This window comes from Myxine glutinosa, chromosome 2 (genome assembly GCF_964187855.1).
Source record: "Myxine glutinosa chromosome 2, kmMyxGlut1.1, whole genome shotgun sequence".
Classification (NCBI taxonomy): Eukaryota; Metazoa; Chordata; class Myxini; order Myxiniformes; family Myxinidae; genus Myxine; species Myxine glutinosa.
The window spans coordinates 22,119,394-22,191,482 of record NC_136262.1 but is presented as its reverse complement, the minus strand read 5'-3'; the positions used below and the strand labels follow the sequence as shown (position 1 = coordinate 22,191,482).

At 47.9% G+C, this 72,089-nt stretch overlaps 1 protein-coding gene across 1 annotated transcript; it reads left to right on the top strand.

The window, feature by feature from the left end:
- Window positions 1-21,105: 21,105 nt before the first annotated feature.
- On the top strand, window positions 21,106-54,654 carry LOC144891011 (zinc finger protein 474-like). Its single transcript, XM_078773022.1, has 7 exons — window positions 21,106-21,217; window positions 29,978-30,534; window positions 41,837-42,098; window positions 53,382-53,455; window positions 53,637-53,817; window positions 53,936-54,488; window positions 54,610-54,654. The coding sequence occupies exons 2-6, from the start codon at window positions 30,052-30,054 to the stop codon at window positions 54,079-54,081; spliced, it is 1,146 nt and encodes a 381-aa protein (XP_078629148.1). The 5' UTR covers window positions 21,106-21,217; window positions 29,978-30,051; the 3' UTR covers window positions 54,082-54,488; window positions 54,610-54,654.
- The last annotated feature ends 17,435 nt before the right edge of the window (window positions 54,655-72,089 follow it).

Below are 72,089 nucleotides of genomic sequence, written 5' to 3'. Positions count from 1 at the left end.
CCCAACCCTTGGACAATTTCATATCTCAAATATCCCAACCCTTGGATCATTTCATATCTCAAATATCCGAACCCTTGGACAATTTCATATCTCAAATATCCCAACCCTTGGATCATTTCATATCTCAAATATCCCAACCCTTGGACAATTTAATATCTCAAATATCCCAACCCTTGGACAATTTCATATCTCAAATATCCTAACCCTTGGATCATTTCATATCTCAAATATCCCAACCCTTGGACAATTTCATATCTCAAATATCCTAACCCTTGGATCATTTCATATCTCAAATATCCCAACCCTTGGACAATTTCATATCTCAAATATCCCAACCCTTGGACAATTTCATCTCTCAAATATCCCAACCCTTGGATCATTTCATATCTCAAATATCCCAACCCTTGGACCATTTCATATCTCAAATATCCCAACCCTTGGATCATTTCATATCTCAAATATCCCAACCCTTGGATCATTTCATATCTCAAATATCCCAACCCTTGGACCATTTCATATCTCAAATATCCTAACCCTTGGACCATTTCATATCTCAAATATCCCAACCCTAGGACCATTTCATATCTCAAATATCCCAACCCTTGGATCATTTCATATCTCAAATATCCCAACCCTTGGATCATTTCATATCTCAAATATCCCAACCCTTGGACAATTTCATATCTCAAATATCCCAACCCTTGGACCATTTCATATCTCAAATATCCCAACCCTTGGACAATTTCATATCTCAAATATCCTAACCCTTGGATCATTTCATATCTCAAATATTCCAACCCTTGGATCATTTCATATCTCAAATATCCCAACCCTTGGACCATTTCATATCTCAAATATCCCAACCCCCGAACCATTTCATATCTCAAATATCCCAACCCCCGGACCATTTCATATCTCAAATATCCCAACCCTTGGACAATTTCATATCTCAAATATCCCAACCCTTGGACAATTTCATATCTCAAATATCCCAACCCTTGGATCATTTCATATCTCAAATATCCCAACCCTTGGACAATTTCATATCTCAAATATCCCAACCCTTGGATCATTTCATATCTCAAATATCCCAACCCTTGGACCATTTCATATCTCAAATATCCCAACCCCCGAACCATTTCATATCTCAAATATCCCAACCCCCGGACCATTTCATATCTCAAATATCCCAACCCTTGGACAATTTCATATCTCAAATATCCCAACCCTTGGACCATTTCATATCTCAAATATCCCAACCCTTGGATCATTTCATATCTCAAATATTCCAACCCTTGGATCATTTCATATCTCAAATATCCCAACCCTTGGACCATTTCATATCTCAAATATCCCAACCCCCGAACCATTTCATATCTCAAATATCCCAACCCGCGGACCATTTCATATCTCAAATATCCCAACCCTTGGACAATTTCATATCTCAAATATCCCAACCCTTGGATCATTTCATATCTCAAATATCCCAACCCTTGGATCATTTCATATCTCAAATATCCCAACCCTTGGATCATTTCATATCTCAAATATCCCAACCCTTGGACAATTTCATATCTCAAATATCCCAACCCCCGAACCATTTCATATCTCAAATATCCCAACCCCCGGACCATTTCATATCTCAAATATCCCAACCCTTGGACAATTTCATATCTCAAATATCCCAACCCTTGGATCATTTCATATCTCAAATATCCCAACCCTTGGACAATTTCATATCTCAAATATCCTAACCCTTGGATCATTTCATATCTCAAATATCCCAACCCTTGGACAATTTCATATCTCAAATATCCCAACCCTTGGACAATTTCATTTCTCAAATATCCCAACCCTTGGATCATTTCATATCTCAAATATCCCAACCCTTGGACAATTTCATATCTCAAATATCCCAACCCTTGGATCATTTCATATCTGAAATATCCCAACCCTTGGATCATTTAATATCTCAAATATCCCAACTCCCGGACCATTTCATATCTCAAATATCCCAACCCCCGGACCATTTCATATCTCAAATATCCCAACCCTTGGATCATTTCATATCTCAAATATCCCAACCCTTGGACCATTTCATATCTCAAATATCCCAACCCTTGGATCATTTCATATCTCAAATATCCCAACCCTTGGACAATTTCATATCTCAAATATCCCAACCCTTGGACAATTTCATTTCTCAAATATCCCAACCCTTGGACCATTTCATATCTCAAATATCCCAACCCTTGGACAATTTCATATCTCAAATATCCCAACCCTTGGATCATTTCATATCTGAAATATCCCAACCCTTGGATCATTTAATATCTCAAATATCCCAACTCCCGGACCATTTCATATCTCAAATATCCCAACCCCCGGACCATTTCATATCTCAAATATCCCAACCCTTGGATCATTTCATATCTCAAATATCCCAACCCTTGGACCATTTCATATCTCAAATATCCCAACCCTTGGATCATTTCATATCTCAAATATCCCAACCCCCGAACCATTTCATATCTCAAATATCCCAACCCTTGGATCATTTCATTTCTGAAATATCCCAACCCTTGGATCATTTCATATCTCAAATATCCCAACCCCCGGACCATTTCATATCTCAAATATCCCAACCCTTGGATCATTTCATATCTCAAATATCCCAACCCTTGGATCATTTCATATCTCAAATATCCCAACCCTTGGACAATTTCATATCTCAAATATCCCAACCCCCGAACCATTTCATATCTCAAATATCCCAACCCCCGGACCATTTCATATCTCAAATATCCCAACCCTTGGACAATTTCATATCTCAAATATCCCAACCCTTGGATCATTTCATATCTCAAATATCCCAACCCTTGGACAATTTCATATCTCAAATATCCTAACCCTTGGATCATTTCATATCTCAAATATCCCAACCCTTGGACAATTTCATATCTCAAATATCCCAACCCTTGGACAATTTCATTTCTCAAATATCCCAACCCTTGGATCATTTCATATCTCAAATATCCCAACCCTTGGACAATTTCATATCTCAAATATCCCAACCCTTGGATCATTTCATATCTGAAATATCCCAACCCTTGGATCATTTAATATCTCAAATATCCCAACTCCCGGACCATTTCATATCTCAAATATCCCAACCCCCGGACCATTTCATATCTCAAATATCCCAACCCTTGGATCATTTCATATCTCAAATATCCCAACCCTTGGACCATTTCATATCTCAAATATCCCAACCCTTGGATCATTTCATATCTCAAATATCCCAACCCTTGGACAATTTCATATCTCAAATATCCCAACCCTTGGACAATTTCATTTCTCAAATATCCCAACCCTTGGACCATTTCATATCTCAAATATCCCAACCCTTGGACAATTTCATATCTCAAATATCCCAACCCTTGGATCATTTCATATCTGAAATATCCCAACCCTTGGATCATTTAATATCTCAAATATCCCAACTCCCGGACCATTTCATATCTCAAATATCCCAACCCCCGGACCATTTCATATCTCAAATATCCCAACCCTTGGATCATTTCATATCTCAAATATCCCAACCCTTGGACCATTTCATATCTCAAATATCCCAACCCTTGGATCATTTCATATCTCAAATATCCCAACCCCCGAACCATTTCATATCTCAAATATCCCAACCCTTGGATCATTTCATTTCTGAAATATCCCAACCCTTGGATCATTTCATATCTCAAATATCCCAACCCCCGGACCATTTCATATCTCAAATATCCCAACCCTTGGATCATTTCATATCTCAAATATCCCAACCCTTGGACCATTTCATATCTCAAATATCCCAACCCTTGGACCATTTCATATCTCAAATATCCCAACCCCCGAACCATTTCATATCTCAAATATCCCAACCCTTGGATCATTTCATATCTCAAATATCCCAACCCCCGAACCATTTCATATCTCAAATATCCCAACCCTTGGACCATTTCATATCTCAAATATCCCAACCCTTGGACAATTTCATATCTCAAATATCCCAACCCTTGAACAATTTCATATCTCAAATATCCCAACCCTTGGATCATTTCATATCTCAAATATCCCAACCCTTGGATCATTTCATATCTCAAATATCCCAACCCTTGGACAATTTCATATCTCAAATATCCCAACCCTTGGATCATTTCATATCTCAAATATCCCAACCCTTGGATCATTTCATATCTCAAATATCCCAACCCTTGGACCATTTCATATCTCAAATATCCCAACTCTTGGACAATTTCATATCTCAAATATCCCAACCCTTGGACAATTTCATATCTCAAATATCCCAACCCTTGGACAATTTCATATCTCAAATATCCTAACCCTTGGATCATTTCATATCTCAAATATCCCAACCCTTGGACAATTTCATATCTCAAATATCCTAACCCTTGGATCATTTCATATCTCAAATATCCCAACCCTTGGACAATTTCATATCTCAAATATCCCAACCCTTGGACAATTTCATATCTCAAATATCCCAACCCTTGGATCATTTCATATCTCAAATATCCCAACCCTTGGACCATTTCATATCTCAAATATCCCAACCCTTGGATCATTTCATATCTCAAATATCCCAACCCTTGGACCATTTCATATCTCAAATATCCTAACCCTTGGACCATTTCATATCTCAAATATCCCAACCCTAGGACCATTTCATATCTCAAATATCCCAACCCTTGGATCATTTCATATCTCAAATATCCCAACCCTTGGATCATTTCATATCTCAAATATCCCAACCCTTGGACAATTTCATATCTCAAATATCCCAACCCTTGGACCATTTCATATCTCAAATATCCCAACCCTTGGACAATTTCATATCTCAAATATCCTAACCCTTGGATCATTTCATATCTCAAATATCCCAACCCTTGGACAATTTCATATCTCAAATATCCCAACCCTTGGATCATTTCATATCTGAAATATCCCAACCCTTGGATCATTTAATATCTCAAATATCCCAACTCCCGGACCATTTCATATCTCAAATATCCCAACCCCCGGACCATTTCATATCTCAAATATCCCAACCCTTGGATCATTTCATATCTCAAATATCCCAACCCCCGAACCATTTCATATCTCAAATATCCCAACCCTTGGATCATTTCATTTCTGAAATATCCCAACCCTTGGATCATTTCATATCTCAAATATCCCAACCCCCGGACCATTTCATATCTCAAATATCCCAACCCTTGGATCATTTCATATCTCAAATATCCCAACCCTTGGACCATTTCATATCTCAAATATCCCAACCCTTGGACCATTTCATATCTCAAATATCCCAACCCCCGAACCATTTCATATCTCAAATATCCCAACCCTTGGATCATTTCATATCTCAAATATCCCAACCCCCGAACCATTTCATATCTCAAATATCCCAACCCTTGGACCATTTCATATCTCAAATATCCCAACCCTTGGACAATTTCATATCTCAAATATCCCAACCCTTGAACAATTTCATATCTCAAATATCCCAACCCTTGGATCATTTCATATCTCAAATATCCCAACCCTTGGATCATTTCATATCTCAAATATCCCAACCCTTGGACAATTTCATATCTCAAATATCCCAACCCTTGGATCATTTCATATCTCAAATATCCCAACCCTTGGATCATTTCATATCTCAAATATCCCAACCCTTGGACCATTTCATATCTCAAATATCCCAACTCTTGGACAATTTCATATCTCAAATATCCCAACCCTTGGACAATTTCATATCTCAAATATCCCAACCCTTGGACAATTTCATATCTCAAATATCCTAACCCTTGGATCATTTCATATCTCAAATATCCCAACCCTTGGACAATTTCATATCTCAAATATCCTAACCCTTGGATCATTTCATATCTCAAATATCCCAACCCTTGGACAATTTCATATCTCAAATATCCCAACCCTTGGACAATTTCATATCTCAAATATCCCAACCCTTGGATCATTTCATATCTCAAATATCCCAACCCTTGGACCATTTCATATCTCAAATATCCCAACCCTTGGATCATTTCATATCTCAAATATCCCAACCCTTGGACCATTTCATATCTCAAATATCCTAACCCTTGGACCATTTCATATCTCAAATATCCCAACCCTAGGACCATTTCATATCTCAAATATCCCAACCCTTGGATCATTTCATATCTCAAATATCCCAACCCTTGGATCATTTCATATCTCAAATATCCCAACCCTTGGACAATTTCATATCTCAAATATCCCAACCCTTGGACCATTTCATATCTCAAATATCCCAACCCTTGGACAATTTCATATCTCAAATATCCTAACCCTTGGATCATTTCATATCTCAAATATCCCAACCCTTGGATCATTTCATATCTCAAATATCCCAACCCTTGGACCATTTCATATCTCAAATATCCCAACCCCCGAACCATTTCATATCTCAAATATCCCAACCCCCGGACCATTTCATATCTCAAATATCCCAACCCTTGGATAATTTCATATCTCAAATATCCCAACCCTTGGATCATTTCATATCTCAAATATCCCAACCCTTGGACAATTTCATATCTCAAATATCCTAACCCTTGGATCATTTCATATCTCAAATATCCCAACCCTTGGATCATTTCATATCTCAAATATCCCAACCCTTGGACAATTTCATATCTCAAATATCCCAACCCTTGGATCATTTCATATCTCAAATATCCCAACCCTTGGACAATTTCATATCTCAAATATCCTAACCCTTGGACAATTTCATATCTCAAATATCCTAACCCTTGGATCATTTCATATCTCAAATATCCCAACCCTTGGACAATTTCATTTCTCAAATATCCTAACCCTTGGATCATTTCATATCTCAAATATCCCAACCCTTGGACAATTTCATTTCTCAAATATCCTAACCCTTGGATCATTTCATATCTCAAATATCCCAACCCCCGGACCATTTCATATCTCAAATATCCCAACCCTTGGATCATTTCATATCTCAAATATCCCAACCCCCGGACAATTTCATATCTCAAATATCCCAACCCTTGGATCATTTCATATCTCAAATATCCCAACCCTTGGACAATTTCATATCTCAAATATCCCAACCCTTGGACAATTTCATTTCTCAAATATCCCAACCCTTGGACAATTTCATATCTCAAATATCCCAACCCTTGGACAATTTCATATCTCAAATATCCCAACCCTTGGATCATTTCATATCTCAAATATCCCAACCCTTGGACAATTTCATATCTCAAATATCCCAACCCTTGGATCATTTCAAGACGTGGACAAAATCACAGACTGGTCAAACAAGTGGAACATGTCTTTCAATCCTGCCAAATCTCACTCTCTTACTATGTCTCTCCGAAAAGATCGACTGGACAACCCTCCCATCTACTTTCTCAACAATCCTCTCCAAGAAGTTCTGTCACTCAAGCTTTTGGGTCTCACTATCTGCCATGATCTTTCTTGGGAAAACCACATTTCCAAGCTGGCCTCCAAAGCCAGTCGCCGACTGGGCATCCTCCGTCGTGCGAAGTCCTTCCTCGGCACACCTGAGCTCCTCACCACATACAAGGCTTTCATCCGCAGCTCAATGGAATACTGTTCTCCCCTATGGGCTGGTGCTCCTGCCTCACACCTGGCTCGGCTTCACGCTGTTGAATCCAAAGCTTTCAAAATCATTGGAATCTCCCGCGATGAAGCTATCTCTGAGGGCCTTTCACTCACTCACCGCAGGCAGGTAGGTGGTCTTTCTGTCTTCTACCGACTCCTCTCCGGCCTTGCTCCCCCAGCTCTCTCTGTGCTCTGTCCCCCAAATATTCCTACAGGTCGCACAAGATCTGCCAGCAACCCTCTGATGGTTAAACTGCCGAAATCTCGGCTCTCTGCTCACCTTCACTCTTTCATTCCTCTTTTCTCCCGCCTGTGGAACAAACTCCCACACTCCCTTCAATCCCTCTCCTCCCTCCAGGTCTTTAAAACAGCTGTTCACCACCATCTCTTATCTTCCCCCATCCATAACCTTGATCTTTTCTACCCCCACTAATTCACCCCAGATCCACCTTGTTTGAAATTCCAACTTATTTCCTGGAAATCCTGGCAGTGTCCATATGTTTATACCTCTCCCACCCCCCCCCCCTTCACATGCCTCCCCCCCTTCACATGCCTCCCCCCCTTCACATGCCTCCCCCCCCTTCACATGCCTCCCCCCCCAAAGCCCTCTCCCTCCCACAGATCTCTCGATGTCTCCATGTCTCTCGGTCCCTGCTCTCAAATGTTGTGTTTGTGTCCTTCCCCCTCTCTCCCCATCTTGTCTACCGCTCCCGATGTTATTTGTTTTATGTGTCTGTTTGTCTTTCTGTGTGATAAATGTTCGCTCTTTCACGAGCCTCGATCTTGTATACAAAAAAAAAAAAAAAAAAAAAAAAAAAAAAAATTTCATATCTCAAATATCCCAACCCTTGGATCATTTCATATCTCAAATACCCCAACCCTTGGACAATTTCATATCTCAAATATCCTAACCCTTGGATCATTTCATATCTCAAATATCCTAACCCTTGGATCATTTCATATCTCAAATATCCCAACCCTTGGATCATTTCATATCTCAAATATCCCAACCCTTGGACCATTTCATATCTCAAATATCCCAACCCCCGAACCATTTCATATCTCAAATATCCCAACCCCCGGACCATTTCATATCTCAAATATCCCAACCCTTGGACAATTTCATATCTCAAATATCCCAACCCTTGGACAATTTCATATCTCAAATATCCTAACCCTTGGATCATTTCATATCTCAAATATCCCAACCCTTGGACAATTTCATATCTCAAATATCCCAACCCTTGGACAATTTCATTTCTCAAATATCCCAACCCTTGGACAATTTCATATCTCAAATATCCCAACCCTTGGACCATTTCATATCTCAAATATCCCAACCCTTGGACCATTTCATATCTCAAATATCCCAACCCTTGGACCATTTCATATCTCAAATATCCCAACCCTTGGACCATTTCATATCTCAAATATCCCAACCCTTGGACAATTTCATATCTCAAATATCCCAACCCTTGGACAATTTCATATCTCAAATATCCCAACCTTTGGACCATTTCATATCTCAAATATCCCAACCCTTGGACAATTTCATATCTCAAATATCCCAACCCTTGGACAATTTCATATCTCAAATATCCCAACCCTTGGATCATTTCATATCTCAAATATCCTAACCCTTGGACAATTTCATATCTCAAATATCCTAACCCTTGGATCATTTTATCTATCTATAATTCCAGTAATCTCTGTGTGTCTGTGTGTCTGTGTGTGTGTCTGTGTGTTTGTCTGTGACCGCTGTTTCGCGACAACTACCGGTCCGATATACTTGCAACTTGCCAGGTATATTGCTGGGGACCCGAGGATGTGCCTTTTCAACGTTTCATATTAATCGGACAAGTAGTTAGCGAGCTATGTCCAAAAAACGATTCAACCAATCAGAGAGCAGCGAGCTATCACGTGTGCCGAACGTGGCGAACAGACTCTGCCTCGGACGGCACATTTGAGAGCGTATTCATTTATTTCACGTTGGCAAACTATGTTGCCGCTATGTTGGCGTTAAACTATGTTTTAAAACTAATTAAAACTAATTTGCGATTCTTTCGCTTTCCTGCGCGTTTGTGCACGCTATGGCGATTTCTTTACCAAACTCCGCAAGCCGTTCGCTTTGGACCAAACCATTTCATGTAAATAGAGGGGGGGGATTGTCACCGTACTCGCAAGCCGTTCGCTTTGGACCAAACCATTTCATGTAAATAGAGGGGGGGGATATAATTTTAGATATAGATATAGTACGGGCATGCCCTAGTATCTCAAATATCCCAACCCTTGGATCATTTTATATCTCAAATATCCCAACCCTTGGATCATTTTATATCTCAAATATCCCAACCCTTGGATCATTTCATATCTCAAATATCCCAACCCTTGGACCATTTCATATCTCAAATATCCCAACCCTTGGACCATTTCATATCTCAAATATCCCAACCCTTGGACCATTTCATATCTCAAATATCCCAACCCCCGAACCATTTCATATCTCAAATATCGCAACCCCCGGACCATTTCATATCTCAAATATCCCAACCCTTGGACCATTTCATATCTCAAATATCCCAACCCTTGGACCATTTCATATCTCAAATATCCCAACCCTTGGACAATTTCATATCTCAAATATCCCAACCCTTGGATCATTTCATATCTCAAATATCCCAACCCTTGGACCATTTCATATCTCAAATATCCCAACCCCCGGACCATTTCATATCTCAAATATCCCAACCCTTAGACAATTTCATATCTCAAATATCCCAACCCTTGGATCATTTCATATCTCAAATATCCCAACCCTTGGACCATTTCATATCTCAAATATCCCAACCCCCGGACCATTTCATATCTCAAATATCCCAACCCTTAGACAATTTCATATCTCAAATATCCCAACCCTTGGACAATTTCATATCTCAAATATCCCAACCCTTGGACCATGTCATATCTCAAATATCCCAACCCTTGGACAATTTCATATCTCAAATATCCCAACCCTTGGACAATTTCATATCTCAAATATCCCAACCCTTGGACAATTTCATATCTCAAATATCCCAACCCTTGGACAATTTCATATCTCAAATATCCCAACCCTTGGATCATTTAATATCTCAAATATCCCAACCCTTGGATCATTTCATATCTCAAATATCCCAACCCTTGGATCATTTAATATCTCAAATATCCCAACCCTTGGATCATTTTATATCTCAAATATCCCAACCCTTGGATCATTTTATATCTCAAATATCCCAACCCTTGGATCATTTCATATCTCAAATATCCCAACCCTTGGACCATTTCATATCTCAAATATCCCAACCCTTGGACCATTTCATATCTCAAATATCCCAACCCTTGGACCATTTCATATCTCAAATATCCCAACCCCCGAACCATTTCATATCTCAAATATCGCAACCCCCGGACCATTTCATATCTCAAATATCCCAACCCTTGGATCATTTGCGGATAATGTACGGCCATTATCCATTGCACGCTGAGACATTCGTTCCCTCGATTACGTCACGCAGATGACGTTATGACCATCGTGGGTTTTCTGGGAAGTTTTAGGGGCGGTACTTTTCACCCCTCAGCCCAAATTGGGATAAGGGGTATTGTCGTCACGGGTGTCGTCCTGTCATCCGGGCATCCGTCAACTTTTGGTTTCCGTCAATTTCAAGGAGAACGGCTTGTCCGATTAAATCCATTTTTGCAGTGTGTGTTGGGGTTGAGTAGAGGAAGGTTCCTTTCGAAAATGGGTGCGCTGCCATTTTTAATATGGCTGCCACGGCAGCCATCCGGGCGTCCGTCAACTTTTGGTTTACGTCAATTTTTAGCAGAACGGCTTGTCCGATTAAATCCATTTTTGCAGTGTGTGTTGGGGGTTGAGTAGAGGAAGGTTCCTTTCGAAAATGGGTGCGCTGCGATTTTTAATATGGCCGCCACGGCAGCCATCCGGGTGTCCGTCAACTTTTGGTTTCCGTCAATTTTTAGCAAAACGGCTTGTCCGATTAAATCCATTTTTGCAGTGTGTGTTGGCGTTGAGTAAAGGAAGGTTCCTTTCGAAAATGGGCGCGCTGCGATTTTCAATATGGCCGCCACGGTAGCCATCTTGAAATTGGTTTCCATCAATTTCAAGCAGAACTGCTTATCCGATTAAATTCATTTTTGCAGTGTTTGTTGTGGTTGAGTAGAGGAAGGTTTCTTTCGAAAATGGGTACGCTGCAATTTTCAATGTGGCCGCCACGGTAGCCATCTTGAAATTGGTTTCCGTCAATTTCGAGCAGAACGGCTTGTCCGATTAAATCCATGTTTGCAGTGTGTGTTGGAGTTGAGTAGAGGAAGGTTCCTTTCGAAAATGGGCACGCTGCGATTTTCAATATGGCCGCCATGGCGGCCATCGTGCGTCCGTCAACTTTTGGTTTCCGTCAATTTCAAGGAAAACGGCTTGTCCGATTAAATCCATTTTTGCAGTGTGTGTTGGGGTTGAGTAGAGGAAGGTTCCTTTCGAAAATGGGCACGCTGCGATTTTCAATATGGCCGCCACGGCGGCCATCCGTGCGTCCGTCAACTTTTGGTTTCCATCAATTTTTAGCAGAACGGCTTGTCCGATTAAATCCATTTTTGCAGTGTGTGTTGGGGTTGAGTAGAGGAAGGTTCCTTTCGAAAATGGGTGCGCTGCGATTTTTAATATGGCCGCCACGGCAGCCATCCGGGCGTCCGTCAACTTTTGGTTTCCGTCAATTTTGAGCAGAACGGCTTGTCCGATTAAATCCATTTTTGCAGTGTGTGTTGGCGTTGAGTAAAGGAAGGTTCCTTTCGAAAATGGGCGCGCTGCGATTTTCAATATGGCCGCCACGGTAGCCATCTTGAAATTGGTTTCCATCAATTTCAAGCAGAACTGCTTGTCCAATTAAATTCATTTTTGCAGTGTTTGTTGTGGTTGAGTAGAGGAAGGTTCCTTTCGAAAATGGACACGCTGCGATTTTCAATATGGCCGCCACGGTAGCCATCTTGAAATTGGTTTCCGTCAATTTCGAGCAGAACGGCTTGTCCGATTAAATCCATGTTTGCAATGTGTGTTGGAGTTGAGTCGAGGAAGGTTCCTTTCGAAAATGGGCCAGCTGCGATTTTCAATATGGCCGCCACGGCTTCCTTTCACCATGCATGGGCTGAGGGGTTACGCCCGCTTTGCGGTGCTATTTATTTTAACTGTAACACCCCAAATAATTATTAGAATTAAAAACCACGTTCAGTTTTTTGTTTATTACTTAAAAATCAATATAATCACAAAAATAAAATTGTTAAATTAAGAAAGTTGATTGGAGCATTTGTAAAGTCAATGGGGATTAATCAGTACGACCTGCTTTTTAATCCATTGTTTTCACTGACGTCACAGTTACCCATCTCGCATTGCGCGGCGGCCATTTTGATACCCAAGCTAATCTGTCCGTGTGCGCTGATATTGATTTGTTGCGTTGGTTTATGGTGAATGCGGATCGCAAAAAGTCTGTTTTATAAAGTAATTTTGTTTGTTTTGTCACGTTCATGTGGAGTGTGGTGCCATCTAGTTTATATTACGTATTGTTGCCCAACAAACACAGAACATTCGGTTTAAGTTTGCCGTGGACCAGTGAACTGGTGAACACCTGGGCAGTGGGTCAACCTGCAACCAACTACCTGTAGAACAGACTTGGAGTGTACCTAAGGATACGGTAGATCCAGGCTTGAGTATGGCTACCAGTGCGAGTGCCAACCTTGGCTACCAAGAGACGCTCCCCCCGGACGTTCTTGTTCGTTACAAAGAGAAGATTTCTGTCATTGGGTGTGACCCTTATGGTCTATCAAATGATCAATTTGAGAAGAATGGGAGCAAGTGGCCTCAGGTGACCCACATCGACGTGATCAACTACCTGTTGTTCAGCAAATCGGCCTATACCAAAGATGAGTTGAAGAAGTATAAATCCCTCGAGGCATACAGGTTGTACCAAGATGGATGGGTGCGACAAATCCTACACAAAGAACTGAATGACGTCCACTTGATTCGATCCAAGGTATTAATATATTAAACAAACATGTATTTTTTAAAGCTGCTTGTGTTAATGTTATGGACCTGATTGATTAAGTGCCCTCCATTTGTTCAAATGTATGTATTGTATTCAATATCTATCTATAATTCCACTAATCTCTGTGTGTATGTTTGTTTGTTTGTCTGTGACCGCTGTTTCTCGACAACCACGGGTCCGATATACTTTAAACTTGCCAGGTATATTGCTGGGGACCCGAGGATGTGCCTTTTCAAGGTTTCATATTAATCGGACAAGTAGTTACCGAGCTATGTCCAAAAAACGATTCAACCAATCAGAGAGCAGCGAGCTATCACGTGTGCCGAACGTGCCGAACAGACTCTGCCTCGGACGGCACATTTGAGAGCGTATTCATTTATTTCACGTTGGCAAACTATGTTGGCGTTAAACTATGTTTTAAAACTAATTAAAACTAATTTGCGATTCTTTCGCTTTCCTGCGCGTTTGTGCACGCTATGGCGATTTCTTTACCAAACTCCGCAAGCCGTTCGCTTTGGACCAAACCATTTCATGTAAATAGAGGGGGGGGATTGTCACCGTACTCGCAAGCCGTTCGCTTTGGACCAAACCATTTCATGTAAATAGAGGGGGGGGGGGGATATAATTTTAGATATATATATAGTACGGGCATGCCCTAGTCATTAATGATTATAGTAATTGTATGGTTATACAATGAAACATGTTCTTACTTACTGTTAACAAAATGCTCGGAGCAGACAGGTGTGCGATCCCACTGTGATTCTGTTTGGATGTCACTGCGATTGATGGCAGCCTTCCACAAACGCCGCCTCTCTTCACTTAAATTTCTTGTTTCCTCACCCTGATTCAGTAGAAGTTTGGGCGTTTTGTAAAACTTAACTCCTGGCCTAACGCCTGGCCTGTTTGAACAACGAAATACGCCGCAAATTGGCATGACTGGTCGTGAACAAAAACTATTTAATGTGAATCCGCTGACGACGTTGTTCGAGAGGGTATCAAAATGGCCGAGGTGTCCCAGGGTGCCCTGCGCGCGTGCTCCGATGACGTCACAAGAAAACAAGCATATTGCGAGCATATTGCAATATAACATTAACACAAGCATATTGAGAAATATACCTGTGTGGTGATTGCAATACCTGTGGGTGATGACCTCAGGTTTGGCTTAAAGTGCAAAAAGTAAAATCAAACGAACTTGGGTCCATCATGGTAATTTGAATGTTATAAAGAGACGTGTGCAAACAAGCTGTTAAAACACAGGACGCGCAATAGTGACGTCATATCGAACCGGTTACACGGCACCAAGTAATCAATTTAGATTTAAAACAACGTAATTGATTGCAGCAGGTTGGCAGGATGGCACAGCCCGTGGAGGTATGCATGCCCACTCACCTGTAAGCTGCCTGGCTTGGGTTCGAATCTCGAACCAGGTATAAACTTTCAGATTGGTGTTTCTCATAGACAGGTGAACATAAACCCTGCATGAGAAACACCAGGGTGGCAGCTTATAGCTGGGTTGGAATTCGAACCCAGGCCAGGCAGCTTAGAGGTGAGTGTGCATGAAGATTATGAAGAAGAAGAGGGATAGACGGAAGAGAAACACAGGGAACAAAACAAAATTTTTAACAGTTTAATAATATAAACTGTAATAATCAAAAGCTCGTGCATCATAATTTTCCTCTATAAACGCGACATTTTCCGAATGCTCCTTGTAAGACGAACTTTCTCGAATGGAAAACCCCAAGTTCGAACCGTTGGACACGTGACGTCGTTAAAAAGGTGTTTCCTTGCACGTTAGCGTCCTCACGTGGCCGGCAGCTTTCTCGAGTGTTCGACATAAACTGATAATGTCACAGGTTGGTCCCGCAAAGGCGAAATGTCGGTCTCTTGGTCCATTTGCAACTTTACACTCTCACTTTATTCATGAATGAGTGATTGATCCTTTAATCGTGGTGACACGTGACCGAGTGAACCAAGTAATGTACATTTAAGGTTCTAGTGAGGTACCCGTACCTGTGCTACGCACGGGTGGGATGCCAGAAGCAAACAGGCAATGCAGAAACGGCGAATGCTAAAGCATGAAACCAATAAATTCCGCATTCCTGTAGCACTTTCAGTCGCACGTCAGACATGGACAGCAAGTTCGTGAAGGACTTCCATGAAAAACGTACCCGTTCACAAACGGGTACGTTCACGTATAGAAACATCGATCGTGGGTCCGTGGTGAATCTGCATATGGCGATCCACGAAGTTCACGTTTAGAAAGTAGAAACCATCACGGCATGTCATCATTCACTTGAACTCGACATCTGTTTTTTCATTCCAAACAACATAACTCCAATCACAAATTAATCACAAAATAAAGTTTTAACAACATTGTTAATGTTTCCCTCATTGTAAAAACTACCAGGTCAACAGTTAAAAGGATTTTGAGCCGATAGGTGTTACGGCCTCGGCAAGATCGATGGAGACAGCGATCTGTTGGCTTATACACCGCCCAAATAGCTATGTGGAATTCTCTCATGTAGAGATTAAACTCACGTCGTTTGAACTTTGGCCGAGGTCATTATTTACTTTTAACGATGTTTATATACGAATCAAAAAGAAGATAATTGGTTTTGGGTCGTCCTTTCCTCATATCTCGTGGGATTGTGAGTTGGAGAGATGACCGTGATGGCGGGGAGGGAGTTGGCATTCTCTCAAGCAGGTTATACAACCCATGTCCTCATAAAAGGTCTTTGTCTGAGGTCACCAAGTCCGATCGGTGCAGCCGATCAGCGCATCTGTGCAGCGATAGGTGCAGCCGTTTGTGCAGCACTCTGGAAAATAATGTTATGCGGGAGTCCAAACCTGAGAATGCTGGAGACCAAAGCTGAAATTGGGAAAACTAAATAGCCTATTTTACTCCAGGAGCTCCCAGGATTACCCACCCAAAATATCGTTGCGATCGGTTCAGCCGTTTTTGCGGTACCTTCGAACGAAGGGACAGACAGACAGACGGACGGACATTTGATGAATTATAGTAAGATTCAATCGTAACGTTTTCCTTTGGACTCTTTTACACCGAATGAGCGTGCCTGGAGGCTGAACACCATGCATCCTACCTGGTCGGAAGGTGACACGTACCGTTTCCATCCTGGTATTGTTGCTCAATTTGAAACTCGCACCCCCTTCCTTATTATTCCCCTACACGGAGGGGACTAGAGGTTGTCAGTCCCTCCGTCCGTCCTACCTGTGGTTTTCTTCACTTTTTCCCCTTACCCTTTGACATATTCACCTGATACTTGGTACATGGGTTTATTTGTACATAATTTACAGAACAAGTTTAAGTTTCAGGGCATATCCCCATTTTTTCCACTGAGTTGTTTTGTCCTTTTGAACTTTTTGAACATATCCTTTTGAACTTGAAAATATCACATTATCCAGGGGTCCGTTTCTAGCTGCCCTGGTTTCTCCCCACTGCTTTATGCCCATTGGCTGGACTGCTGATCTGACTCCTCCCCAATTAAAATCATGCGCCGTCATTCCATGAAGCAGCACAGATCGGCAGGCCTCAGGCCTCAGGCCAGGGTTAGTCAATTGGAATAATCCCAGGTGTATAACCACACTGTTTTTATTATATACTAGCCGAAACCCATGGAACATCCACGGAAGGGAGGATGTGGTGTATGGATAGAGTGTACCATTATGGATGGCATAGGGGATTTGCTTGTCCGAGTAAGAGTTCGGAAGAAAGATGAGAATGAAGAGTGCGTATATGAACAACGATCGCCGACACCGGCACAAATGCATGCTCTGGATTGTCCACTCAGTGGACGGCTTGCTTTCGCCTTCGCCTGTCCAATCAGCGGACGGCTTGCTTCGCCTTCGCCCAGCAGACGCCAATACGATGGCGTCATAAGATGGTGTCGTATCGGCAGTTAATCGGATGCTTTTGGGCCCCAACGTCGGCTAATTCAGATTTTTCGAGTATGGCTGTACGTGATAAACAAAGAGTGCGGTTCGTAGATCGTAAATCCATTAGTGCCGTGGGCATCAGGTCACTGGGTGCGGCGTAAAAGGGATAACAAAGTCGAGTCCTTACGCTATTATTATATAGATACACATAATCAGTACGCATGTTTTTACCTCCACCACCGAAGGTGGATGGAGGTTAGGTTTTCACCCCTGTCCGCCTGCTTGTCTCAGCCTGACCAGGTGGCCCATATTTTACGAGATTGTCCTGTTTTTTACTCAAATATCCCGCGTCCCGTTTCAAACTTTTCCAGGACGCCATTTGTCCCGTATTTTTCGTCCTCATCGAAATATTTGAAAATATTTGAAAAGGGAAAGGAAAGACGGCATGCAGCGCTGGCACGTACGCTTCCATCATGGCCACAATATGCCGTCAATAAGGCCAAGCAGCAGCCGGAAATGAAACACTGTCATGGCGTCATGGGACTTGTCATACGGGACTGGGAGCGATGAAATTTTGAAGGGCTAAAGTTCACTGAAAAAGAAGACGACGACCACAAAAAGGATGTGTGTCTTTCTTGATGAATGGCTGCTTTCTACCAGTTATGATTGGTTGATGAAGGACACTGAAAATTGTCACGGTACTGTACAGTTACAGTATGCTCGTGGAGTTTCCCCATTTCCCGGGGCGGATTATCTGATGTGAAGCAGCAGGAAGCACGCACAAGTCTAAATTGATGGTTACCGCATATGAAGCAGCAAGCAGCAGGAAGCACACACAAGTCTACATTGATGGTTACCGCATATGAAGCAGCAAGTTGTAGGAAGCACACACAAGGTTCTAAGGGGTAATTGTAATGGGTTATAAAGGGTAATTCTAAAGGAATCTAAAGGGTAATTGTAATGGGTTCTAAGGGGTAATTCTAGAGGGATCTAAAGGGTTATTGTAATGGGTTCTAAAGGGTCATTCTAAAGGAATCTAAAGGGTAATTGTAATGGGTTCTAAAGGGTAATTCTAAAGGAATCTAAGGGGTAATTTTAATGGGTTCTAAAGGGTAATTGGAATGGGTTCTAAAGGGTCATTCTAATGGCATCGAAACGGTAATTGTAATGGATTATAAAGGGTAATTGTAATGGGTTCTATTGGGTAATTCTAAAGGAATCTAAAGCGCAATTGTAATGGGTTATCTATCTATAATTCCAGTAATCTCTGTTTGTACGTTTGTACGTTTGTCTGTGACCGCTGTTTCTCGACAACCACGGGTCCGATATACTTGAAACTTGCCAGGTATATTGCTGGGGACCCGAGGATGTGCCTTTTCAAGGTTTTAAATTAATCGGAGAAGTACTTACCGAGCTATGTCCAAAAAACGATTCAACCAATCAGAGAGCAGCGAGCTATCACGTGTGCCGAACGTGGCGATCAGACTCTGCCTCGGACGGCACATTTGACAGCGTATTCATTTATTTCACGTTGGAAAACTATGTTGCCGTTAAACTATGTTTTAAAACGAATTCAAACTGCGATTAAATTAAAACGATTCATCGTAACTGCGATTTGCGAACTTCCGGACAGTGAAGACTTCATTTCCGGCAGCCAATCACAGAACGCTTTGTTGCGTAGGCGTGGCCGATGTGAGAGCGAGCGGAGCTGAGCGCGTTACGAGCTGACCGCCATTACGGTTCGTAATTCGATTTCTTATGCGCATTATTTCTCCCAATTCAGTCAGAGCGAAGGGCGGAAGCGAAGAGCGTTGTTTTTTTTGTTTACGGGCGTACGGGCGTACGGGCGGGGTAGAGCGTACGGGTAGCGTTTTTTTTTTTTTTTGGCAAGGAACGGGCACCCACGTACGGGCAATGCCCTAGTAAAGGATAATTCTAAAGGAATCTAAGGGGTAATTTTAATGGGTTCTAAAGTGTAATTGTAATGGGTTCTAAAGGGTCATTCTAATGGAATCTAAACGGTAATTGTAATGGGTTCTAAAGTGTAATTGTAATGAGTTCTAAACGGTAATTCTAATGGAATCTAAAGGGTTATTGTAATGGGTTTTAAAGGGTCATTCTAAAGGAATCTAAGCGGTAATTTTAATGGGTTCGAAAGGGTAATTCTAAAGATTTCTAAAGGGTAATTGTAATGGGTTCTAAAGGGTAATTCTAATGGAATCTAAAGGGTTATTGTAATGGGTTATAAAGGGTAATTCTAAAGGAATCTAAGGGGTAATTGTAATGGGTTCTAAAGGGTCATTCTAATGGAATCTAAACGGTAATTGTAATGGGTTCTAAAGTGTAATTGTAATGAGTTCTAAACGGTAATTCTAATGGAATCTAAAGGGTTATTGTAATGGGTTTTAAAGGGTCATTCTAAAGGAATCTAAGCGGTAATTTTAATGGGTTCGAAAGGGTAATTCTAAAGATTTCTAAAGGGTAATTGTAATGGGTTCTAAAGGGTCATTCTAATGGAATCTAAAGCGTAATTGTAATGGGTTCTAAAGGGTAATTCTAATGGAATCTAAAGGGTTATTGTAATGGGTTATAAAGGGTAATTCTAAAGGAATCTAAGGGGTAATTTTAATGGGTTCGAAGGGGTAATTCTAAAGATTTCTAAAGAGTAATTGTAATGGGTTCTAAAGGGACATTCTAAGGGAATCTAAAGGGTAATTGTAATGGGTTCTAAAGGGTAATTCTAAAGGGTAATTGTAATGGGTTCTGAGGGGTAATTGTAATGGGTTATAAAGGGTAATTCTAATGGAATCTAAAGGGTAATTGTAATGGGTTATAAAGGGTAATTGTAATGGGTTATAAAGGGGAATTCTATAGGGGAATTCTAGTGGAATCTAATGGGTAATTGTAAAGGGTTCTAAGTGGTAATTGTCTAGGTGTCCTGTATTTAATTTCGCGGAACTGGGCACCCTGGTTTGTCTGTCTGTTTTTTTGTCTGTACGTCTGTGAACAAAATATCTCAAAAAGTTGTGGACGGATTTCTACGAAATTTTGCAGAGATGTAGCGTATGTGACAAGGACTAAATGATTCGATTTTGGTGAAGATTCGGATCCGGCTACTAAAAATTTTTAAGTGATTCTTCACCATTGGGAGACAGGGCCAAAAACGATACATAGCAGGATATCTCAAAAATTGTGGACGGATTTGGACGAAACTTGGCGGACCGGTTGGGTGTGAGACAAGGAAGAGCTGAAGTGTGTCTTCAGTTTATAGCTGAAGCTGTATGAAGGTGATCATTTCATGGTGTTCGGAGTGAAATGTGACGCGAACTGAGTGTGACGTCAGCTCCGGGTTTCCTTGTGTTCTGAGCCAGTTCTTTTGTTTGCCGCGAGGTCGCCTTGGCAACGCAGGACGCGCGAGCACAACACGCGATCTCAACAAGCACCGCTTCTCACTCCGGGAGGACCACGAGGTCGGTGGTGGTACATTTAGTGGTGGTACGACAAGCACGGTACCGCTGGTAGGTGAACAAGTCTCTGACATCATTGTTGTATGACGTAAGCTTGGAATTTGTATTCCCGAAATAGTTTGTTGCGAACGATGGCAGCGTTGACTGTAGCGTGGATAACACCTGCTGTAACACCGCCATGATGCTTTCAACACATGCTGGGCACTGTTCACAGCGATCACAATATCGCAGCGTGTTGTCGAATTTCCCTGGGCCAGGTTTTCATCCCATAAGGAATCGGATATGATGGATGCTGCAACAAGCATTCGTGCAGTTAGGGTGCAGCATCATGGAGCATCCCCGTGTTGTCTGTCCCATCCACTTTTGCCGATGATATCGATTCGGTGAACAATGTCGACTTGTTCATTTTCGATCTGAGAACACCTCTAAAAACTACAACATAAGATAGGGTTTGGCAAAGCAAAACTGCTTTGGTGTGGCATATGATATACGGTATATCGAATCCTACCTGAGTTCGAATCCCGACCCAGATATGAAATGGCATCCTTGTGTTTCACAGGTAGGATGATTCATCAATGTATCGGATGGACGTTAAGCCGGGTGTCCCATCTGCTGGCATTAGATTGTGGATGTTAAATGTCCTTCACGAAGAGTAGGCGAGCTATCTCCAGCACTCAGATCAAATTACAAATGTCTGCCCTAACTTCTGCTGGGAGAGGGATGGCAACCCCACCCAGCCGGACCCCCGGCCAAAACCCTGTTACAGCAGATGAACATTCTGTAACACAGAGCATGATGGTGCGTCAGATCGGACATAGAATCCATTGGCACAACTCGACTGAATGAGTGAAATTTCAATATTTTGCACCTGTTGATATCCAGAAAAATTGTGACAAGTCAGAGGTCGAGGCTCGTGATTGGAAGAGAATTCTCAGCATGCCTCGTTAACCCAGTAAGGTAGTCTTCTTCTTCTTTTGACATGTGTAGCATGTGGCTGATGGTAAGTATAACCCAGTGAGATAGTCTTCTTCTTCTTTTTTTACATAGTGTTACGTGCTCCTCCCCAAACCCCCTGGCCACGGTGTACCTCCGAGCCCCGAGAGGTCACGGCAGAAAGATGTGTTATTCTGTGTCAAAGATCAATGGTGAAACCACACCAATTGTTATCAACAAACAAATATTGTATTAAGGTCACACAAGAATAACAACACAAAAACAATAATAATCAATTGTACAACCAATATATATTTCCTATGATGGTACCATCAGGTTCGTACAATATAACTCACTGTGCTCCAAGTGAGCGAAAAGAAGAACCTTCCCCAATTCCGGCATCAAGCCAAAGTCGATCCGCTCCAGCGATCGTCAGAACGATGTCTAATCGAGACCAGAATCCCGTTCGGATGACAGTCACAGTCCCGCTGCCAAAGCTGCATAAAGGCGCCCTCAAGGCGACTGGGAATATCACACCCTCAGGTATGGACGTTCCACGGCTCCCACTCGGCGAACCGCAGATTTCCAACTCAAAAGCCACGTTGCACACACACATACCAGATTAACGTCTGAATGCGGTGAAAATGGTTTGAAGCGAAGTGAAAATCCTTGAGCGACGCGCAAAGCGCATGAGTCAAAATGGCCGACGGCCCGTTCTCGAGGCGTAACGGCACTACGATGATTCTCCTCGGAATCAACCGCAAAACCTGACACGCAGGTTGATCTGTCACAGCGATAACAACTCTGTCGCAGGAATCCCTTTCCTGGGAACCCAAAAGTTCACTCGTGACTCTCGTTCACCAATCGTTCGCTCCAGACCTCGAAGCAGCTAGGCTTCTTGTCCGACTCACTCGCTCCGCCTTCTCTCCCTCCTCTTCCTCTTCGTCGTTGTCCGGTTCTGGTTTCATTTAAAACATTAACTTTTTACCTTTTGAAAATAATAATCTCCATTTTCCCTTAAACGACAACAATAATAGTACATGGAATCAAAAATGTTTACAGTGGATGAAAACCACAACAACGGAAGTGATGAATCCATAACACTTCCCCCCCCTCAAGAAAGAAAGGTTGAACATAGTGAAAACTTTCTTTGCAGGCAAAAACTCTTTTAACAAACAAAAGTAAAACTCACACCCAAATCATCAATTCACGTGAGTAACAATAATTCATATTCGCCAAAATAAAGCAACAAAACTTCCAAACAACCTACAGAAATTTCCAAAGTTAGTTCACTCTGGACAAAGCATCAGCAACGACATTGTCCCTGCCCATTACATGCTCAATTTCCAAGTTGAACTCCTGCAAAGCCAAACTCCATCTCATCAACCTCTGGTTTTTATTTTTCATTTTTTGAATGAAGATTAAGGGGTTGTGATCAAAAATCCAAAGCAAAGCAAATCTATAGCACTTTTTGAAGGAGGCCGAGCTGAGAAACAGGTTTCATGGTGGTTGGGTGGTGAGGCCTGGAAGTATTCACTGCATGGACGCATTTAGGAACGTGGAGTTCACGGGTTAATCCGTGTAGGAATCTTGGCTCGGCTGCTCCTGAGCACTCAGTGCTTCCAACTCTTCTCTTGATCATAAAAATCATAATCACGGTTGTAGAGTCGGGTTCTGTAGTCACGTGAGTAGCGGTCCCCCTCTCGGCTACCACCGTAATAGTCATCCCGTCGACAGTTGCTAAAACTGCGCTGCTGCTGCTGGGAGCCTCCGTAGTAATCACGACTGCGGCCACCACCAAAACTACTACTCCCACCCCGGGAGCCATAGCCACCCCTGAAACTACCTCCACGTTTTCCTCCTCTGTAGCCCCCTCGACGCCCATGGCCTGCCTTCTCTACTGTTATGGTCCGACCATCCAAATCCTTGCCATTCAAATCCTTTTCTGCATCTTTGGCGTCCTTTGTGTTTTCAAACGTGACAAAGCCAAACCCTCTCGACTTTTGCGTCTCCCTGTCTTTTATCAGCAGCACTTCCAAGAGTGGTCCATATTTGCCAAAGATAGAGTCAAGAACATCTTCACTTGTGTCAAAGTTCAGTCCACCTACAAAGAGCTTGCCAATATTGCCTCCATCCATCACTTGTGTGTGCTGACACTTAGTTTCAGGGTACTCGACAAGAAGTGACTGTGCAAAGCGTGACGTCAGTACCTTCTCCTTCTCTTCAGAGCGCTTCCTACCCATAGCACGAGTCGCGGCACAGGATGGAAAGATACCCGGAATCTCCTGCTCTAACTGTGCGGTGTTATTTTCCATACTGGCCTTTTCAACCAACATTGGATTACCAGAAACTCGACCACCGGCCAAATCATTCCCGATAACAAAAGAGATTCCCTCTACAGGAAGAGTGGCTTGTAAACCTACGGTGACCGTTCCTGACACCAAATCAGACTTCAAATGGATGACATGAAGTGGAGCTTTAACATAGCCACCAACCCCCTGTAAAAGAACACTAACACCAGTTGCCGTCTTCTCTGACAATGGCAAAATGCCCTCAAGCATCAAAGATTGATGTGCTCCTGTGTCCCTCAATACACTAACAGGTCTCTGGTTAGTTAAGTCTCCATCCAGTGACACAATCCCCTCTGAAATAAAAGGTTTGTAACCCTCTTGAACAAGGTCGTTCTGTGATGCCGTAACTTTGGCATGGGAACCTTCACAAGGCACTGTCCTCCAAGGACGATTTCTCGCATTTGCCAATGCATTCGGAGTTGCACTAGTTTGACTCCGCTCCTGATTTTTCCTTTTCAGGGCGTAACATTGGGACATCAAATGCCCAGGTTTCTTGCAAAAAGCGCAAGTAGGTCCAGAGGAAAAACTCGTGGTCTGTCTCGGGCCCCCCGGAAGATATGTCTGTCTTGGAACTGTAGTCTTCTGATCCCTAAAAGTCGCGGTATCAGATTTGTCCTCATAGTCATCTCTCGGCCGCCTCCATGAATATTTGTTCTCCGCACCGGATTTACCATAACTCCCTTGGCTAACTCTAGGTGGGAAGTTAGGTTTGTGGAACCCCATCCTGTGTGTCAAGGCATAGTCAGCTACCACGGTTGCTGCCTCATACAACTCTGGTACTTTCTTTTCATCCAGATGTACTTTAATGTCCACGTGGACACACTGTTTGAATTCCTCCACCAAGATCAATTGTTGCAACGGGTTGAAGTCTTTCCCAATCCCCTTCGAGTCACACCACCGATCAAACATGGCTTCCTTCATTCTGGCAAACTCCACATGGGTCTCACTCTCCCTCTTCCTGGCATTCCTGATTTTTTGCCGGTAAGCTTCAGGGACCAATTCATAGGCTTTGAGAATGGTTTTCTTCACTATCTCATAATCTGCACATTGGTCAATCGGTAAAGCCGAATAGATATCTTGAGCTTTACCCACCAGAACACTTTGCACTAACAGAGTCCAGGACCCCACAGGCCATTTTAGCATTTGAGCCACTTTCTCAAAGTGTAAAAAAAACTTGGCTACCTCCTTTTCATTGAAGGGTGGAACTAGCCTCACATGCCTACCAACATCCCAAGTGTTCTGACTAGTTGTCGAACTAGCCGGCATGGATACCACTTTTCTCAGTTCTCCCATTAATTCCAGCTCCTTGAGTTTAAGTTCCTTCTGATACTCCATGTCACGTTCCTTTAACTCCCTTTCGGCTCTCCTTTCCTCTGCTCTTTCCTCTGCTCTTCTTTCCTCGAGTTCTTTTTCAGCTCTCCTTTCCTCTGCTCTTCTCTTCTCGAGTTCTTTTTCAGCTCTCCTTTCCTCTGCTCTTCTTTCCTCGAGTTCTTTTTCAGCTCTCCTTTCCTCTGCTTTTAACCTTTCCTGGCTCTGCAGTTGCATCTCCATTTTCCAGTGCTCCACATTTTCTCTTTCCTCGGGTAACCAATCCAAGGCTACCTCTTTCCATGTTCCTTGTCCCACCAGAGATTCTACCACCAATGTCTGCATCTCTGCTTTCTTCATATTAACTCGGACCTCCAAGTTGAAATGTTTGGCCAATATCAAGAGTTCCGATCTTTTTAACGCTTGGAACTGTGCCGCATTAGGAGACGCCGCAAACTTTTCTGCGTCAAACATCATGGTGAATATCAGTTAACACCTGTTAACCTTCACACAAAAATTCTGAATTTTTTTTATTTTATTTGGGAATGTTAGAAAAATTCCAATTTTGGGAACGTTAGGGAATTTTATCCCGGACGAGTGTTAGGGAATTTAATCCCTGACGAGCCCCAATTTCTGTTAGAGCTCCTCCCCAAACCCCCTGGTCACGGTGTACCTCCGAGCCCTGAGAGGAGTCACGGCAGAAAGATGTATTATTCTGTGTCAAAGATCAATGGTGAAACCACACCAATTGTTACCAACAAACAAATATTGTATTAAGGTCACACAAGAATAACAACACAAAAAACAATAGTAATCAATTGTACAACCAATATATATTTCCTATGATGGTACCATCAGGTTCGTACAATATAACTCTCTGTGCTCCAAGTGAGCGAAAAGCAGAACCTTCCCCAATGTCTCTATTCCGGCATCAAGCCAAAGTCGATCCGCTCCAGCGATCGTCAGAACGATGTCTAATCGAGACCAGAATCCCGTTCGGATGAGTCACAGTCCCGCTGCCAAAGCTGCGTAAAGGTGCCCTCAAGGCGACTGGGAAATCACACCCTCAGGTATGGACGTTCCATGGCTCCCACTCGGCGAACCGTAGATTTCCAACTCAAAAGCCACACACACACACACCAGATTAACGTCTGAATGCGGTGAAAATGGTTTGAAGCGAAGTGAAAAACCTTGAGCGAAGTGCAAAGCACGCAAGTCAAAATGGCCAACGGCCCGTTCTCGAGATGTAATGGCACTACGATGATTCTCCTCAGAATCAACTGCAAAACCTGACACGCAGGTTGATCTGTCACAGCGATAACAACTCTGTTGCAGGAATCCCTTTCCTGGGAACCCAAAAGTTCACTCGTGACTCTCGTTCGCCAATCGTTCGCTCCAGACCTCGAAGCAGCTAGGCTTCTTGTCCGACTCACTCGCTCCGCCTTCTCTCCCTCCTCTTCCTCTTCGTCGTCGTCCAGTTCCAGTTTCATTTAAAACATTAACTTTTTATCTTTTGAAAATAATAATCTCCATTTTCCCTTAAACGACAACAATAATAGTACATGGAATCAAAAATGTTTACAGTGGATGAAAACCACAACAACGGAAGTGACGAATCCATAACAATAGGCAGCACATGGGCCATGGCTGATGAAAAGTAGCATCATTTGCTGGGGGCACAGCTGTGCTGTTCATGCTGTGCCCCCTGTAAGTTGGAGCACAATTTTGGGATTTAGCCAGGGTGCTCCGACGGACAAGATTGCGAGAGCAACATCCACCAACTAATGCTGGCAGACGTGACGCCCAATTTAACATCTATCCGAGGGACGGCACACACATTGGTAACTCGCCCTGCCTGAGAAACACTGGGGTGACATTTTATAACAGGGTCGAGATTCTAACCCAGGAGAGACAGCTCATAGGCGATTGTCCATAGCTCTGGGCTATCCTACCCTCCCAGTAAGACGGTGTAGTTTAAATCGATACTATTACTCGTATCGGCATTGTACAAAAAGGTTTCTTGTCAAATATGTGTTATTTTGCTGGAAACAAGCATAATACACACTATTTTATGAAACACATACGTTCCTGCATGAGAATAGCGACTTGCAACCAAAAAAACTTGCACTTTTGTGCCAAAACAGCTTCTATTTGGCAAACAAGATTGGTTTAGCACCAAAAAGGTTTCTTGTCAAATATGTGTTATTTTGCTTGAAACAAGCATAATACACTATTTGATGAAAAACACACGTTCCTGCATGAGAATAGCGACTTGCAACCAAACAAACTTGCACTTTTGTGTCAAAACTGCTTCTATTTGGCAAACAAGAGGTTTGAAATGTGATGCTTTTGGCTAAATACCATCGAAGGAATTGTTGATGTTCTGCAGGGTGTTTGTATTTCAGTTGTTGTTTCAGTTTCATTAACACTATTATGTCATATATATATATATATATATATACATATATATATATATATATATACAGTCCCATGAAAAGGTAAGTACACCCCTGGTAAAGTTTTGACTTTTTCAACACATTTCAACATACAGCTATTTTATCTCCATTTCAACAATATTGAGAGATAAAGGTGATATAATACAACAGATATCATGGAACATTTACATTTTGTAGTCCATTGTATAATTTAAATAAACATAAATGCAAATTTCGCATGTGGAAAAAGTAAGTACACCCTTGGCTCTATATATCTAATAGGTGGTATTGCCCCCTTTGGCAGAAACAACATGAAGTAGGCGTTTCTTATAACTGTCTACCAGTCTCTAACATCGACTGGGAGAAATATTTGCCCACTCCTCCATGCAGAATTCTTTCAGCTGTGCGATGTTTGAGGGGTTTCTTGCATGCACAGCTCGTTTCAAATCCCGCCACAACATCTCGATGGGATTTAGATCCGGGCTTTGACTTGGCCATTCCAGAACCCTCCATTTCTTTCTTTTCAGCCATTCCTTGGTGGATTTACTGGTATGTTTAGGGTCATTGTCATGTTGCAAGGTCCTAAGAGCTTCAACTTTCCGACAGATGGCCTCACATTATCCTCAAGCACCCTCTGGTACAATGAAGAATTCATAATGGATTATATGATGGTGAGCTGCCCAGGCCCTGATGCAGCAAAGCTGCCCCAAACCATAATATTTCCACCACCATGCTTTCCAGTTGGTATCAGGTTCTTGTGGTCAAATGCTGTCTTTGGTTTTCGCCAAACATGCCTTCTGGTACTGTGGCCAAATAGCTCTACCTTTGACTCATCTGTCCAGAGCACATTGTTCCAGAAGTGCTGGTCTTTGCCTCGGTGTTCATTGGCAAACTTTAGTCTTGCCCTGATGTTCTTTCTGGACAGCAAAGGTTTCCTCCTGGCACACCTCCCATGGAGATCAAATTTGTGCAGCCTCTTTCTAATGGTAGACTCGTGCACTTTGACATCAACAGTGTCAAGAGCTACCTGTAGGTCCCGTGATGACATTCTGGGGTTCTTAGAGACTCTTTCAGCATCTTGCAGTCTGCTCTTGGTCTAAAATTGCTGGGGCAGCCTGGCCTGAACAAGTTGGCAGTTGTTTGGAATCTTATCCACTTGTAGATGATCTTCCGGACAGTCGAATGATTGATTTCAAATTGTTTGGAGATCTTTTTAAATCCCTTCCCAGACTCGTAGGCATCTATAACCTTCTTTCTGAAGGCCTCAGAGAGCTCTTTTGATCTAGGCATGGTGATGCCGCACACTTCAACAACAAAGAGCAAACCAAACTAAATGTCTGAGGTTTAAATAAGACAGGTTCCTCCAAGATCCTCTCTGACCATGTTCTAATCATTTGCACCTGAGCTGGTGCACCTGATTCTAATTTTAGGTATTTGAAGTAGTGATAAATGTAGGGGTGTACTTACTTTTTCCACATGCGAAATTTGCATTTATGTTTATTTAAATTATACAATGGACTACAAAATGTAAATGTTTCATGATATTTGTTATATTATATCACCTTTATCTATCAATATTGTTGAAATGAAGATCAAATAGCTGTATGTTGAAATATGTTGAAAAAGTCAAAACTTTACATGGGGTGTACTTACTTTTTCACGTGACTGTATATATATATATATATATATATATATATATATATATATATATATATACATACATTCATGTTTGTGTCTCAGTTGTGTGAACGGTACTTACTCTTGGTATTTTTGTCACTATTCAGATCAGCCAATCATAAGTCCAGATTCTACCGCTGTTATCGACTGCTGGTTCAGACCACCTTCCAACATTAAGTTAATGAACCATAGGGCACTGAGCACCAACGCAAAGACCCCATTTAGCAAATCCCATTGGAATGGGAAGCTGAATGATCAAGCTCTATTAGGGAAAGACAAATCATGGTTTGAGTCTCCATATTCTGATGCAGGTATTTATTGGGAAAAGAAGACCATCAAGCAATTGGCAGTTCCAGCAACATTACGGAAGCCGGGCAATCGGACGTGCCGGCTTTTCAGAACCAATACTGCGGTGCTTTCCAGGTGTTCTGACGGACGTTCCACCATCTCTGAAACAGGTGCTCGATTCATGCTTCCCGTGGTCCCACCTCGAAGACCCACCATGCGTGTGTGCTACATTTGTGGACGAGAGTTTGGAACTCTCTCCATAACAATCCACGAACCTAAGTGCCTGGAGAAATGGCGTGTTGAGAATGAAAGGCTGCCAGTACATCTTCGCAGGAAAGAACCAATCAAGCCGGAGCTCTCCAGCAAGCTACACAAGGTGTGTTGATTATTACCTCTCCCACCAAATGTGGATGGAGGTGATGTTTGCACTTCTGTCTGTTTGTCTGTCTGTGAGCAGGATATCTCAAAAGGTTATGATTCGGGCAAAATTTGGTGGACGAGTTGGGTAAGCGACAAGAAAAAGATTCCATTTTGGTTAACGTCCGGATACAGATTATTGCTGTTGTAGGGTTTGTTTCTACAATTAAATTAAAATTGACGCTCCCAACTTTTAATGATGCAACAGTTTCTTAGACCTCCAGGAGTACTAAACCACCATTTAGAAAAACCTTTTTATTTCGCTTTTATTTTCCTTCCTACACTCACCACTCAAAATTTCAGAACTGTATCAATTTCCGAGCTGTATCTCGGAGACGGCAAGGACTTTCAGAATGAAATTCTGCTTCAAAATTGTGAATACAAAGTACGGCAGTTGGCCTAATTTTTTTTCACCATTTTTTTGTTTTTGTTTTGTTTTTGTATACATGACCGAGGCTCGTGTAAGAGCTAACATTAATCACAAAAAACCGGAAACAAATGAAACATGATGAAGGGAGCGGGAGACAAGATGGGGGGGGAGAGAGGAAAGCAGACAAGTACAACATTTGAGAGCAGGGACATCGGGAGATCTGTGGGAGGGAAAGGGCTTGGGGGGAGGGGTGTGGGAAGGCGGCGGGGGGGGGGGGGGAGGCGGGAAAGGTATAAAACACATGGACACTGCTCTTGAACTTCCAGGAAAGAAAGAAATCGGTATTTCCAAAAAAAAGTGGATTTGGGGTGAATTAACGGGGGTAGAAGAGATCAAGGTTTTGGATGGGGGAAGATAAGAGATGGTGGTGAACAGCTGTTTTAAAGACCTGGAGGGAGGAGAGGGATTGAAGAGAGTGAGGGAGTTTGTTCCAGAGGCAGGAGAAAAGAGGAATGAAAGAATGAAGGTGAGCAGAGAGTCTTGATTTTGGCAGTTTAACCATAAGAGGGTTGCGGGCAGATATTGTGCGACCTGTAGGAATATTTGGGGGACAGAGCACAGATAGAGCTGGGGGAGCAAGGCCAGAGAGGAGTCGGTAGAAGACAGAAAGACCACCAACCTGCCTGCAGTGAGTGAGTGAAAGGTCCTCGGAGTTAGCTTCATCGCGGGAGATTCCAATGATTCTGAACGCTTTGGTTTCAACAGCGTGAAGCCGAGCCAGGTGTGAGGCAGGAGCACCAGCCCAGAGAGGAGAGCAGTATTCCATTGAGCTGCGGATGAAACCCTTGTATGTGGTGAGGAACTTGATGTTCACCATCAAGTTATGTTCACCATAACTTGATGGTATTTTAATATTCTTCACCATAACCTGACAGGTTTGTCTGATCGGAACCAAACTTCCCTCTCTAGATAGCAGTGAGCAAGGCCCATTTAAACGCAATTTACATCACATGACTCTGGGTTAAAAATCATGGTTCCACATCCCTAGCACTAGCTGTTGTTGTTGTTTCGTATGCAGCCTGTGACTGCTGGTTGCATCATTTCTCTGGAAGCGTGTTTGTGCCGCTGATGCAGTACCCCAATAACCAGTGAACTGGGACTCAATTTGCCGACCTCGGAAGGATGACAGGTTGAGTCAACCCCCCTGGAGTTAATTCAGCGATCGACCGGGAATACAAACTCAGGATCCTAGGATCCCAAACCAGCACCCTAACCGTTAAGCCAACATCAGGCTACCTAGGAGTACTAAACCACCATTTAGGTGTTTCTCCCTTTTTCTGCCAATGTCCAAACTGTACCTTGGAGCCGGCTGGGACTTGCGGATTGAAGTTTTGCATCAATAATAGGAATCAAAAGTCTGCGCAATTGCCATAATTTTTTGAACTTGACCTAATTTTAAGGTCATGACCCAAATTATAGACATTTTTACTTTTTCTATCAAAACTCGACTAAGGTCTGTCCGATCAGAACAGAATTACCCTCTTTAGATCGCGTAGAGCAAAGTTCATGAACACATAATTTACATCATACCCTTCTGAGTGAAACATCAAGGTCAAATGACAGTCTGAAAATAATAATAATTTTTTTGTAATTTTGCCAAAGCGTCATCTCAAAGACCCCATGGCCTTCCAGCAGGAGAGGGAGGGGGGGGGGGAGGGAAGGAGGAAAATTTTTCTCATGCAAAGAGTGCTTCATAACCTCAGTGTTGCAGGGTAAAAAAAGAATTTGTAATACCCACTGCCACTATCGGCAGGTGGTGCTACACGGTACATGCTTACATAGAGATTTTACACCCCTTTCCTGGTCCCCCACAACCCCAAATGATGCCGCAGCCACATAGCCTTTGTTACCCCCGAGACAAAGTTGTATTTGTATTTCTACCCCGAGTAAAGTATGTGGGTGTTTATAGCTGGAGTACCCGGCGTTGCTCAAGCGAAAAAGAAACATTAACATATTTGAAACTACAGACTTGGCATTTAATATGGAATATATATATTTTTCTTGACTTAGGTTTACTTTCTGAACTCAATACATCAATCTGGTGAGTTTATTTTACGCTTCGGTGATTTCTTTGTTAAAATAACCATGTCACTGATTGTCTGTCGCAGCAAGAAGTCAATAACAGGATTATATCACAGGTGGCGTGACAAAATATACGGACAGGTACATTTGACGATTGGCTTCACAATCGGGTATATAAGGGTTGTTGCGTTCTGTATTCGTGGAAAACAACTGCTGCATGTCTACAAAAGTTATTGCCGCTTCCTCTGGACATGGTCCGTCAACTCGACAATGCTGTTTGTCATGGAGTGGTGGCTTTACGAAATTCCAGCATGAAACAGCGTGCTATTGCTCAGCAGTATGGCATCAGTCAAAGTCAGGTGTCAAAGATCCTGAAACGAAATGCTCAAAGGGGTGTCCCTACTCCAATACCGAGGCCAGGACGTCCCCGCAGAACCACAAGGAGGGATGATGGCCAGCTGCACTGGTTAGTCCACAATGGCCGTACCAAGTCAGCTAATCGGCTTAGGGCTGAGTGGCAGCAACTGACAAATGTGCCTGTATCCAGAAGGCTAGTCAACCAACGACTCGTTCAAGCAGGCTATCGTGCCAGGCGTCCCCTGAGAAAGCCACGCCTGACCAGACAACACCGCCAGCGCCGATTGCAGTGGGCCAGAGAGCACCGTTAATGGCAGCCAAGACACTGGAATCACGTGATCTTCAGTGACGAGTCTAGATTTCTGGTCTATCGTCAAGATGGCCACGTCCGAGTGCGCAGACAAGTGCTTGAAGCCTACAACGAAGATTGTATAGTGCCAAGAGTCCAAGCTGGAGGTGGTGTGGTGACCGTTTGGGCTGCTTTTCATGCAAGGGGGAAAAACTAACCTGGTTGTTCTGAATGGAAACCTGAACCAGTTCAAGTACAGGGCCATTCTGGAAGAAACATTGCTTCCATTTGCTCGTGCAGCCTTTCGAGGAAACGTTTTCTTCCAAGATGACAATGCACGGCCTCATCGTACTCGCATGATCCAACACTTTCTTGCTGACCATGGTGTGGAGCATCTGGAGTGGCCTGCCATGTCCCCGGATATGAATCCGATAGAGAACGTGTGGGCAGAATTAATGCGTCAAATCGACAACTTGGACCAGCAGCCTGCCTCTGTGCGTGAATTGCAGCAGGCTATTGTCACTGCATGGCAAGCGATTCCTGTCCAAACCTTGGCAAATCTCGTGAACAGCATGCCTCAACGTGTACGTGCTCTCCTGAATACTCGTGGGGGTTACACGAAGTACTGAACTGTCATTTTACTGTCCGTAATCCCAGTCATAATTTAACTTTTGTTTTTGTTTAAAAATAAATTGGCTAATGTGCAAAATAAAGAAATACTTCTGGAAAACGTACAGAAGTTTAACACAGTACTGTCCGTGAATTGAGTTCGATATCAATTTACATCACTTTCAAGGATCAATTTATTTGCTTCGAAATGTCAAATGTGGTTTTTGTTCCTTTTAAAGGTCACATTAACAAAATCTAGAATAATTTCAACATAATTCCAATGAACTTTTGGTTCTAAGTCATCGTGAAAAGTCAGTTCACCCCCACAAAAAAAAAGATTCCATATTAAATGCCAAGTCTGTAAATGGTATTCATTGAATACTTACCCTGTGCAGTCAACTTGTTGCTAGCCAACTCTTCTGTTTTTGTACATTTTTTTCTTTGATCCAATATGGCTGCCAGACCACGTGAGCAATGACATCATAAATTTATATTCTCTAATATAATTGTTGCATAGATCACGCTCAATACATTTCAAACTTATCAGACTAAGTGTTTTCCCTGTCGAATTATGACGTCATAATTATGGAACCAATGACGTCATCGTTCACAACACCTATTCCCCATATGGAGTTCTTTACAATGAGCCATGTCTCAATTTTTTCCATGCAGAAGTTTTGGAGATATAGAGGTGAAACACGAATGTGTTGCTTTTCCATGAGCCTCGACTTTGTATCCCAAAAAAATTTTGAAAAAAGAAAAACTTTCGACTCCCCCATGTATATGTAAAGAGTAGACAGAGTACATACATATTGTTGCGGATCCCGGGGTTCGTCGATGTACTAAGGGGGGTTTATGCCCTGCTCCCCCTCAAACTCCGGGTCCACTGAGGCCGCCGTCCACGACTAAGCTCGTGGTTGACGGATTGCGAAGCAATTCCGATCGCCAATTTCCCAGCTACGCGTCGAAGAGTTTACTGGTCAATATTCCCAAATACCTTCAAGACACGTGACCGGAGAAACCGGGGATCGAACACTCGCTTTCACACACCTTATTCAATTGCGTGCCGAGCGGATTTGCACGGTGTGGAAAGCGGCGTTACCTTAGGCTGCTGGGCCATAGAAGTTCACGGTTCACGTTTCACGGTTCACGTTCACGTGAACAATCGGACCCTGGGCCATAGGATTTCACGCTTGGCTGTTCACGTGTTGCGCGCCAGTTCTGCTTTGGCCGAGTAACCGTCAACATGGACTCTTCGGATGAAGAAGATTGCCTCATTCTGCTTCTACTAAGACGGAGGAAGAGAAAAAGGCACAGAATTTGGAGCCGAGAGCACTTCCTTCTGAGAGAAACCCGTGGTGAATTCCACCGAACATTCCGTTATCTGCTTGACAATCCCGATGAAGAACTGTTTTTCAATTATACCAGGATGTCATACAGGACTTACGATGCCTTGAAGACCCTCGTCCTGGAACATCTACAGCCAGGTCAAACAAACTGGAGAAAATCGATCGAAGCAGAACAAAAGCTCATCATTACTCTCAGGTTGGTACCTATTAATTTGGATAATGTGGTGTTGGTCGTGATGATCTAGGCTAGGGTAATTTGTCTAGTAGTCTAGCGAGTCTACTTTTGAAAACGTTCAGACTGGGTGGTGAGACCTCTCTTCTCTTGCGCTTACAAAGTTATATTTGTTTTCATTAAATTCAATCTATAGATTTGTGTTGTCATAAACTCAGTCTTAATTTTTTTCCAAAAGACATAAAATGACGACTTAAAGAAGAAGAAGAAGAAGAAGAAGAAGAAGAAGAAGAAGAAGTCGAATAAGCTGGAATGTAATTAATTTATACGCACATAAAATTTATTCAAACACACACACATTGACACACACACACACACACACACACACACACACACAATTAAACAACCACACACACACACACTGACACACACACACACATACACACACACATTGACACACACACACACACACACACACAATTAAACAAACACACACGCGCACACACCCGAAAACAATAAACCTTAACCTGTCGGTGAATTCAGACGCCCATTCAAGTTCTCCCAAACTTGTGCCTTCTGGTCCTTATCTTTGTAATCCGCCACACGCGGATCCCACAGCAGGGGCCTTGCTCTCACTAACTCGATCAACTGTTCTCGGTAGTCGTCCATTTTGTTTCGGAAGTTTTGCCCGGATGTCAGTCTAAAAATAATCAGGTCGACCGAGATCTCCGTTTTCACGCATAGAAAAAGTGTGCATGTTCATTCCGCCTTTCACGCGTGAAACGTGACACGTGAAACGTGAAACATGAAAGGCGTTCTATGGCCCAGAGCAAGTCATACTACGTTTGTCCACTTTTCTTTACACGCGTGAACCGTGAAACGTGAAACGTGAACCGTGAACTTCTATGGCCCAGCAGCCTTATGTGATTTATGAACCCGATTCGAGCCAAATTCGGTCTCGGATAATGCTAGGCCAATGGAGAAAGGACGTACCGAACAGGTTGGAAAGTAACCAAATGTACAGCCTTTTATTTAGAAGGCACAGAGAATACACAAAAGATACAGCTTACAAATTCTTACCTAATAATAAACCCCACTGGCGCCTTCACACTCACTCTCACTCTCACACAGGGGAAACGACACTGGTTATTATTGTACCGATGTACGTGCTGGGATTGCCTCGCAATTGGCCACGTGGTCTGGTGTGCACAGTTTGGTCCTCACGTGCAGCCTGGACGAGGTAAGGTCCGAAGGACAAACTGCTGCCTCGAAGTTGGCACGGACGAACTTCAGCACAGGTAGATGAACTTCAGCACAGGTGAGTCGTGTAGAAAGCCAACGCTTGCAGGTCACCCGGATGGCGCAAGAGATCGGCACAGAAGTGATGGGTGTCGACCAAGAACACAAAGGCCAAACACGTGTCGTGGGAGGAACGAAAAAGCAAGCGAGGTCTCGTCATGGGCGTGACGAAAAGGGCAAGAGCGCAGGTGTGTCCTCGCAAAGTCCAAAAAGCAAGAGAATGAAAATGCGCTGGACAGGAGTTTTATCAGACCTGCCCACACCTCGAAAATGTCCCACAGCCTCCTATTGGCTGAGGTTGGTCACGTGCCGTGACGTGTTCCCGCCTCCTCATTGGTCACGTGGGCTTCGCTTTTGGCCATGCCTTCCTGCTCATTAGTAATGGCTTCTCCCAGCCACACGAAGGCTTGACATCCTGCTTAACTTCAACGCATATTGGTTTTGATTACTACACAATGGAAAAGGGCTAATCTTTACATTGTGGCGGACACAAAAGCCCACTGGCGTGGTGACATCATTCCGCGCACCAAGTGGGCGGTGGCCACGCCCGAGGGGTAGGCATGGCCTCATGATATACACCGGGCGCGCAGCCCGGAGCGCGCCAGTGTTACAGTGAGCTCCTGAAATAAAGACGCTTATAAGTTACCGCTTGTCCGCTTCCTCCTTGCTCGCAAGCAGCGCGCGTAACGCCGCGCTTTACTGGTGACCCTCGACGTTGGATCTGCCGGAGCGATCCTTCCACACGCGACGCCATTGCCATGGCCAACCTCATCAAACTTCCCGAATTTTGGGAGGCTCAGGCCGAAGTCTGGTTCGTCCAGGCCGAAGCCCAATTTCAGCTTCGGCGCCTCACCGGCGATGACACGCGCTATTGCCACGTCGTCGCCTCCCTCGGGCCCGGCACGGCCGCTCGAGTTGTGTCCGTCCTTCGCCACCCACCGGACGGCCACAAGTATGAGGCACTCAAGCGGCTACTCCTAGCCACGTTCGGCCTCACGGACGACGCACGGGCCGACCGCCTCCTGGATCTCCCCGAGCTCGGTGACACGCGCCCATCGGTCCGAATGGACCATATGCTGTCACTGTTGGGCGACGAAGCCCCCGGTTCTCTATTCCGGTTCATAACGGACACCTTCTCCGGGCGCCGTTACCTGTGCGACACGGGAGCGCAGGCGAGTGTCATTCCCGCCGGCACGTCAGACAAGCACGCCGCGGGTGGGGGCCCCGTGCTGCTTGCCGCGAACGGGACGCCCATCCGTACGTACGGAAAACGCTGCCTCTCTCTGCGGTTCGGAGGGCAGGTTTTCCGATGGACGTTCGTCACCGCCGACGTGCCCATGGCACTGCTTGGCGTGGACTTCCTGTGTGCTAATGGGCTCCTGGTCGACGTCAAGCGCAGACGTCTTGTCCAGGCCGAGACGTTCAGCTCGCTCGCTTGTGCGTTGCCCAGCTCAACGAGCGGCTTGCCAAGCGGCTTGCCGAACTGTTCGGTTCCGGCCACGTTGGTCTGTACGCTTCCGGCAGCGGACGCATTCACCCGCCTCCTCGCCGGCTTCCTGGCCCTCACGCGGCCCACCTTCTCGGCGGGGGCCGTCAAGCACGGGGTGGCCCATCACATCCCCACCGTCGGGCCACCGGTCTACGCCCGGGCACGCCGCCTCGAGCCGACGAAGCTGGCGGTGGCAAAAGTGGCGTTCGCTACCCTGGAGCGACTCAGCATCGTTCGGCGCTCAGAGAGCGCTTGGGCGTCGCCGCTGCACATCGTGCCGAAGCCCAGCGGGGGATGGCGACCGTGCGGGGACTATCGCCGTCTCAATGACGCCACGACTCCCGACCGCTACCCCGTCCCCCACATTCAGGACTTTTCCGCCCGTTTGGCGGGCAGGTCCTTCTCCTCGAAGGTGGACCTCATACGCGGCTACCATCAGGTCCCCGTCAGGCCGGAGGACGTCCCAAAGACGGCGGTCATCACGCCATTCGGACTCTTCGAGTTCCTGCGCATGCCCTTCGGTCTGAAGAATGCGGCTCAGGCGTTCCAGCGACTGATGGACAGCGTCCTGCGCGACTTGGATTTTGTCTACGTCTACGTGGACGATATCCTCGTCGCCAGCGCGTCCCGCGAAGAGCACCTACGCCACCTCCGCACGCTCTTCGAACGCCTGGGCCAGCATGGCCTGATTGTGAACCCCGCAAAATGCCGGTTCGGCGCTGCCATAATCGATTTTCTGGGGCACCGTGTCACCAGGCACGGAGCCGTCCCCCTGCCGGCCAAGGTGGAGGCGGTGAAGGGGTTTCCGCACCCCCGCACGATCAGAGGGCTGCAGGAGTTTCTGGGCATGGTGAACTTTTACCATCGGTTCCTGCCCCGTATCGCCCAGCTCCTGCGCCCCCTGCACGAAGCTCTCCGAGGTAAGCCGGGCAAAGGCGACGTTACCTGGACCGAGCAGATGGACACGGCGTTCACGGGCACGAAGCTCGCCTTGGCTAACGCCACCATGCTCGCGCACCCGGCGCCCGATGCACCGATCGCCCTCACCACCGATGCCTCAGACTACGCGGTGGGCGCGGTGCATGAGCAATGGGTGCATGGAGCTTGGCAACCGCTGGCGTTCTTTAGCCGGCAGCTTCGCCCGCACGAACGCCGTTACAGTACCTTCGACCGTGAGTTGCTCGGGCTTCACTTGGCGGTCAGGCACTTCCGCCATCTGCTCGCGGGCCGTGCGTTCACTGCCTTCGTCGACCACAAGCCGCTGATCTTCGCGATGGGCAAGGTCACCGAGCCGTGGTCGGCCCGGCAGCAGCGTCACCTCTCGGCCGTGTCCTAGTACACGACGGACATCCAGCACGTCACGGGGAAGGACAACCCGGTGGCGGATTGCCTTTCCCGGGCCGTCGCCCACGCAGTCCACCTCGGCATCGACTATGCCCGGATGGCAGCGGACCAGGCCGCTGACCCCGACGTCCAGGCCTTGCGGACCGCCGTCACGGGCCTCCGCGTCACCGAGGTGCCGTTCGACGGCGCGGGCGCGGCCCTCTTGTGCGACGTCTCCCTCGGGCGTCCTCGCCCCATCGTGCCCGCGGGCTGGCAGCGCCAGGTGTTTGACGCCATCCACGGCCTGTCCCACCCGGGCGCGAGGGCCTCCCAAAGGCTGATCGCCGACAAGTTCGTCTGGCATGGCCTCCGGAAGGCCGTCCGCGGCTGGGCCAGGACGTGCCTCGCGTGCCAAGGTTCACCGGCACACCCAGGCCCCGTTGGCCCCGTTCACAGTGCCGGAACGCCGGTTTGACCATGTCCACGTGGACCTGGTGGGACCTCTGCCCCCCTCGCGGGGTTTCACCTCCGTCCTCACCATGGTGGACCGCACCACCCGGTGGCCGGAGGCCATGCCCTTGGCGTCGACAACGGCGGCCGATGTCGCGCAGGCTTTCATCGCCACCTGGGTCGCCCGGTTCGGCGCCCCCTCAGACATCTCGTCCGACCGCGGCCCCCAGTTCACCTCGGAGCTCTGGGGGGTGGTCGCGCAGGGGCTCGGGGTCCGGCTGCACCGAACCACGGCCTACCACCCCCAGGCTAACGGCCTGTGTGAGCGATTTCACCGCTCATTGAAGGCCGTGCTCCGGGCCACCCTCCGCGACGGCGGCTGGGTCGACAGGCTCCCCTGGGTCCTGCTGGGCCTCCGGACGGCGCCCAAGGAGGACCTGCGCGCCATCCGCGGCAGAGTTGGTCTTCGGGCAACCGCTGCGGGTGCCGGGCGAGTTCCTCCCCGACTCCACGGCACCATGGTCCGCGGCACAGCAGCGCTCCGCTCTGCAAGAGACCGCCCAGAGGTTCGCCCCGGTGCCAACGGCATGCCACGGGCACCCACCGATGCATGTCGCCCCGGAGCTTCGCACGGCGGAGTACGTCTTCGTCCGCCACGATGCCCACCGGACACCACTGCGGCCCCCGTACGACGGGCCTTTCCGCGTGCTGGAGACCGGGGCGAAGCACTTCACCCTGGATATCGGCGGTACTCCTGACCGCGTTTCGGTAGACCGCCTCAAGCCGGCCCACCTCGACGTGGACCATCCACCGCCAGTGGCCCGACCCCTACGTCGGGGCCGCCCCCCTGCGGGCGGACCCCCGGCACCGCCCAGCCCCGCCGCCACGCCGCCCCCCGGTCCTGCACCCATCCCAGGGGCAGCCAGGGGCATCCCACCTGGCATCCCTGCACCCTGGACGCCGCCGATCGCCAGGGGGCGCTTCGGCCGGGTCATTCGTCTGCCCCGCAAACTGGCCCTCCAGGTGCGCGGGAATTCTGGGGGGGCGCGTGTGGCGGACACAAAAGCCCACTGGCGTGGTGACATCATTCCGCGCACCAAGTGGGCGGTGGCCACGCCCGAGGGGTAGGCGTGGCCTCATGATATACACCGGGCGCGCAGCCCGGAGCGTGCCAGTGTTACAGTGAGCTCCTGAAATAAAGACGCTTATAAGTTACCGCTTGTCCGCTTCCTCCTTGCTCGCAAGCAGCGCGCGTAATGCCGCGCTTTAACATTCAATAAGACATAACTAACAACTGCAGGCTACATGTTGTCGTGCAATTTAACTATAGGGGGTTTGCCTTTATGGCACAACCGCAACAATATATTGACTCGTACATGGTAAATGCTTGTAGCTGTTTGTTCTGTGTTCATTCTACATTCACGAGATTGCTACATTCAGTATCTTAAACATATTCCTACTGATTCTTGCAGAATGAAGAAAGTTCAAGAGTCGTGCAAAATGTGAACGCCGCCGCCTGGCAGAGTGCCCAGGCACAGCTCGTGCCGTGCAGCACGTGTGGCCGTACTTTCCTACCAGATCGACTGATCGTCCACGAGCAGAGCTGCAAGGCACCTGCTGGTTCATCAATCAGGAAGGCTGGTGGTACTAATAACAATAAAAAGGACCAACGAACCATCGGTGCACCCTCCTTCGTAGCCACTGAGTTAAGCTGTGCTGGAACCAGCAACACTGGTAAACAGAACAATAACAATCAGGAATCTTTGAATGCTTGTTTTGTACCTGATGGATTTAAAGCCTCCAAGCAATGGTTTGTTTTCGATCAGAGTATCTCTTGAATAATAATTTTCTCACTTGCACAAACAACCCAAATGGTTTACAAGACAGTGTAAAATTTTACGGGTACACTGTTACAACGCTCTGAAGGACCAACTCTCCGACCCAGTTGAAAGAACAGATGAGTGAGTGGGTGTGCCTCTTATGACTGTGGGTATCAAACTTAGCAAACAAGTTTTAAACTCCTTTGAAATGAACAAGTACATGAATCTGTCATTATATACTGTGTATGTGTGTATATATATATATATATATATATATATATATATATATATATATATATATATATATAGATATATATACATATATATATACATATATATATATATATACATATATATATATATATACATATACATATATATACATATATATATATATATATATATACATATACATATATATACATATATATATATATACATATATATATATATATATATATATATATATATATATATATATATATATATACATATATATACTAGCAGAAGTACCCGGAATTGCCGGGCGGGGGAGGGGAGGGGAGGGGGAAGAGGAGGGGAGGGGAACGGGGGGGATGGGAGGAGAGGGGGGAGGGGAGAAGAGGGGGGGGGGAAGTACCCGGCATTCCGTGTATAAACGTGAGGGAGAAGAGGGGGGAGGGTGAGGGGGAGGGGGAGGGGGGAGGGGGAGGGGGGAGGTGGAGGGGGGATGGGAGAGGAGAGGAGGGGGAGGGGGGGAGTGGGAGGGGGAGGGGGAGGGGAGAGGGGGGGATGGGGGAGGGGGGAGTGGAAGGGGAGGGGGAGGGGAAGGGGGAATGGGAGGGGGAGGGGAGGGGGCGGGGAAAAGGGAGGGGGAGGGGTAGGGTGGAGGGGGAAGGGAGGGGGAGGGGGGAGGGGGAAGGGGGAGGTAAGGGAAGGGCCAGTCAACAATGATGTTGCAGTTCTCATGGTCGGAGAGCAGCACAACAATCGCGACATCGTCCTGAATCTTCGCAACAGCACGAAGCGGATTTTGGAGACTCACCAATCCTGTGACGCCCTCCAGTACCGGCGTTGCCGGGTGGGGGAAGGGAGACCCGTACATTCCCAACCCGTACATTCGCCCTCTCGACTCAAGCTCACTCGGACAAAAGCCTCGCACAAATTACACCGTGAAGGCCCAATGGCCATGTCTATGCCACAAATCAAGTACGTGAGCGAGTCGGGCGCACTGAATTGAAAATATATAGAATGCTCATACTCCGTGAAAAGTGAAGCCAACTGGCGGCGGGGATGGAACATCACGGGATCGCTCTGAGCGAATCAGCGCGCTGCTCTGCCACCAGTCAGAATCCGTGTATAATATTCCTCGCTGAAAAAAAATCTACGTGAAACATGCTACTATCTATGCTAAATCATGCTAAATCATGCTAAATGCTAATCATGCTAAAATCTATGCTACTTGCTGTGAGTTTATGGCGGCAAGGAACATCACGTGATCACGTCACGAACATCATTCGTGATCACGTCATCACGTGATCGTGATCGTCATCAATGAATGCGAATGAGCGAATCAGTGCGCTACTCCGCCACCGATTCAGATTCCGTGTATAATATTCCTCGCTGAAAAAAAATATGGATCTAAAGATGAAAGAAAAAAAAACCTATGTGGTGTGAATGGCAATGTTCCTCGCTGAAATGTGAAAAAACGCAATCGCTTTTCGCTCTGAAATACGTGCGAATGCGTAACTGAGTTAATGGCGGCAAGGAACATCACGTGATCGCTCTGAGCGAATCAGCATGCTGCTCTGCCACCGGTCAGATTCCGTGCATAATATTCCTCGCTGAAATGCGCTGAGGTAAAAATATGGTAAAAAAATATTATGAAATAAATTTTTAGGTCGGCCATGTTCTTCCCAGGCTCAATGGCCATGTCTGTGCCAAATATCAAGTACGTGAGCCTCTCCGTTTAGGAGTCTATCGGTAACATTACACACACACACACACAAACTGTGTTTTATAGATATAGAAGATATATATATATATATATATATATATATATATATATATATATATATATATATATATATATATACATTGTTACAGACGCGGTTTTAGATGTTATATTGACCGAGCGGTGGTGTATTACCGCGTCCGAACAGTTACTCCCCGATTAGAACCCGATTCCACCCGACGTTGACCAGATCGCCCCACAGATATTCAATCGGGAAACCTCTAAAGCGACCGAAAGAGAAGGAAAAGAGAAAAAGACAGAGTACGGAGGAAGAACAGATTTATTATACACACACAAGCAAAAAGAAAGAGCGACCAAAATTATTTACAGCAATGGATGGAAGAAGCAGTCACACAGTGCATTGTTAGCTTAAACTATTCAATTTACTTAATCCCAAGACAACGAGTAGGACAGGACATTCACACTTACACAGGGGATATTGCAGGCAGGTAGGGCTTGAGGTGGATTGCTGGAGAGGGAGGCAAAGTCGGAGGCAGCAGCTCTCAATTCCTCGCGGTTTTGGCGGGAAAACCCTCCGTCGCGTATCCGCTGCTGTAGACGTCACGCGCTGGCTCGGGCACACCTGCTCCTCTCCTCCTGGTGGAGCCGTCTCCCTCCTTTCAGCGCGTCTCTCCAAAGCTGGTTTCCTCTCCGAGTACCTCTCCTCTTTGGCTTGGAGTGTTTCGCATCTCACCGCTCTTCTTGGTGCCGCCTCTTCGCTCCTCTCCCAGGTCATCTGATAAAGCAGTCCCTTACAGTCGCTTTTATAACTCGCGGCGGAATCAAGCCGCCGGCTGCGAGGGCACGCCTACCGGTTCGCTCACCGCGGTGCTGATTGGCCTTGCGACCCTCTGGCTCACTCCTCCCCTCGATGACGAGGTGGAGACACGCCTTTCTTCTCCGAGATTAGCACATGGGCAATGGCGGCTTGCGGGATTGAACACAACTCCCACCCTTTTGAAAGGACTTTTGGAGAGCAGAGATGTTTGGGGAAATTGCAAGGGCCTACTCTTATTTTGTTTGATACAATGCAAAGTCTATCTAGTGGGAAACACAGATTTAGCCTACATGGAATAAGGAAATACACTATTTAAAAAGATATATCGTGACCTGCGTGTAAGTTTCATGGAATTAACTAGGAGGACGGCTGCGACCATTATTTACATTATGAGGATGTTACACATAACAAAACCATACTTTTGTAACGTTCACATTGTAACGTTTTCACATTCGTTACACTTCCTCCAAAATTGTTACTGCACCATTGTTATTGTTACACTTCTCAAAAAACCGTTACACTTCTCAAAATCGTTACATTATTGATTGATTCCGTGCATAATATTCCATTGATTCCATGAGATTCCGTGCATAATATTCCTCGCTGAAATGCGCTGAGGTAAAAATATGGTAAAAAAATATTATGAAATAAATTTTTAGGTCGGCCATGTTCTTCCCAGGCTCAATGGCCATGTCTGTGCCAAATATCAAGTACGTGAGCCTCTCCGTTTAGGAGTCTATCGGTAACATTACACACACACACACACAAACTGTGGTTTATAGATATAGAAGATATATATATATATATATATATATATATATATATATATATATATATATATATATATATATATATATATATTGTATATGTAGCCTGGCGTAAACTTAGCGGTTAGGGTGCCGGTGTCACGAAATAATTCCGCCCCCGTATAAACTCGCCCCCCGGCGAATCTGTACCGGTATAAACTCGCCCCCCGACGGATACGTTTCTCGCCCCCATCTGAATAGAATCGCCCCCCATTCTTGTTTGTGGATATTTAAATATACATAGGGAAATATTGGTTTACAAGAGGGGACGTGATAAAAGTACTACTAATATTGTTTGGGGAATTGATTGAGTGCGGACTTACACATTTCCTCAATCTTTTTAAGACATACTTGAACACTTGATATAGTAATTATTGATAGATTTTTATCAGTTTTTTTTTTTTTGGTTATGGTTTTATGGTTTTTTATGGTTTTATGGTTTTATGGTTATTTTTATGGTTATTTATTGGTTATTTTATGGTTATTTATTGGTTATTTTTTGTTATTTTTTGTTATTTTGGGTTATTTTTATTTATTTTTATGGTTATTATGGTTTTATTTTTATTGGTTTACACCAATATTCAGTTGCTCTAGTTGTAGATTAATTGTAAAAGAACTCTTCCACAATCACCAAGAGCCATACAATTGTTACACTTTTTTCCAAGTTTGAATATCTGCTGAAACATGTACATATATATTATGAAGGGGCGATTTTGTCACGGGGGAGAGTGTATTTCGTGGCAGGGGGGGCGAATCTATTTCGAGGGGGGCGAATCTGTACCGGTACAGAATCGCCGGGGGGCGGATCTGTTTCGGGGGCGGATCTGTTTCGTGACACCGGCTTGGGATCCTAGGATCCTGGACTTGAATCCCGGTCGATCGTTGAATTAACACCAGGGGGTTTGACTCAGCCTGTCATCCATCCGAGGTCAGCAAATTGAGTACCAGTTCACTGGTTATTCCCTGTGTGTCGCAAAAGGCGACTAACAGGGTTGGCGGCAGGAAGGACATCCGGCCATAAAACATTGCTTCAAAAAGGGGACCATGGTGCCCAAAAAAGGCCAACCCCTGCTCTGTTAGTCAGGTTCACTATGTCAATAAATTATATTTCGTTCAAAATCATGGTAGATTAACAAACATACATTTTTGGAAAGGTTATAGCATAAGGAAACTAAAAATCAATGTTTACATTTGGAGAGATACCTGTATGGCGGCCATTTTGGATTTTCAAAATGGCCACTGTAAAATACATATTTTGTTCTATTTCTGCCTCTGATTACCCTAAAAACTTTTTAAAATATACTAAACCTATACTTTCAGGGACAAGGAATCCAATGAAAGTATCAAATTAGTGCTATGGGGAATGGTAAGACACGAATCAAAGGTTTTGAATTGCAAAATACTGTCTTTATATTCGCGATAAGTTGCATAATCAAATACATGTTATCATTTTGTACAGGCAGTTAATAACATCAAAATGTGTCACAATAATTCATATCACCAAACATACACAGGCAGTCAGCAAAATCATATATACACATGCAGTCAGTATAACTTCACATCTACACAGGCAGTCAATGACAAAATATACACAGGCAGTCAATGGCATCAAACATACACGATTACAGAATATGCCATTTAGAGTTCGTCATCACTGTCCTGTGTGTCGTATCCGACAATATAGTCCGCATCGTTTTCACAGTCCGTTCCACACAAGCAAAGGTCGGTCAAATTGATTGGCAAATCGAATTGGTCGAATGGTCGATCGAATCGAATTCGATGAATCGAATCGAATCGAATCGATCGAATTGGTCGAATGGTCGAATGGTCGATCGAAGCGATTGGTCGAATGGAATTGGTCGATTGGTCGAATTGGTCGAATTGGTCGAATCGAATTGGTCGGAATTGGCAAATGTAAACATTGATTTTCAGATTTTCCATGTAATAACGTTTCTAAAAATGTATAGGTTTGCTAATCTACCATGATTTTGAACGAAAAAACATAGTGAACCAGACTATGTGGGGAAAAATGGCCTCTAATGGTGGATCCTTCATGCTAGGTGAAAATCCTCTGCGCATGCGCAAAATAGACTTCTGCGCATGCGCAAGATTGGAGGTCTCGTCTCTTCAAAGCTGTCCATGCACGCTCGCTTTCGAAGTTAAGTAACTTTTCACAATTGTGTTTTTGTCGAAACTGGTCTTGTATGTACCTATTGGGGTGCCTTTAATAGTATTATTGGCGTTGGTTTTTTGTACCTGTGTACAGAATCGTCGGTCTTTCTCATCGTGTATTCTGAGGCCTAAGTGTAGTACTAGGCTACTGTGTCCAACCTTGGCTTTAGGCTTTGTTTTTGTCTCAGCGGTTCTCCGATCACGCTGAAATTTTTTTCCGGTCTCTGTTTTCACGGTCTTTTCATCCCATACTTCCTTGTTTTAAAATCTCAAAAAAAAAAAAAAAAAAAAAAAAAAAACCCAAAACCCAAATTTCCTTCCGTTTTTATTCGTTTATTCGTTCTTAGTTGTTCGTTCGTTCATTCTTCGACCACGCTGTTTGTGATCACGTTGTTAAAAAATGTCTCATCTGAACCCTGAAGACCTGTATTCTGTCATATTCTATAACACCTTTTTCTTCTTCTTCTATAAAAGGATGCTTTCGACTTGCTCACCAAATCCATTCATTCCAAAAAAAAATTCCATCTCTTATAGTGCATCTTTCATTCATTCCCTAAACTCTCCAGCACTCCATCCTCCCTCCAGCGTCCTCAAACGTATTTTTGACTCGAATGTCTCAAGAAACTCATTTTGCAATAAATGTTCGTTTCCCATTAATCGTACATTTTTCAAAATCCCATCACCCCAAAATCCCATTTCCCATCACCCCTCCCCTCTAAATCTACCCCCTTGCCCATCCCCTCCAAATCATCCCCATCACCCATCTCTTTCAAATCTTCCCCCTTGCCCCTCCCCTCCAAATCTTCCCAATCACCCATTCCTTTCAAATCTCCCTCCACACCCCTCCCCTCCGAGACTCTCCCTCGCTCCTCCCCTCCTAGACTCCCCTCTCACCCCTCCCCCTCAAAGGGTCCTCCCCGCTTCTTCCCCCTTCCAACTTTCACCTTCATCTCCCTCAACCTTCTGCCTCGCTCTTCCCCCTCGTCAAATAACACCTCACTGCGCCTCTCCCAATCACCATCAAACCTTTTGTCTGCCCCATCCTTCCCTTTCTCCGAGCTATTCTGTAATCTCTGACACACCTTCAACAGCTCTCCCTACCTCTTCCTCCTCTTCCACATCTTACCCTACCGCTCCCCCCCCCTGTTCTGTATCCGATGCTCCCCCTTCCTCTTCCTTAACAGTATGGACCTCAAACATCCGGGGCCTTCGCTCAAACATGTCTGATCTCTCCATACAGGTTGCTTCTGACAAACCAGACGTGATCTGCTTAACAGAAACTTTCCTCCTTCACGATGTCTCTGATTCCTTGGTATCTCTCCCAGGTTACTCCCTACTCCGGTATGATAGACCTGAGCCTCGTCCTGGAGGTGGGGTTGCTATCTTTATAAAAAACTCTCTTCCTCACTCGCCCTGCACTGCCCTCTCTCCACCTCACCCCCAGGAATACCTTTGGCTACGGCTTCCCCTTCGCTCCCACCTTTTGTTCATATGTGTGTTGTACCGTCCACCAAACAGTGATGACTCCATCTACATCTCGCTGTCTGAGAATATGGACCAACTTCTATCTACCCATCCCAACTCTCTCTTCCTCATATGTGGTGATTTCAACTGTCACCATGCCAGTTGGCTGGGTGTGGGTACCTCTCTCACCAGCCATGGCTCTTCAGCAAAGGACTTCTGTGACTCACTGGGACTGACACAAACTGTCAATTTCCCGACCCGGATTTCAGTCAACGGAGCATCTTCTCTTCTGGACTTGGTTATGACTAACTTCCCTGAAAATGTCTGCTGCTCTTCTTCTGCTCCAATCGGCTCTTCTGATCATGTGCTTGTTAAAGTGGACATCTCTCTGACCATTCTCAGAGAGCCTCCTCAGCGTCGACGAGTCTGGCATTTCACTCAGGCCAACTGGCACGGTCTTCAAGCAGCCATCAATCATCTGGACTGGTCTCCCATCTCTACTGCCTCTGACATAAATTCTTCCTGGGAATTCTTCCAAAGCAAACTGCTCTCTCTCATGCACAGATTTATCCCATCTCGTCTTCTGTTGTCATACCCTTCCTCCCGTCCATGGTACACGGAATCTTGTGGTGAGGCTATTGCCCAGAAACAACTTGCTTTCGTCTCCTGGAAAGCAAATCCAACGGAAGGAAATCTCATTTCCTTTCACAAAGCCCGAAACAAGTGTGTGTCCACGCTCAGGAGAGCCAGGAAACAATATCTCTCCGTTCTCAGGACCGAACTCTCTTATCTGTCTCCCTCTTCCAAATCCTGGTGGCGTCTGGTCAAATCTGTTTCTGGTGTTTGTTCCCCCTCCATCCCCTCCCTCACCTCAAATGGCCACACGGCTGACTCCGCACGCGAAAAAGCTGAATGCCTCAACTCTGTGTTTGCCTCTAAATCTTGTGTCCCAAACCCATCCCTCTCTGTTCCCACCGTACCCAGTCGTACCCAGCTGCTCCTGGACTCTGTGTCCTTTCCTCCTGACAAGGTGGAAAAGTTTCTGTCAACCCTCGACTCGGATTCTGCAACTGGACCTGACGGCATCAGCCCACGGGTCCTAAAATCCTGTTCTTCCGCTCTTTCACTCCCTCTCTCTGTTCTCTTCACCCTCTCTTTTGCTCAAGGTCATCTTCCATCTGCTTGGAAATCTGCCAACATCACCGCTTTGCACAAAAAAGGTGCAAAAACAGATCCCAGCAACTACAGACCAATCAGCCTTCTCCCAATTATCAGCAAAGTCATGGAATCCATCATTGCTTCAGATATGAAATCTTTCCTCTTCTCCAATGGCTTGATCTCTGATCATCAATTTGGTTTCAGACCTGGACACTCTACTCTGGACATGCTGCTTCTGCTTTCTCAACAATGGATGGAGGTCCTCAATGCCAAACAGGAAATTAGAGCAGTCTCCCTTGACATATCACGTGCCTTCGATACGGTCTGGCACCCCGCTCTGCTCACCAAACTCTCCTCTTTTGGTATCCATGGAAATCTCCACGCATGGCTGGCGGACTTCCTCTCTAGTCGTAGTCAACGTGTGGCCCTGAATGGGTTTCTCTCATCTCCTCTTCCTGTTCAGGCTGGAGTTCCACAAGGCAGTGTTCTAGGCCCTGTCCTTTTTCTGGTCTTCATCAATGATCTCTCTGACTCTCTTGAAAATCCTCTGTATCTCTTTGCTGATGACTCTACTCTCTGTCGCTCCATTCTTCATCCCTCAGATCGGCAGTCTGCTGCCTCCTCACTCTCTGCAGACCTGGACAAAATCACAGACTGGGCAAACAAGTGGAACATGTCTTTCAATCCTGACAAATCTCACACTCTTACGATGTCTCTCCGAAAAGACCGACTGGACAACCCTCCCATCCACTTTCTGAATAATCCTCTCCAAGAAGTTCTGTCACTCAAGCTTTTGGGTCTCACTATCTGCCATGATCTTTCCTGGGAAAACCACATTTCAAATCTGGCCTCCAAAGCCAGTCGCCGACTGGGCATCCTCCGTCGTGCGAAGTCCTTCCTTGGCACACCTGAGCTCCTCACCACATACAAGGCTTTCATCCGCAGCTCAATGGAATACTGCTCTCCCCTCTGGGCTGGTGCTCCTGCCTCACACCTAGCTCGTCTTCACGCTGTTGAAACCAAAGCATTCAGAATCATTGGAATCTCCCGCGATGAAGCTAACTCCAAGGGCCTCTCACTCACTCACTCACCGCAGGCAGGTTGGTGGTCTTTCCATCTTCTACCGACTCCTCTCTGGCCTTGCCCCCCCAGCTCTCTCTGGGCTCTGTCCCGCAAATATTCCTACAGGTCGCACAAGATCTGCCTGCAACCCTCTAATGGTCAAACTGCCAAAATCAAGACTCTCTGCTCACCTTCACTCCTCTTTTCTCCCGCCTCTGGAACAAACTCCCTCACTCTCTTCAATCCCACTCCACCCTCCAGGTCTTTAAAACAGCTGTTCACCACCATCTCTTATCTTCCCCCATCCAAAACCTTGATCTTTTCTACCCCCGCTAATTTCACCCCAATTCCACTTTTTTGAAATACCAACTTCTGTCCTGGAAGTCATTGGTGTCCTTGTGTTTTATACTTCTCCCTCCACCCCCCCTCCCCTTCCCATGCCTCCTCCCCCCAAGCCCTCTCCCTTCCACACATCTCACTGCTCTCAAATGTTGTGTTTGTGTGCTTCACCTTCTCTCCCCATCTTGTTTTCCGCTCCCGCTTTTTATATATTTTGTTTGTCTGGTTGATTTGTTTGTGAAGTAAATGTTAGCTCTTTCACGAGCCTCGATTCAGTATACAAACAAAAAAAAAAAAAAAAAAAAAAAAAATCCTGTTACAAAGCTCAATTGTGAGCCAGTTATGGGATTTTGATCAAACTTGGTAAAAGTATAAATTATGATGCAAAAATGAACTGATTCGATTTCTGCATCAAGAGGTCAAAGGTTAGCTTATGTAATAGGTTTTTGCTACCACAATAATGGGTGAAGGGAACAAAGTCAAACTTGGTACAAGTACTATGATGATGTAAAGATAAATGAATTGCGTTATGGGGCCAAGAGGTCAAAATTTGGATGGGGTCCGTCAGCTGTCCATCAATGAGTGCACATATCAAAAATCATATGCATATATATGTATATATATATATATATATACTGTACAAAAAGGACGAAACTGCAGAAATAATCCTCCCAAACATTTGATTCAAAGAGATTGGACTTATATTGTTCATCATTATTAATGAAGAGGAAGTTTCAGGAACTGAGTGGCGTGCTGACGAGGAGGGGAGTGGCGTTGAAGCTGAAGGGAAAGGTGCATGCTGCATGTGTGAGAAGTGTTATGATTTATGGGAGCGAGACATGGGTAATAAACGTAGAGCAGCAACGAAGGCTGGAAAGGGTGGAAATGCGAATGGTTCGACGGATGTGCGGAGTATCGTTGAGAGAGAGGAAGACAAATGATGAATTGCGAAAGATGATGGGAATAGGGCCTGTGATTGATGCTGTGAAGAGGCATAGGTTGAGATGGTTTGGTCATGTGTTGAGGAAGGATGAAAGTGACTGGTTGAGAAGAGTGATGGAAATGAATGTAGGAGGAAGTAGAGGACGGGGAAGACCGAGAAAGACTTGGCTAAAGATGGTGGAAGAAGAAATGCGGGCAAGGGGGTTAACAAGGAGAGATGCAGAAAATAGGGCAAAATGGAGAAGATTGTCATGGGGACCGCAAGGCTAACCCCCGCTCTAGCAGGGAAAATGGCCTTAAAATGCATGTTGTTGTTGTTGGTGTTGTGTTGTCTTAGTAATTGCTTTAATTGTTGTCCATGGGTTTGTGATGAGGGACAATAAACGAAGTATAATTCGTGCTTTGATACTGTTATACCACCGATTGTTGGCTTCATAAGAACATCACTTAACCTACGAACTAATGAGGATCTTTTGGCCACAGCATCGACCCAGAAAGACCCAGAACGACGGGAAATCCAGAAGGGGAAAAAACGGAACACAACGGAGCAAGAACAGGTAAGATCAGCAGAGGACGCTCACGGATCACAGAACAAACCCCTAACCGCATCGTGCGATTCGTCCGCCACATGATCGATGATTAAGACCTCGGAACATGATGAAATGAGACCCCGGAACACGTTCAAAAAGGAAACTGTCACTCCACACGTTAACCATCCCATTCCACCTTTGCCCGCAGATAAAGACGCCTCGCAAACCTCCGACACTGGTGTGTTACATCTGCGGCCGTGAGTTTGGGACCAGGTCCATCGGTATCCACGAACCTCAATGCCTCAAGAAATGGCACAACGAGAATGCCCAATTGCCCAAGCATCTCCGGCGGGCAGAACCCCAGAAACCCGAAGTTAACTTCATCAAAGGTAACAGGGTCTTGGTGGAAACGCCACGTTAGTGAGAATGTTTATTACGGGACATTTGGTCTCTTCGGCATGTTTGGATAATCATGATGTTTTATTCCGTGCGTACCTGTCCACACAGCAACTGGCACGTCTGACATCTCGTCTGCCAACATGGCGGCATGGGAAAGCTTCCAAGCTCAACTGGTTCCGTGCGACATATGTGGCAGAACCTTCAATCCCGAGCATTTTTTGGTCCACCAGAGGTCCTGCAAGCCAAAGGTTTAAAAGGCCCAAGGTCTTGGGGATAATTCACTTTACCTGTCTTGACCTAGGAGGTTTTACAGCTACCTTAAATACATCTGATTTACTTTAGATCGCATGAAATATTTACCTATTCCGAGTGCTCCAGGTAGAAATATTACTTTTGCGGTTACGATCACTTGTTTTTCTGTTACAAAACACCAAATAGTTGGGAATTTTGCACTTTTACAATCAACGGTGTAGAATGTTCTGTTTGCCGAAAAATGACACCATGATGATTGACCTTGTTGAGTTGTGCTGTTGAAGGTGCGATCGTAAGAGCGAGTGTTTCAGTTCCCATGTTGCAGTCCTACCAATTGACCACCTGGAGGCCACACTTGATACGTCGGCCATTTTGACTGCAGTCGTGGAATGTGTAGTTTCCTTTGAATGTTTTTTTTTTTTTTTTTTTTTTTGTATACTGAATCGAGGCTCGTGAAAGAGCTAACATTTACTTCACAAACAAATCAACCAGACAAACAAAATATATAAAAAGAGGGAGCGGAAGACAAGATTATCGCTTCATATACTCAATAAACAGGTGCAGTACCTTGTGCTATCATTGTGTAAGCACTCATTTGTCATTGAGAATGATCGGAGACACGATTGCCAAAATTGTCCATTTACATTGCTGTGATATGCGGTTAGGGTGCAGGCTTGGGATCCCAGGATCCTGATGGTGTTGGTTTAGCGGTTAGGGTGCCGGCTTGGGATCCTAGGATCCTGGGTTTGTTGGTTTAGTGGTTAGGGTGCGGCTTGGGATCCTCGGATCCTGATGGTGTTGGTTTAGCGGTTAGGGTGCGGCTTGGGATCCTAGGATTCTTATGGTGTTGGTTTAGCGGTTAGGGTGCAGGCTTGGGATCCTAGGATCCTGATGGTGTTGGTTTAGTGGTTAGGGTGCGGCTTGGGATCCTCGGATCCTGATGGTGTTGGTTTAGCGGTTAGGGTGCCGGCTTGGGATCCTAGGATCCTGGGTTTGTTGGATTAGCGGTTAGGGTGCGGCTTGGGATCCTCGGATCCTGATGGTGTTGGCTTAGCGGTTTGGGTGCAGGCTTGGGACCCTAGGATCCTGATGGTGTTGGTTTAGCGGTTAGGGTGCCGGCTTGGGATCCTAGGGTCCTGGGTTTGTTGGTTTAGCGGTTAGGGTGCGCTTGGGATCCTCGGATCCTGATGGTGTTGGCTTAGCGGTTAGGGTGCAGCTTGGGATCCTAGGATCCTGATGGTGTTGGTTTAGCGGTTAGGGTGCAGGCTTGGGATCCTAGGATCCTGAAGGTGTTGGCTTAGCGGTTAGGGTGCAGGCTTGGGATCCTAGGATCCTGATGGTGTTGGTTTAGCGGTTAGGGTGCCGGCTTGGGATCCTAGGATCCTGGGTTTGTTGGTTTAGCGGTTAGGGTGCGGCTTGGGATCCTCGGATCCTGATGGTGTTGGCTTAGCGGTTAGGGTGCAGCTTGGGATCCTAGGATCCTGATGGTGTTGGTTTAGCGGTTAGGGTGCAGGCTTGGGATCCTAGGATCCTGATGGTGTTGGTTTAGCGGTTAGGGTGCAGGCTTACGATCCTAGGATCCTGATGGTGTTGGCTTAGCGGTTAGGGTGCAGGCTTGGGATCCCACGATCCTGATGGTGTTGGCTTAGCGGTTCGGGTGCTGGCTTGGGATCCTAGGATCCTGATGGTGTTGGCTTAGCGGTTAGGGTGCGGCTTGGGATCCAAGGATCCTGATGGTGTTGGCTTAGCGGTTAGGGTGCAGGCTTGGGATCCAAGGATCCCGATGGTGTTGGCTTAGCGGTTATGGTGCGGCTTGGGATCCTAGGATCCTGATTGTGTTGGCTTAGCGGTTAGGGTGCGGCTTGGGATCCAATGATCCTGATGGTGTTGGCTTAGCGGTTAGGGTGCAGGCTTGGGATCCAAGGATTCTGATGGTGTTGGCTTAGCGGTTGGGGTGCAGGCTTGGGATCCTAGGATCCTGATTGTGTTGGCTTAGTGGTTTGGGTGCAGGCTTGGGATCCTAGGATCCTGATTGTGTTGGATTAGCGGTCAGGGTGCGGCTTGGGATCCTAGGATCCTGAGTTTGAATCCCCGTCAAGCGTTGAATTAACGCCAGGGGGGGTTGACTCAGCCTGTCATCCTTCCGAGGTCGGCAAATTGAGTACTAGCTTGCTGGGATGAATGATCCCAGTGTGTACCCCAATTTAGGATAGGTAGACCGGATCTCTGCACATCGTAAGAGGCGACTAAGGGTTGGCTTCAGGAAGGGCATCCGGCCATTAAAAACATTGCCTCAAACAGGGAACCATATTGTCTTTCATTGAGTTTTAGTGTACGTGTGCATCACCGTGGTGGACCCTCAGATCAAAGGTAGGCGATGTACAGCTACAGCTACTAATGGATGTATACCGACAAATCTGGTTCGCTTGAACTCATGCCCATGCAGTGGGTAGTGTGCTCAAATAAATAAAGTTGGGCATGGAAGACCACGTTAATGTCGTTGTATCATTACAATATTTACCCTGCACTCGCGTAGCGAAAAGCGTGGTTAAGCGATCGGGTATGTGTGGTGCAAGTACATATGCACATGTCTGCATTTTTAAAATTATTTTTCTCAGCAACCGTTGGGCCGATTGACATGAATTTTCAACCACAGGAGCGCCTCAGACTCTACATTTTTTTCTTCATAATTATGACATCAATGTTATGTGGTATGAACGCCATCTTGGAAAAACGTTGCATCTCTAGAGATATCTTCAAAAACTGCTCAACGGAAAAAATTGAAACATGACTCATTGTAAAGAATTCCACATGGGGAATAAGAGCTGTTAACAATGACGTCATTGGTGCCTTAATTATGACATTGTAGCGGTTACCGCTGGATGCACACAATCGCCTTGCACCGGCCAGAACACGGCCAGACGCGCCTCTCCCGGGCATGCCCGGACTCACTGTTCCCGGGTACGCCTGAACCTCCCTGGCACGCCCGGTCTCGTCTTTCCCGGGCATGCCCGCTCTCGCCTTTCCAGGGCTCACCCAGAGCGTCCGTGCATGCCCGCTATCGCCTTTCCAGGGCTCGCCCAGAGCGTCCGGGCATGCCCGCTATCGCCTTTCCAGGGCTCGCCCAGAGCGTCCGGGCATGCCCGCTATCGCCTTTCCAGTGCTCGTCCAGAGCGCCCGGGCATGCCCAGCCTCGACTTGCGAGGCCGCAGCCAAACACGCCCGGGCAGGTCCAGACTCGCCTTTCCAAGGCTCGCCCTTGACACCCGGGCATGCCCGGTATAGCTTTTGCCGGGCAAACTTCCCGACATAAATGTGTATATATATTGCTGCCCGATAAACGGGCTTTTGTCAGAATACCTGAGCTGTTTTGTTTCAATGAAGCAACTCGGACGAATTCCGTCTTTGGTCGCGTCAATTATTTCGACTCGCGTTGGAGCGCAGCTCCTTCACTGGTGACCTATCGACATGGACACGGCAGTGACTCTTAAACTGCCTACCTTCTGGGAGGCTCACGTGGCTGTTTGGTTCGCCCAGGCGGACTCCCAGTTCGCCCTGCAAGGCATCACCGCGGACGACACCCGCTTCCACCACGTCGTGGCAGCGCTCGGTTCCGCCACCGCGGCCCGCGCCCTGAGCCTCCTCGAGCACCCGCCGGCTGCCGACAAGTATGACGCGCTGAAGACGCTCCTCCTCGACGCTTTCACCCTCTCACCGGCGGCACGCGCACGGCGCCTGCTCGACCTGCCCGAGCTCGGCGACACGCGCCCGTCCGAGCGCATGGACTATATGCTCTCGTTGCTCGGTGAGCACTCTCCGGATTTTCTGTTCCGCGAGTTGTTCCTTCGCCAGCTGCCTCACCCGGTACGCCTCACCCTGGCTGGCACGTCGATCACCGATCCCCGCGCCCTCGCCAGGGAAGCCGATAAGATCTCCTTGGCGGGCCAACACATCGGCGCGGCTACCTGGAGCCTGCCGCCGTCCGAGGCGACGCCCACGACGCCCGAGTGCCCTGCGCGGTTAGAGGCCGAACTGCCGGTGAAACTGGCGGCCGCCACGCCGCACCGACCGCTTCCCACACGACGGCCGGGGCCTCCACCTGACCAGGCGTGGTGTTACCACGCCAGGTTCGGACACAAGGCTCGGACGTGCCGACCCCCGTGCACTTTCGGCAAGTCGGGAAACGGCCGGGCCGGCGTTCATTCCCAGCCTTGAGCGCCGGCCACTCGGGCAACTTGCTTTTTATTCGGGACAAAGCGTCCGGGCAGCGTTTCCTTTGTGACACCGGCGCCCAACTGAGTGTCATACCCGCCTCCGAGCAGGACAGGCGGGACGCCGTTTGCGGCCCCTCTTTGGTCGCTGCTAATGGCTCGGCCATACGCACTTTCGGCCCGCGCAACGTCACCCTCTGCTTCGGCAGCCAGCGCTTTCAGTGGACCTTTGTGACCGCCTGCGTCCCCATGGCTTTGCTGGGCGCCGACTTCCTCTGCGCGCACGGGCTGCTGGTCGACGTCAAACGTCGTCGCCTTGTCAACGCCGAGACCTTCAGCTCCCTGGCGTGCACGATGAGCAGCTCCGCGCCGACCGAACTGGCGTGCGCCCTCCCGACGGCGAACGAGTTAGCCCGCCTGCTCGCGGAATTCCCGGCCCTCACACGGCCGACGTTTTCGGCCGTCGCAGTGCGGCATGGGATCGAGCACCACATACCCACTACGGGCCCGCCGGTCTACGCCAGGGCCCGCCGCCTCGACCCGGCCAAGCTCGCCGTGGCAAAGGCCGAGTTCGACGCGTTGGAGCACCTCGGCATCGTGCGGCGCTCCAATAGCGCGTGGGCCTCACCACTGCACATCGTGCCAAAGCCGGGGGGCGGATGGCGCCCGTGTGGCGACTACAGCCGCCTCAACGACGCTACCACCCCCGACAGGCACCCGATCCCGCACATCCAGGACTTTTCCGCCCGTTTGGCGGGACAGGTCATATTTTCCAAAATTGACCTGATACGGGGATACCACCAGGTACCTGTCCGGGCGGCCGACGTCCCGAAGACGGCCGTCATCACACTGTTCGGCCTGTTCGAATTTTTGAGGATGCCGTTTGGCCTCAAGAACGCGGCCCAGGCGTTCCAGCGCTTAATGGACGGCGTGCTGCGCGACCTGCCATTTCTTTTCGTCTATCTGGACGACATCCTCGTCGCCAGCACGTCCCGCGCCGAGCACCTCCTCCACCTCCGAACACTGTTCGGTCGCCTCAGCGAGCACGGCTTAATTGTCAACCCGGCCAAATGCCACTTCGGCACGACGACCGTTGACTTTTTGGGCCACTGCATCACCAAGACCGGGGCCGTGCCGCTGCCGACCAAGGTCGAGGCCATCACCACGTTCCCGCGTCCCCGTTCCATCAAGTCCCTACAAGAGTTCCTCGGCATGGTGAATTTTTATCACCGATTCGTGCCCCGCGCTGCTCAGCTCATGCGGCCCCTTTACGAGGCCCTCCGGGGCAAGCCGGCCAAGCATGACATCGTTTGGTCCGCGGCCATGGACGCGGCCTTCGCGAGCGCAAAACGGGCCCTCGCCGACGCAACGCTGCTGGCTCACCCGGTGCTCAACGCGCCCATCGCCCTCACTACGGACGCCTCCAACTACGCGGTGGGCGCCATCCATGAACAATGGGTGGACGGGGTTTGGCAGCCACTCACTTTTTTCAGCCGGCAGCTCCGGCCGAACGAGTTAAAATACAGCACGTTCGACCACGAGCTGCTCGGTCTATTCCTGGCCGTTCGCCATTTCCGACACCTCCTCGAGGGCCGCCCGTTCACGGCTTTTGTCGACCACAAGCCGTTGGTCTACGCAATGGCCAAAGTCACGGAGCCGTGGTCGGCCCGCCAGCAGCGCCACCTCTCCGCCGTGTCGGAATTCACCACGGACATCCGGCACGTCGCCGGCAAAGACAACGCTGTGGCGGACTGTCTTTCTCGGGCCAGCGCGAACGCGGTCCACCTCGGCGTGGACTTCGCGCTCATGGCGGCCGACCAGACCACCGACACCTCGGTGCAGGCCCTCCGGGCGGCGGACACGGGCCTCCGCCTGGCCGACATCCCCTTCGCGGGCACCGTCCTGCTCTGCGACGTCTCCCAGGGCCAGCCTCGCCCCATCGTGCCCGTTTCCTGGCAGCGCCGCATCTTCGCCTCCATCCACGGCCTTTCTCACCCGGGCCGGAAAGCTTCTCAGAAGCTGGTGTCGGCGCGTTTCGTCTGGCACAGCCTTCGACGGAACGTCCGCGACTGGGCCAACGCCTGCACGGCCTGCCAGCGGGCCAAGGTCCACCACCACACCCAGGCCCCGCTGGTACCTTTCACCGTGCCTGCACGGCGTTTCGACCACGTCCACGTGGACCTGGTGGGTCCCCTGCCCCCATCGCAGGGGTTCACCCACCTGCTCACCATGGTGGACAGGACCACCAGGTGGCCGGAGGCCGTGCCCCTCACCTCCACCACCACCGCCGACGTGGCGCAGGCGTTCATCACCACCTGGGTCGCGCGCTTCGGCGCACCGGCGGACATCTCATCCGACCGCGGCCCACAGTTCACGTCCGAACTTTGGGGCGCAGTCGCCCGCTCGTTGGGGGTCACTCTGCACCGCACCACGGCCTACCACCCCCAGGCCAACGGGTTGTGCGAGCGGTTTCACCGCTCCATGAAGGCCGCACTCATGGCCGGCCTTCAGGACGACGGTTGGACCGACCGGCTGCCGTGGGTTCATTTGGGCCTCCGCACGGCCCCCAAGGAGGACCTCCGGGCGTCCGCCGCCGAGCTCGTCTACGGCCAGCCGCTCCACGTCCTGGGCGAGTTAGTGCCCGACGCTACCAGTCCCTGGTCCGCCGCACACCAGCGCTCGGACCTCCAGGAGGCCGCCCGCCGATTTGCCCCCGTGCCAACGTCCCGCCACGGTGGCCCCCAGTCCTACGTCCCCCCGGCGCTTCGCACAGCGGAGTACGTCTTTGTGCGTCATGACGCGTACCGGGGGCCACTCCGGCCGCCGTACGACGGGCCCTTCTGGGTCCTGCGACGGGGCGACAAGTCCTTTGTCGTCGACGTTGGCGGCCGGTCGGACCGGATCTCTGTGGACCGCCTCAAACCGGCGCACATGGACGTCGACCGACCACCACGGTTGGCCCTTCCTCCGCGGCGAGGCCGCCCCCCGTCCACAGTTCCCCCCGCTCGACCACCCACCACCACATCGGACCCCTCCCCACGACCCTCCAGGGGTCGCTTTGGCCGGGTCATCCGGACCCCCCTTAAATTGACCCTGCCGGTGCAGGTCGATTCTGGAGGGGCGTGTGTAGCGGTTACCGCTGGATGCACACAATCGCCTTGCACCGGCCAGAACACGGCCAGACGCGCCTCTCCCGGGCATGCCCGGACTCACTGTTCCCGGGCACGCCCGAACCTCCCGGGCACGCCCGGTCTCGTCTTTCCCGGGCTTGCCCGCTCTCGCCTTTCCAGGGCTTGCCCAGAGCGTCCGGGCATGCCCGCTATCGCCTTTCCAGGGCTCGCCCAGAGCGTCCGGGCATGCCCGCTATCGCCTTTCCAGGGCTCGCCCAGAGCGTCCGGGCATGCCCGCTATCGCCTTTCCAGTGCTCGTCCAGAGCGCCCGGGCACGCCCAGCCTCGACTTGCCAGGCCGCAGCCAAACACGCCCGGGCAGGTCCAGACTCGCCTTTCCAAGGCTCGCCCTTGACACCCGGGCATGCCCGGTATAGCTTTTGCCGGGCAAACTTCCCGACATAAATGTGTATATATATTGCTGCCCGATAAACGGGCTTTTGTCAGAATACCTGAGCTGTTTTGTTTCAATAAAGCAACTCGGACGAATTCCGTCTTTGGTCGCGTCAATTCTTTCGACTCGCGTTGGAGCGTAGCTCCTTCAACATCATAATTCTGCTGTGACCACATTTAGTCTGATCAGTTTGAAATTTATTGAGCGTTATGTACACAACAATTACATTAGAAAATATCAGTTTATGATGTCACCGCTCACCTGGTCTGGCAGCCATGTTGGATCAAAGAAAAAAAAACTTCAAAAATAGAAGAGTCGACTCGCACCAAGTTGACTGCAAGAGGTAAGTATTCGGTGAATAACATTTAGTTACCCTCACCTGAGGAGAGGGTATTGCATGAGTCCGTTTGTCTGTTTGTTTGTCCGCACAGAATAAATATGATTTTTCTCTGCAACCGTTAGTCCGATTGACAGGAAATTTTGACCATAGGTGCACCTCCACATGTAGAATTTTTATATTATAATGATGACGTCATATGTCACGTGGTATGGTCGCTATCTTGGAAAAACCGAATAACCTTGCACCTCTATAGCTCCGCAAGCGCTGCATAAAAAAAAATTGAGACATGGCTCATTGTAAAGAACTTTCCATGGGGAATAACATATGTTAATGATGATGTCATAGGTTCCTCCATTATGACGTCATAATTCGACAAGTACAAAACTTCATCCAATCAAGATGAAATTTCTTGAGCGTCATCTCAGGATAAATTGGTGGAGAAAAAAATTTGATGACGTCATCGGTCATGTGGTTCGGCCTTAAAGTCTTAAAAAGACAAAAGCCTTAAAAACCACTGAAAACACATCTTGGCGAGGGTCTGCAATCTGATTGATCTTTCTTGTTTTGTTATGCAAACATTTTTGAAAAAGCTGTAGGATGACAACTACTACCTCTTTAACAAGTCCAATTACTCACATCCTATTGTGGGGTCGGTCAGTGCAAGGTTTTGGACAGGCTTTCACAAACAGTGTGGCCAGGCCTGACGTTCAAATGAAGGTGGCAGGAATTTGTAATTCCGTAATGGTCTACTCTTCGCTAAAGACACCTTGGAATATTTAACGTCCACCAGAAAATTCCAGCAGATGGGACACCCAGCTTAACATACTGTTGCGGATATGGGATTTGGCCTCCATCCATATCCGCTTGTAAATATTCCCCTATTTCCCCAATACTCCCCAACTATCCCCAATCCCCCATTCCCTAGTCCCATTGTCTGTAAACAACACTCTGTAGAACCGACCTTCCCCTTTTTCCCCCATTAAATGTCGTGCCCAGGTTCACCGCATCTCACGTAGACAACTATAGGACATCTTGCTAGTTATTCTTAGTCTATGTCAGTTAAGGACTCGTTTCCATTAATTCTGACTCTTCGTTGCACCAGAATGTGATTGTATGGCACCAGTAGTGAGTTTAGGACCTCCCAATACCTCCCCACAACCTCATCTCCGCATCCTCCCATCATCTCATGGAACTACAACAACAACTACAACAACAGCAGGCGGCGGCGCGGCCGCGGTGCGGGGAGTGGGCGTCCTCACTCCGGCTTGGTTAGCCGCCATTGCCCATGTGCTCCGACGGGGTTACCACGAAGGGGCTGACTGTCAGCTCCTCGTCAAGGGCGGAGCCCGGTAACCCCCCCGCACCCAATAAGAAGCGGCGGGCCGATTCCATCTGGGGCGGAGCTAACGAGCCGAGGGCGTGTCACTCCCCGCTGGATATACGCAGCCACTTACCGGAGGTGACGTGAGATGCGCCCCCAGCTTGAGGAGAAACAGACGCCACCTCCAGCGCGACGATACCTCCCCGCATATCTGGACCGGACCGTGTGGATCCTGTCCCTGAGCCAAGGTGCACCTTGAGCCATCGATTCTGCCCTTCCTTGCCATCAATCCCTGTGTGAGTCAGTCTTGTCCCGTTTATCTGTGGTCTGTCGGGGCTAAGATAAGACCGTATTTAAGTGCCCACCTTTCTATGCTGTACCTCTTGTCAGTGTAATCTAAACGTTCTGCAAACCAATATTATAACCTCCTCCGGAGGTCTTGAGAACTGTACCCCTGGTGTCGTGTCATTTAACCCAGCCGTTGTGTCCTTTCCTTAATTGATTTAGCATAGCGCGATTTGGCCAACGTTCGAGTGGAATCGGGTAAACTGTGCAGACGCGGTCATACCAAACCGCTCGGTAAACTAACATCCAAAACCGCGTCTGTAACAATACATTTGAGGGACGGAACACTATTTTGATGCAACCCCTTGCCTGCAAAGCATCATTCCGACAGTGTATCACAGGCTCGGGAATCAAACCCATACCGGACAGCTCGGACAAGCGCACTACCTGTGTAGTCTGCATCATTGTGTCAGACAAAATGTATTTTTTAGTAATGTACTTGTAATTAATGAAGGACAGGTCACTGCATATTCTGAGGCCTAATTCCAGCTTGCCTTATAGTCCTTGTAGCTGCCGGAGCTTCGTACCAACAGCTGTTGTGCATTGGCACGTGGTCATTCAGCCGCCATCTTGAGAAATCCTTGCGTTTCGTGCTGTGTGTCCACATGATAGTGGCAACTGCGTTGAATTTTCGTCACTATGGTGGCAACTTGTGCAAATTACTTCTCTTGAATTACAAGTAGGCCTACCCCCTAGGTGTGCAAGCTCAATGTTCTAGTATTTACGCTGCTGGTGTTTTCCATCGTAATTATAATTCAATGAATCAATGAGTTCTATAATTCTGAAAAAAGAAAATGTTTCATGTCACCTGACAAATAAAATATTAATAGCTTTTCATCAATACATCCATGGCCGTGCAGGTCTGCACTGACATTTCACTCAGAGGAGTAATGAAACTGCATTTCGGTTTGAAAACTTTTTATAACCTCCAATGTTTGATGGACAAATCTTTTAAACATGAAAAAATATGCCACAATGGTCTCAAATTATTGTTTAACTTCACTATCAAGTTGCCTGTGCCTGCAAAGGATTCTAAATGGGGTAGGGATGGAGAAGGTAAAAATGCAAATAGCGTCTTCTGTTATCAAGCTGGCAAGCTGGGAGGAACAATTCACATTTATTGCCACATATGATCCAATTGAAATGCTCTAATGGTGGCGACGTGCTCTATTTGAAACTGTTTCTTTGATATATGTACCTTTTTGATGCCTATAGTGTCCGTAATAAAAGATGTATTTGTGTCAAAGCCAGTGATGTCCAACTTCAAACCATTAATAAAATTTTAAGTTTTGGTCATTGTGACATCACCATCCACTGTCGATGATTAATCAATCGATCAATTTATTTCAATCTTAATGGTGCTCTTCCTTTCCATCAAAATCTTATTGCATATATCAAATATTTATACATATATTGTAGCGGCTACCGCTGGGTTTACACAATCGCCTTGCACCTACCAAGGACACGGAGCGATCACCATGCCAGGCTCGTCCAGGACGCCCGGGCAGGCCCGGTCTCAACTTGCCAGGCCTCGTCCGGGACGCCCGGGCATGCCCGGGCACGCCCGGCCATGCCCGCTCTCGACTTGCCAGGCCGCGTCCGGGACGCCCGGGCATGCCCGCCCTCGACTTGCCAGGCCGCGTCAAGGACGCCCGGCCACGCCCTCTCGCCTTTCCCGGGCAAACGCTCCGGGATAATGTGTGTATATATATTGCTGCCCGATAAACGGGCTTTTTAGAGAGTACCCGAGTTGTTTTGTTTCAATAAAGAAACTCGGACGAATTCCAGCTTTTTGTCGCGTCCATTCTTCCGATTACGTGGGAGCACAGCTCCTACATTGGTGACCTACCGACATGGACACGGCAGTTGCCCTCAAACTGCCTACCTTCTGGGAGGCTCACGCGGCGGTTTGGTTCGCCCAGGCAGACTCCCTGTTCGCCCTGCGAGGCATCACGGCCGACGACATCCGCTTCCACCATGTGGTAGCAGCGCTCGGCTCAGCCACCGCGGCCCGCGCCCTGAGCCTCCTCGAGAGCCCGCCAGCCGCTGACAAATACGGCGCGATTAAAAAGCTCCTCCTCGACGCTTTCGCCCTCTCATCGGTGGAACGTGCACGGCGCCTGCTCGACCTGCCCGAGCTCGGCGACACGCGCCCGTCCGAGCGAATGGACTACATGCTTTCGCTGCTCGGCGAGCACTCTCTGGCATTCCTGTTCCGGGAGCTGTTCCTCCGTCAGCTGCCTAGCCCGGTACGCCTCGCCCTGGCGAGCACGACGATCACGGATCCCCGCGCCCTCGCCAGGGAAGCCGACAAGAAATTCCGCGGCAGGCCAACGCATTGCAGCAGCGACCTGGGGCCCACCGCCGTCCGACGCAAGGCCCATGGCGCCCGAGCACCGGCACGGTCGACGACCGAACTGCCGACGCAATTGGCGGCCGCTACACCGAGCCGACCACCTCCAGCACGACGACCGGGGCCTCCACCTGACCAAGCGTGGTGTTACTATCATGCCAGGTTCGGACAGAAGGCCCGGACATGCCGACCCCCGTGCACCTTCGGCAGGCCGGGAAACGGCCGGGCCGGCATTCATTACAAGCCATGAGCGCCGGCCACACGGGCAACTTACTTTTCATCACGGACAAAGCGTATGGACGGCGCTTCCTGTGTGACGCCGGCGCCCAACTGAGCGTCATACCCGCCTCCGATCAGGACAGGCAGTCCGCGGTTTGCGGCCCCTCCTTGGTTGCGGCAAACGGATCGGCCATTCGCACCTTTGGCCCACGCAACGTCACCCTCTGCTTCGGCGGCCAACGCTTTAATTGGACTTTTGTAACCGCAAGCGTGCCCATGGCTCTGCTAGGCGCCGACTTCCTCTGCGCACACGGACTGCTGGTGGACGTCCAACGGCGCCGCCTCATCAACGCCGAGACCTTCAGCTCCCTGGTATGCACATTGAGCAGCTCCGCTCCGACCGAGCTGGCATGCGCCCTCCCGGCGGCGAACGAGTTTGCTCGCCTGCTCATGGAGTTCCCGGCCCTCACACGGCCGACGTTTTCGGCCGTCGCAGTACGACATGGGATCGAGCACCACAAACCAACCACGGGCCCGCCGGTCGACGCCAGACCCCGCCGCCTCGACCCAGCCAAGCTCGCTGTGGCCAAAGCCGAGTTCGACGCTTTGGAACACCTCGGCATCGTGCGGCGCTCCGATAGCGCGGGGCTTCGCCACTACACATCGTCCCAAAACCAGGTGGCGGCTGGCGCCCATCTGGCGACTACCACCGCCTCAACGATGCTACCATCCAAGACTTCTCCGCCCGTCTGGCAGGACGGGTCATTTTTTCAAAAATCGATCTCATACGGGGATATCACCAGGTACCTGTCAGGGCGGCCGACGTCCCTAAAACGGCCGTCATCATGCCGTTCGGCTTGTTCGAATTCCTGCAGATGCTGTTTGGCCTCAAGAACGCGGCTCAGGCGTTCCAGCGCTTGATGGACGGCGTGCTGCGTGACCTGCCGTTCCTCTTCGTTTACCTGGACGACATCGTCGTCGCCAGCACGTCCCGGGCCGAGCACCTCCTCCACCTCCGAACACTGTTCGGGCGCCTCAACGAGCACGGCCTCATCGTCAACCCGGCCAAATGCCACTTCGGCACGACGGCCATTGATTTTTTGGGCCACCACATCACCAAGAATGGGGCCGTGCCGCTGCCAACCAATGTCGAGGCCATCACCACGTTTCCGCGTCCCCGCTCCATAAAGGCCCTGCAGGAATTCCTGGGAATGGTGAATTTCTATCACCGCTTGGTGCCCCGCGCTGCTCAACTCATGCGGCCCCTCTACGAAGCCCTCCGGGGCAAGCCGGCCAGGCAAGACATCGTCTGGTCCGCAGCAATGGACGCGGCCTTCAAAAGCTCAAAGCGGGCCCTCGCCGACGCAACACTGCTCGCTCACCCGGTGCTCAACGCTCCCATCGCCCTCACCACGGATGCCTCCGACTACGCGGTGGGCGCCGTACATGAGCAATGGGTGAACGGGGTTTGGCAGCCACTCGCTTTTTTCAGCCGGCGGCTCCGGCCGAACGAGCTCAAATATAGCACGTTTGACCGTGAGCTCCTCGGTCTACACCTGGCCATTCACCATTTCCGCCACCTCCTGGAGGGCCGACCCTTCACGGCGTTCGTCGACCACAAGCCATTGGTTTACGCAATGGCCAAGGTCACGGAGCCGTGGTTGGCCCGCCAACAGCGCCACCTCTCCGCCGTGTCAGAGTTTACCACGGACATCCGGCACGTCGCCGGCAAAGACAACGCCGTGGCCGACTGTCTTTCTCGGGCCAGTGCGAACGCGGTCCACCTCGGCGTGGACTTCGCACTTATGGCGGCGGACCAAACCACCGACACCACGGTGCAAGCCCTCCGGGCGGCGGACACGGGCCTCCGCCTGGCCGACATCCCCTTCGCGGACACTGTCCTGCTCTGCGACATCTCCCAAGGCCAGCCTCGCCCCATCGTGCCCGTTACCTGGCAACGCCGCATCTTCGCCTCCCTCCACGGCCTTTCCCACCCGGGCCGGAAAGCTTCCCAGAAGCTGGTGTCAGCGCGATTCGTCTGGCACGGCCTTCGACGTGACGTCCGCTATTGGACCAGCACCTGCACAGCCTGCCAACAGGCCAAGGTCCACCGACACACCCAGGCCCCGCTGGCACCTTTCACCATGCCTGAACGACGTTTCGACCACGTCAACGTGGACCTGGTGGGCCCCCTCCCCCCATCACGGGGGTTCACACACCTGCTCACCATGGTGGACAGGACCACCAGGTGGCCGGAGGCCGTTCCCCTCGTCTCCACCACCACCGCCGACGTGGCGCAGGCTTTCATCGCCACCTGGGTCGCCCGCTTCGGCGCACCGGCGGACATCTCGTCAGACCGTGGACCGCAGTTCACCTCCGAGCTGTGGGGCGCGGTCGCCCGCAACCTGGGGGTCAAGCTCCACCGTACTACGGCCTACCACCCCCAAGCCAACGGGTTGTGCGAGCGATTCCACCGCTCCATGAACGCCACGCTCATGGCCGGCCTTCAGGACGGCGGTTGGGCCGACCGGCTGCCGTGGGTCCTTTTGGGCCTCCGCACGGCCCCCAAGGAGGACCTCCGGGCACAGCGCTCGGACCTCCAGCAGGCCGCCCAACGGTTTGCCCCCGTGCCAACGTCCCACCACGGTGACCCCCAGTCCTACGTCCCCCCAGTGCTTCGCACAGCAGAGTACGTTTTTGTGCGTCATGACGCACATCGGGGGCCACTCCGGCCGCCGTACGACGGGCCCTTCCAGGTCCTGCGACGGGACGACAAGTCGTTCATCATCGACATCGGTGGCAGGTCGGACCGGATTGCGGTGGACCGCCTCAAGCCGGCGCACGTGGACATCGACCAACCGCCACGGTTGGCCCTTCCGCCGCGGCGAGGCCGCCCCCCGTCCACGGTGCCCCCCACTCGACCGCCCACCACCACACCGGACCCCCACCCTCCCCCCCACGACCCGCCAGGGGTCGCTTCGGCCGGGTCATCAGGACCCCCCTTAAATTGACCCTGCCGGTGCAAGTCGATTCTGGGGGGGACGTGTGTAGCGGCTACCGCTGGGCTTACACAATCGCCTTGCACCTACCAAGGACGCAGAGCGATCACCATGCCGGGCTCGTCCAGGACGCCCGGCCATGCCCGCTCTCGACTTGCCAGGCCGCGTCCGGGACGCCCGGGCATGCCCGCCCTCGACTTGCCAGGCCGCGTCCAGGACGCCCGGCCACGCCCCCTCTCGCCTTTCCCGGGCAAACGCTCCGGGATAATGTGTGTATATATATTGCTGCCCGATAAACGGGCTTTTTAGAGAGTACCTGAGTTGTTTTGTTTCAATAAAGAAACTCGGCCGAATTCCAGCTTTTTGTCGCGTCCATTCTTCCGATTACGTGGGAGCACAGCTCTTACAATATATTCATATATATATAGGCCTACTAACAAAAGTACCTAGCATTGCCTGGTAACAATGAGTCGCCTCCTGATGAGAAGAAAACAGGGGGGAGGAGAGAGAGGGAAGGGGGGAGGGAGAGGAAGGTTCGTAAATCACATACAAATGTTAGTCAATAAAAAAATGGGTATGTGAAAACAAAAATGGAGCTTTGTCTACTGTAACGCCATGGCTTGCAAAAGCAGCCTGAATAGCGTTCACCAAGTGGTGGTTCATCATATTCAAAACCTAAAAGGGTGTTATAACACAACCAAACTTCCCCAGCATTGTGATTAATTCATTAAGTAAACAGGTATTTCTGACTTCATTTGTGGAGCTCTCACCACTTGGCTTAAGCACTCCAGCAAGCACTCCAACGAAAAGGGTATTAAGGAACGGCTGGCTTGGCAAGCGATAGCAAGCTCATTGCTTCTGGTTGAAAAGGTCGAGGAATTAAAAAAAACAGATCGCAGGTACAGTGGATGACACCGGATCCCATGGAAGTATGAATTAAGTTAAAAATTATTATTAAGTTAAATTTAAAAAAACTAACCCCAGAAGGAGAATCACAGCCTCGCTTAAATGAATGAATATATACACTTTTTTTTATTTTTCTTCCTTTTTGTACACTGAAATGAGGCTCGTGAAAGAGCTAACATTTATTTCACAAGCAAATCAAACAGACAAACAAAATATATCAAAAGAGGGAGCAAAAGACAGGATGGGGAGAGAAGGGGAGGCACACAACCACAACATTTGAGAGCAGGGAGATGTGTGGGAGGGAGAGGGCTTGGGGGGGGGGGAGGCGTGGGAAGGGGGGGGGGGGGGGGAGAAGTATAAAACACAAGGACACCAAGGACTTCCAGGACAGAAGTTGGTATTTCAAAAAAGTGGATTTGGGGTGAAATTAGCGGGGGTAGAAAAGATCAAGGTTTTGGATGAGGGAAGATAAGAGATGCTGGTGAACAGCTGTTTTAAATTGCTGGAGGGTGGAGTGGGATTGAAGAGAGTGAGGTAGTTTGTTCCAGAGGCGAGAGAAAAGAGGAATGAAGGAGTGAAGGTGAGCAGAGAGTCTTTATTTTGGCAGTTTAACCATAAGAGGGTTGCAGGCAGATCTTGTGCGACCTGTAGGAATATTTGGGGGACAGAGCCCAGAGAGAGCTGGGGGGGGGGGGCAAGGCCAGAGAGGAGTTGGTAGAAGACGGAAAGACCACCAACCTGCCTGCGGTGAGTGAGTGAAAGGCCCTTGGAGTTAGCTTCATCACGGGAGATTCCAATGATTCTGAACGCTTTGGTTTCAACAGCGAGAAGACAAGCTTGGTGTGAGGCAGGAGCACCAGCCCAGAGGGGAGAGCAGTATTCCATTGAGCTGCAGATGAAAGCCTTGTATGTGGTGAGGAGCTCAGGTGTGGCAAGAAAGGGCTTCGCACGACGGAGGCTGCCCAGTCGGCGACTAGCTTTGGAGGCCAGATTTGAAATGTTGTTTTCCCAGGAAAGATCATGGCAGATAGTGAGACCCAAAAGCTTGAGTGACAGAACTTCTTGGAGAGGATTATTCAGAAAGTGGATGGGAGGGTTGTCCAGTCGGTCTTTTCGGAGAGACATCGTAAGAGTGTGAGATTTGTCAGGATTGAAAGACATGTTCTTCTTGTTTGCCCAGTCTGTGATTTTGTCCAGGTCTGCAGAGAGTGAGGAGGCTGCAGACTGCCGATCTGAGGGATGAGGAATGGAGCGACAGAGAGTAGAGTCATCAGCAAAGAGATAGAGAGGATTTTCAAGAGAGTCAGAGAGATCATTGATGAAGACCAGAAAAAGCACAGGGCCCAGAACACTGCCTTGGGGAACTCCAGCCTGAACAGGAAGAGGAGATGAGAGAAACTCATTCAGGGCCACACGTTGACTACGACTAGAGAGGAAGTCCACCAGCCATGCGTGGAGATTTCCTTGGATACCAAAGGAGGAGAGTTTGGTGAGCAGAGCTGGGTGCCAGACCGTATCGAAGGCACGTGATATGTCAAGGGAGACAGCTCTAATTTCCTGTTTGGCATTGAGGACCTCCATCCATTGTTGAGAAAGCAGAAGCAGCATGTCCAGAGTAGAGTGACCAGGTCTGAAACCAAATTGATGATCAGACATCAAGCCATTGGAGAAGAGGAAAGATTTCATATCCAAAGCAATGATGGATTCCATGACTTTGCTGATAATTGGGAGAAGGCTGATTGGTCTGTAGTTG

Bases quoted from the DNA above. Each gene is read 5' to 3' on its own strand.
- LOC144891011 (XM_078773022.1), top strand. From the start codon at position 30,052: ATGAACCATAGGGCACTGAGCACCAACGCAAAGACCCCATTTAGCAAA. The intron at 30,535-41,836 runs GTGTGTTGATTA...TGATTCTTGCAG, and splicing joins TCTCCAGCAAGCTACACAAG to AATGAAGAAAGTTCAAGAGT. The intron at 53,818-53,935 runs GTAACAGGGTCT...CTGTCCACACAG, and splicing joins CGAAGTTAACTTCATCAAAG to CAACTGGCACGTCTGACATC.